General features: G+C 44.9%; 6 non-coding genes across 6 annotated transcripts; 4 read left to right on the top strand and 2 right to left on the bottom strand.

Moving 5' to 3' along the window:
* The first annotated feature begins 52,829 nt into the window (after window positions 1-52,829).
* trnap-cgg (transfer RNA proline (anticodon CGG)) lies at window positions 52,830-52,913 on the top strand. Its single transcript is given in 2 exon segments — window positions 52,830-52,865; window positions 52,878-52,913. It is a non-coding gene; the product is annotated as a tRNA-Pro (tRNA).
* Window positions 52,914-55,744: 2,831 nt separating this feature from the next.
* On the top strand, window positions 55,745-55,826 carry trnas-uga (transfer RNA serine (anticodon UGA)). Its single transcript has one exon. It is a non-coding gene; the product is annotated as a tRNA-Ser (tRNA).
* Window positions 55,827-60,411: 4,585 nt separating this feature from the next.
* trnan-auu (transfer RNA asparagine (anticodon AUU)) lies at window positions 60,412-60,495 on the top strand. The gene has a single exon. It is a non-coding gene; the product is annotated as a tRNA-Asn (tRNA).
* Window positions 60,496-62,022: 1,527 nt separating this feature from the next.
* Window positions 62,023-62,094, bottom strand: trnae-cuc (transfer RNA glutamic acid (anticodon CUC)). Its single transcript has one exon. It is a non-coding gene; the product is annotated as a tRNA-Glu (tRNA).
* A 3,210-nt stretch (window positions 62,095-65,304) lies between these two features.
* Window positions 65,305-65,396, bottom strand: trnar-ucg (transfer RNA arginine (anticodon UCG)). Its single transcript is given in 2 exon segments — window positions 65,305-65,340; window positions 65,360-65,396. It is a non-coding gene; the product is annotated as a tRNA-Arg (tRNA).
* Window positions 65,397-66,292: 896 nt separating this feature from the next.
* Window positions 66,293-66,374, top strand: trnas-gcu (transfer RNA serine (anticodon GCU)). The gene has a single exon. It is a non-coding gene; the product is annotated as a tRNA-Ser (tRNA).
* Window positions 66,375-72,089: the final 5,715 nt, after the last annotated feature.

Genomic DNA, 72,089 nt, shown 5'->3' with positions numbered 1-72,089 from the left:
CCTGTCGTGGCACACAAACTCAACCAGTGTCTTCCCTGGTGTCTGGCGTGTCGAGCATCTAATTTCAAATCCAGTCGACCATGTATATATCTCACAAGTGCTGAACACGAGCGGCCCATCATACAGCTCCGCCTTTCAGTTTCCAAGGCAACTCACAGACTTTCTCTCTCTCCGTTGCTGAAATAGCACACACGCTGTTCGCTCCCTCTATCTCTGTTTAAAGGAACAGTCCACTTTAGAATAATCCGTCAGATCTCGTCACAAGTTGACCTGGAATCAGCGAACTGCTCCAACCGGAAAGAAGAAGTGTATCACTGTACTGGGTAAAAGACTACACATCCTTCAACACAATCAACAGCAGAATGATCCTTGGGGTTACCAGGAAGTCGAAATGCGAAGGTAAGTTCCATTTATCAGGTGATTTACCATCTTTCCAATGTGTCGGTTTTACATTCCCGAGAACGATAAATTAGCTTCTGTTATATCACAACTGGATACACTCAGAAGAAAACGATGAGAAGTGATACAATATCGACTCCGTTACCGGGGCCTCCCGACTTTCCAGCCCCGGATTTAATGCCTCTCTCTATCAAAGTGTCATGTGAAACGCAGTTTCACAGTTAGAATTACACAGTTGACGCCCTGACTCAAGAAACCTTAGTACACACACACACACACACACACACACACACACACACACACACACACACACACACACACATAACCTTCGGCACCTCCAAATGCAACGACATCAGCTTCTCTTCAACCAATCATATTTGGAACCAATCATCCTGATTACTGCAGCTCAGCAACATGATAACTACTTTGGCAGGTTTTCACAATCACGAGCATTTTTCACACGAGAGAGAATCTGCAGATGCTGGAAATCCAAGCGACACACACAAACCGCTGCAGAACAGGCAACATCTGTAGAAAATCGAAGTCAGGAGCCAAGACCTTTCACCAGGACAGAAACGGCCAGAAATGTTGACTGAATTCTTTCCCATAGATGCTGGCTGGTCCGCTGAGTTCCTCTAGCATTTTGTGTTTGTTGCATGGGAGTTGTTTTCTGTTCTAATTCTGTTCTTTCTTGTACAATTGTACATACATTATGTTTAAATGTTGGTTTTTACTGTTAATTTAATGTATCTGCCAGAGAGTCAGTGTGGCTTCAGAGTCAAGGACATGGTATTTGTCCTCAGGCCGTTCCTGGAGAAATGTAGGGAACAGAACAAGGGATTGCAGGTGACGTTTGTCGACATTATCAAAGCGTTCGACACTGTGAGCAGGGAAGGTCTGTGGCAAATCATGGAACGACTGGGATGCCCACCAGTGTTCCTCGGCCTGGTCATCCAGCTACACGAAGATCAGCGTGGCCAGGTCAGACACCGCAACGACCTCTCAGAGCCCTTCCCAATAGGCAACGGTGTAAAGCAAGGCTGCGTCCTCCCGCCGACTCTCTTCACTATCTTCTTCAGAATCATGATCGAAAGGGTCACGGAAGACCGTGATGACGAGGACGGTGTCTACATCCGGTACCGCCCCGATGGCAGCCTGTTCAACCTGAGACGACCGCAGTCCCGCACCAAGACACTGGAGCAACTCACCCGAGAGCTCCTCTTCGCCGACGATGCTGCCCTCGTTGCCCCCACAGAGACAGCCCTGCAGCGGATAACATCCGGCTTCGCAGAGGCTGCCGAGCCCTTCGGACTGGAAGCCAGCTTGAAGAAGACAGAAGTTCTCCATCCGCCCGCACCTCAGGAAGATTACCCCCCTCCCCGCGTCACCATCGGCGAGGCAGAGCTGAAGACAGCTCACCAGTTCAGCTACTCGGGGTGCACCGTCTCGTCAGATGCCGAGACCGACAAAGAGATTGACAACAGACTGGCAAAGGCCAACAGCGCACTCGGCAGGCTGTGAGAAAGAGTCTGGAACAACAAGCACCTGAAGAAAGGCACAACGATCAGCGTGTACAGAGCCGTTGTACTGACCGCCCTCCTGTACGGCTCCGAGTCCTGGGTCACCTACCGTCACCTCCCACGACGCCTTGAGCGTTTCCACCGGCGCTGCCTCCGCACCGTCCTCGACATCCACTGGAGTGACTCCGTCTCCAACATCGAACAGGCGGAGGTCACCAGCATCGAGACCCGGCTGATGAAGACGCGGCTGCGCTGGGCAGGGCACGTTTCCCGGATGGAGGATCATCGCCAGCCCAAGACTGTGCTGGATGGCGAACTCTCCACTGGCCACCCTGACAGGGGGCACCGAAGAAGATGTACAAGGACTCTCTGAAGAAATCCCTTGGTGCCTGTCACATTGACCATCGCCAGTGGTCTACTCTAGCCTCCGATGGCGAGGCCTGGCGACACGCCATTCACCAGTCTGTCTCCCCCAGCAGGAACGCACGCAGGGCTGGCCTTCAGGATGAAAGGAGATGGAGGAGGAACCGTGACACAGCAGCAGCAAACCCGGAACAGAATCTCCCTTGTAGCCGCATTGTCCCGGCCTGCCTGTCCCGTGTTGTCCTCGTCAGCCACCAGCGAGCCTGCAGAAGACGGGGGCAGCCCCCTTCCTAAATCTTCGTTCGGGAAGTCAAGCCATGATGATGATATTGAAACAACGAAGAACACGGGAAATACCAAAACTAATTAAAACAGATTAATTTAAAATATTCCAATCCCCGGCAAGGATACAATTTCCCTTTCCTTGCCTACTGTCCCGGAACAACTCCATAATATCAATGGACGTTTAGGACTGTGTGACACCGTAGGAAAGAGAGATTCCAGAGACAGAGCGTCAGTGCCGTGAAGACATTTATTAACATTATTAATACAAACATCTGGGATTATTGTTGGGATCACAAGTGATGTCACTGGGCGCTGAGCTGGCCGGACCACACCTGCGGACAATCCCGTTTTAAGTGTAGATATCAGGAAGAGCAGGGATGTAGTTAATCTGAAGATGCAGCGTGACCCGGAAGGACATTCTGCGGCTCTCTCTCAATACTCTGATCTACAGCAACAAGCTCATTTTATCAACAACATCTACCGAACAGATACTGAAAAAACTGTTCGTACGATTACCCCTGCCCCTGTGACATGTGGAAACAAAGAATGCGATCCGTTGACATGCGCAGAAGAGTGAAGTTTAGTGGGAAGTGGTCACGTGTTGTTGAAGGACGCGGAAAACAGATTCACAATGATGTAATTGTAGCTTGGAGTATGAGGTCAGCGGGAAGTATGGATAGTCTGGAACTTTTTTTGTTCTTGGGGAAAGGGTGAAGGGTGAATATATAAAGATTTATAGAAACTACATGGCGTAGATAGTCAGCATTTCTCCGACCGAGTGGATGCTAGAACTAGTGGCTATATTTTTTTGCGAGAAGGCAAGTTTTGACAGGGTTTCTTAGCGACACAATTTTCATTGTGGTGGGCACATGGAACAAGATGACAGTAAAAATAGTTGAGGCGGATATAATGGGAGTGTCTCTTTGGCATTTGGACAAGATCATGTTATGAAAGTTTGGGAAGGATTGATGTCTAAACACAGGCAAATGGGAGTCAGTCAGGAAGGCGCCCGCTTCGGCACGTTCAAACCTCCATGACAATAAGCTGTGAATAAATCAGGCAGACAGTTCGACAGGTTTGAGTGACATTGAAGCTTGTGGAAGGGAACTGCGAGATTGCTTTGGCTCTGTCGGTTTTAGAGCAGGAGAGAATCAGCTTCTCGTGTCCCTTGTTAATAACCTGAATAAATCAGTTTTCACGGAATCCCGCCATTTTGGGGATGGGTTTGCTGGGCGTGCTGTGAAGCGTTGGTGAGAGTATCGCCTCCCTGAAATATGAACCATATTCAGATTTAATTAGAAAGCGAATGTGGGTCACCTGTACATGATTTAATAAAATCAGTTTGAAAAGTAATACATCATGTGCTTATTTATTAGTTTTCACAGAAGGCACTCAAATATTTAGGCGTGGATCTCTGACTTCTGTCAGGGCTGATTTCCGTAACCAGGCATATCGCGGGGTAACATCGAATATAATGTCTACAGGATCAGGAATAGAAGATCGCCTTCTATTGCCGAGGCGTGGCTGGTCAATTGAGGAGGTTCTGGTACAGCTGAGTGGCACTGCCGATCAAGAAATGAATGGAAGGACACAACGTATGCTAAACTCACACAGGATTTTTAGAAAGGCTACTTAAGTTCTTTCCAAAATTTGTATTCATCTACCAATTATTGAGAAAGAGTATTCCTGCTGAGGTTTTTGGAGGCGGTTGTGCAGTTCGAAATGTTTTTACCCCTCTTTTTCGCTGTTTCATATGATACGGCTTGGCAGATCGGGAAATATGGAATAAGGATGTTATTGACCGAAAGCCCTCTGCTGCTTTACAGATTTCCAGTACTGGGTGAAAATAGTCTGGTTTCTTTAACATTGAAATGACGCTTGTCTAATTCAATACTGTGTTCCATCCGGCCCATTCCGCGCATTCATACATTTTATTACTACCTCGAGCTAATTCTTATCAGATACGAATGAGACACTTTAAGTTACCAGCATCGGTGTGTTTTAAATGAGAATTTTTATTTGATTATCAAACTAAAAGCGCGGATCTTTTATAAAATGTTGCCTGCTGTAAGACGTGTGCGAGCTGGAACTGAGTTCTACTCAGGGGAGAAAGCCTTAAATGATCTCACATTTCTCTTAATCAATGCCCGGAAAAGCGTCCAAGGAGACAGTATCAACGTTTTCAACTCTGCCCTGAAGTTAGTTTGTGTCGCTGTATAAATACACGTGTTTGTACAGGAACTCACGTTCGTGAGCAGAGTCCCGGTTTGAGCAGCGATATATCGGGCAGAGTAATAGTCGCGATCAAAATACATGGTTAGGCTGGCGATCATATCGGTCACTGCCGACGGCAGACAAAATAGCATGAAGCTGCCCGATACACAGAACAGTAATATGATGCCCTTTTTCCTGTTCTCCATTTCCCTGTCACGTTCAATCTTACTCTTATGGGTTCGGAAGCTCCTCCGGGATCGGCTGGTCACCAAGATATGCCTACCTGTCATCCCATTACATAAAAGTATTAAACCAGATGCGCACAGGTTTTGAAAGGAATTGAATCTGATGAGCGCAACAAGGTTTGGAGAGTTGAAGATGTCCAATTTCGGGCGGACACCCCACGAAATATTTCCAATTATTCGTTGAGGCTGAAATGCAAACAGGAAGTGTATATTCTCCAAGCAAAGACCCGCCAGTATTACTGCTCCAGGATTCTGGCTGTCTTCACTCTGCAGTATTTTGTTTTAAACTTCTGACAACATATGGCAACATATCGATCACAGGTGAAGGCCACCGTGTACCACCGTGATAGTTCCAGAGTGACCGCCAGCACGTAGATCGTGGCTTTAAGGACTTCCGTATAATGCAGAAATGAACTGGACAGGCGGAATATTAAAATCTCATAGACAAGGACATTGATGAGAATGACCGATAGATCTGACACAGCCATCATCGTCATGTAGGCAGAGATGCATTTGGAAAGACCGCATTTTCCCCGGGACAGAATAATAATTGTTAACAAATTAGCTGCAACAGAAAGAAACACCAACAGATAAAGACATCACTGAAGGAGGAAGACTGGTGAATCTGACCACTTATTTCTAAAATATGTTCGGATGTATTTCTGTTTAGTCCGGTGGTCTGAGAGTGAGCATAGGCAGGGCGGAAAGGCACTTCACAGTGTGATCTTCACCGGCTGGAAACGGTGTAATTTACTGGGAGCCTGGGTCATGTGCCGCCCTGCAGGAGGATAAATCAGGTTACCATTGCGTGGTGAATGCTAGGCTGTGAGGTGCTCCGCGTAAAAGAAACGGAGCTGTAAATACAAATTCATCATTCATTTAGAATAAAACACTGGGTAAACCGGTCGGCACAGAGATCAATTTGCACATCGGCCATCAGAAATCAGGACTTTGAGCACTGGGGTTGAGTTATTGAGTTGAATTTGTACAATACGTAATTAAAGCCGAATCCGTAGTATTGTTTACAATTCTACTTATCTCAGTACGGGAAATATATCAAAATTCGTGACAGAGTTCAAAATATTTACAAGTATTGAGACGGGAATAAGCAATCTTTGTATCCATTAGGGGTATAATTGGTGTAAATGTATTTCAGCCTTTTCCTCTCAGATTGTGTGAAATTATTTTGAACGACAATAGGATTAGCGTGAAAGCTGAAATACTTCGGGGGTAATCTGAGAGAGGTTATTTACTCAGAGTTTGCTGCGAGTGTGGAAACAGCTCCCCGCGGAGCGGACGGTGCGGGATCTATTGTACCACGTAAGGTAAGCTTGTAAAGGGCCAAGGTGAGAGGGAGGCAGAGGAATATCAGTCAGGTGCCGGTAGATAGGATAACAGAGGTTCAGGTCGCCATGGCGGGCCGAATGGCCACTTTTTGTGTTGTAGTACACTTTTATCCTCCGACAGGCACGATGAAAAATACATTACATCCTGAGCGAAACACTACTGCTATTTCAGCGATGGCATCCCTCCGTTCCCTTTGCACCGGACGTGAGGAGACGGCCTCATGTGTCCAGAGGAAAGTCTGCACACCGGCCGTGTGGACAGGGAACGATACAGCGACTATTGAGCATCTTGTATAATGGACACATTGCGGCGCATGTTCTGATCATACTTCATAAAGAATATCAATGTCCTGCCGAAGGCCAATAGCTGTTAGACACTGTATTAATACGACTTACCGGGTAAACCAAAGACCGCTAGAACAGGGTAACAAACGTCTTTCACCTGTAGGATCGCCGGTCGACTCATGTTCGATTGCTTGAATTATCTCCCGTTGTGCAGTTCACATCAGCGTGTGACTCGGACCACGATATCCTGCTAATTTATAGGAAACACGAATTCTCCGTCACGGGTCGGCGGGTTGTGCAATGAATGACGTTACTTACACCCAACGAACAAACAAGGGTTGATGTTCCGCTCCGGTGCCACCTGTTCCCCAGATGATGGACTGAGCAGCTGGATCATGAAGCTCCTTCATTCACATTCCACAACAGAACACCCCCACCCCCAAGGGAGTGACGTCAGCGCTCCCCTCGCCCGCGGAGAGCATCTCTCCAGGAGGGTCCTTTCGTTGTCCCATAGTAACTCAGTGAAGAGGTCCCGCTCCGTTCCGTGTGCTGCGCTTGCCTTTACTTTTCACAGAATAATTCTTCAATAACTTTTCTCATCATGCGTCCAGTCTGATGTCAATCCGTTAGTCTTTGTTGGTGTTGCATCTCGGCGGAATGAATCTCTGGTTGAATGTACTCCTGTGCCTAACCAGTACATTTCTGAGTCGATGGGAGTCATTGCCTATGATGGCATGCAACTTGGACAGCATCCTCTTTTCGGACACCACAGTCAGAGAGTCCAGTTCCACCCCCAGAACATCAATGGCCTTACGAATGAGTTTGTTGATTCTGTTAGTGTCTGCTATCCTCAGCCTGCTACCCCAGCACACAACAGCAAACATGATAGCACTGGCCAACACAGACTCGTAGAACATCCTCAGCATCGTCCGGCAGATGTTAAAGGACCTCAGTCTTCTCAGGAATTAAAGACGGCTCTGACCATTCTTGTAGACAGCCTCAGTGTTCTTTGACCAGTCCAGTTAATTGTCAATTCGTATCCCCAGGTATTTGTAATCCTCCACCATGTCCACACTGACCCCTTGGATGGAAACAGGGTTCACCGGTATCTTAGCCCTCCTCAGGTCCACCACCAGCTCCTTAGTTTTTTTCAGATTAAGCTGCAGATGATTCTGCTCACACCATGTGGCAAAGTTTCCCACCGTAGCCCTGTACTCAGCCTCATCTTTTTTGCTGGTGCATCAAACTATGGCAGAATCATTATGGTGCACTTATGAATTTATGGTGGTCATTCACGAGCTTAAAGCAAGATTTTGGTGAATGATGTTTGCCACCTGATTGTATCTTTGAAAACAATCAGACTGAGTTAAACTGCTGCAGGGTCACGGGAAGTGTTGGATTGTGTTTGGATTCTCATGGCATTTTCTGCATTCATCACCTTGTTTGAAAGTATTTTATGTGTTTTTGATAATTTTTATGTTAACCACCCTGTCCTGTATCTCCATGAGGAATCTCACCTTCTGCGAAGACATCTCCCACTTTGAGTCGCGTTTTCGTGGCTTTCTTGACAAACATCGAGTCAGCTCAGATCGTTGGGATGTCTCCCATAGAGGGTCATACACGTTCCACTGGTTAGCAGTTTCTTCAAGTGATGATTCACTTTTCTAAGTTGGCCTCTCATTTAAGCTTCCTGGTGTGTACTTCAAGTCACATTTGGATACTTCCCCATGGAATGCTGAATCCTGCTTATTTTTGAAGAAAATATGCACTCAGGAGTTTTAGCTGACTGTTGTGGCAGTTTTTACTCCCGTTGTTGTATTTGTTATACTATTGACTTCTGCTTGCCATATTTTCTTAAGGCTTGCAGTAAATTTTGTCAAACGTTTTCACTATTTGACAATATTTTCTAATTTCTTCCCTGTCGATATTCTAGTATCCAGATGAGTGGTCTTGGCCTGAAACATTGGCTCCCAAGCAAGCCCGACTTGCTGAGCTCCTCCAGCACCTTCTTTGTATTCCTTTAGATTTCCAGCATCTGCAGTATCTGTTGTATCCCATATACTTGTCTGTTTCTGAAAAGGATAGAGTTTGATAGATTGTTCATTGATCAGGGCATGAACGGATACTGGAAGAGCGGAGGAGATTGGGGCTGAGAGGACAACTAGGTTAGCCATGATGAAATGGCGGAGCAGACTTGATGGGCCAAATAACCTAATTCTGCTTCTACATCTTATGGTCTTATATTTCATATCCGTCTCTGCTTTCTCTCCTGTCTCATTACATTTCTTACTCTGACGTCGCCTTTCGCGCCACCCCCCCCCAAAAAAAAACTTGCCAATAATTCAAAAGTATTGGGAAAGCTGAGCATAGATGGTATTACTGAGGAGAGAATGTGCTTTGTAATCTGAAAGCCCTGAGGGTAAATAAGACTCCCGGTCCAGCAGTGAGCACTCCAGTGTTCAAAACGGGGTGGTTGGAGAGTTTCTGAAGGTATTAGAGTCAGAGAACACTCTGCAGACTTATCCCTCCATACCCCCTGCATCCATGTACCCAGTCAAAACCTCTTACATGTTGAAATCGACCCTGCCTCTTGCTCTGGCATCTCATTCAATATTCTCACTGCCTCTGAGTGAAGAACATCCTTTCTCCATCCCCCCCCCCCTCCATGTTTCTCTAAAATAATGCGTAATTGCCTTTCAAGGATCACTAGATTTGGGACTGGTTCTGGCGGACTAAACGTCACTCCATTGTTTAAGAAGGGAAGGAGGCAGAAGAAAGGGAACGACAAGACAGTTAGTCTGACCTCAGAGGTTGGAGTCCATTCAGGAAGACTTTTCGGGTTACTTGGCGTTTCATAATAAAATAGGCCTTAATCAGCATGGTTTCCTTCAGGGGAAATCTTGTTTGAGAAATCCGTTGAATTCTTTGATGAAATAACAGGCAGGATAGACAAAGGAGAGACAGTGGATGTTGTTTGCTTGGATTTTCAGATGGTCTTTAACAAGGTCTTCCACATGAAGCTGCTGAACAGGATCACACCTCATGGTATTACGGGAAAGATACTAGCATCGGTCGAAGATTGGTTTACTGGCAGGAGACGGCCAGAACAATGCAAACCGATTCTGTTTGCTGCCGGTGGCGAATGGCGTCCCGCTGGGTCGGTATTGAGACCGCTTCTTTTCATGTTAAATCTGAATGATAGGGATGACGGAATGGAAATATTAGTGAGGAACTTTGCAGTTGATCAAAGATAGGTATGGGACAGGTAGTTTAGAGAAAAGCAGGAGTCTGCAGCAGGTATTCGATAGGTTTAGGGAACAGGCAACGAAGTAGCAGATGAAATACAGTGAATGCGAGTGTACGGTCATGTACATTTGTTAGCAGGAACAAGGGCGTAGAAAAACAATTAAATGGGAGTAAATTCAAAAGTCGGAGAGGCATAGGTGCTTGGGAATCCTTGAGCAGGAGTCCCTAAAGTTTCGCTTGCAGATTGTGTTGATGAAGGATGACAACTGTAATGTTAGCATATAAGAACTAGGATGTGACACTGTGGCTTTAAAACGCATTGGCCAGATCGCTCTTGGTGTTTTGTGAACAGTTTCCGACCTTCTATCTGAGAAAGAAAGGGAATGTCATTGAAACCTATTAAATATTGAAAGGCCTCGACAGAGTGGCCATGAAGTAGATGTACCATGTACTGTGTGAGTCTGGGACCAGAGGCCACGGCCTCAATATATAGGGCATCCACTGACAGCAGAGATGAGGAGGGGTTTCCTTAGTCAGGGAGTGGTAAATCTTTGGAATTCATTGCCACAGACGGAGTAGGTCATTGAGTGTATTTTAAATGGATATTCAAAGATCATGGGGAGAAGGCAGGAGGATATGGGGTTGAGAGAGATAATCAAGTGGACACGAAAGAATGGCGGAGCAGACCGGAGGGGTGGGATGAAGCTAAGAGCTGGAAAGTTGATTGGCGAAAGTGATACAGAGCTGGAGAGGGGAAAGGATCATGCGAAGGGAGGCCTCGGGAGAAATAAAGGGGTTGGGGAAGCACCAGAGGGAGATGGAGAACAGGCAAACAACTAAATATGTCAGGAATGGGGTAGGAAGGGGAGGAGGGGCATTAACGGAAGTTAGAGAAGTCAATGTTCAAGCCATCAGGTTGGAGGCTACCCAGCCGGTATATAAGGTGTTGGTCCTCCAACCTGAGTGTCTCGAAGCTCTTCGCTTCTTTTTGGATTCCAGACCTAACCAATTCCCCTCTACCACCACTCTCCTCCGTCTAGCACAGGGGTCAGCAACCTTTACCACTGAAAGAGCCACTTGGACCCGTTTCCCACAGAAAAGAAAACACTGGGAGCCGCAAAACCCGTTTGACATTTAAAATGAAATAACACTGCATACAACGTTTTTTTTGCCTTTATGCTATGTATAAACAAACTATAATGTGTTGCATTTATGAAATTGATGAACTCCTGCAGAGAAAATGAAATTACATTTCTGCAGGCAACAAAAACATTTTGAACTCCGAAAAAAAGACGTTGGGTTGAAGGTTACTTTTAAGTAAAATACTCAATGTCTATTTGAGTCCTTCTTGTATTTATGAAAAACGCTGAACTTAAATTTTCCGCCAGCAGCAAACCAAAAATAACGTCAGCCAGCTGTCAACCTGAAAAATAAAAGGACTATTTTAATGAACAATGAAAAAATATGAATATAAGTAAAACAATAGGCAATTAAAATATTTATCATACTTGGTTAATTGGATTTCTGCTCCTGGACCTCAGCGCACAGCGTCTGCACATCAGGGCTGTATGACGTCACCTTCATCTTTACACAGGATCGCAAGCTGTCATCTGTGAGGCGTGCGCGATGTTTGTTTTTAATAAAGTTCATGTTGGAGAACACCTGCTCACATACATAAATCGACAGGACTCCAAGCGCATATTTTTTAATGTTTACATAAATGTCGGGGATAGCATTCCATGTTTCGAACACAAGTTTGTCTGGTTTTAGGAGGTTTTCAGTATCACTCCATTTGTAATTCTGAGCAAGAACGGCCTTCTGACGGGCAACATCTTCAAGGTCTGCTGTCAAGCGTCTAAACTTGGACACCCATATGTCTTTGTCGGCTATGTCGGCCAGTTCCATCTCAAGATCAGGTTTACTCACACCTGCCAATGCAGTCGTATTCAGTAGAGATGAATTGATGCTTATGGGAGTGACCGGGAAGGATAATGTGTTTTTTTTTCCTCTCTGAACTCACAGAAGCGTTTCCCAAACGATGTTTGCATTGCGATGATTGCAGAATGTAAATACTCCGAATTTATCATGTCGTGACCTTGTTTGAACTCTCTCAAATTGGGGAAGTGAGACAAAGTGCCTTTCTGTCAATCTCTGGCAAGCACTGTCAACTTGCGCTCGAATGCCAAAACATCCTTCAACATGTGTAGGGCTGTACGTCCTTTCCCCTGAAGAGCTGTGTTCAGCGTGTTCAGGTGCGCTGTCATGTCTACCATGAAGTGTAGCTTTTCCAGCCCTTTGCTGCCCAGGAAAGTTTTCACTTCTTCCAGACACGCGACAAAGCGTTTCAGCACCTCCGCTCTGGACAGCCACCGGACTTTGTTGTGCAGCAGGAGATCAGAATATGCGTTTTCCAGCTCGTCCAGTAACAAACGGAATTGACGGTGATTTAAACTTTTTGCCATTATTTTATTGACAATCTGAATGACAACATCCATTACTTCTGTGCATTCCGGAGGAAATGTTTGAGCGCACAGTGCCTCTTGGTGCAAGATGCAGTGAAAAATCAGCAGCTTTCTGTCCAGCGACTTCTGCAGTAAAGCCACAATTCCCTTGTGCGTTCCCGTCATATTCGGTGCCCCATCAGTAGCTACTGACACCAGGTGGGTAGTCTTTATTCCTTTGGCTCTTAAACAATTCAAGACAGCCTCACAGATGTCCTCCCCCCGTGTTTGGTCTTTTAGAGGTATCAACTCAATCAGTTCTTCCTGTGGCCCGGCAGAGTTTACATACCGGCAGAACAACGCTATTTGTTCAATATCACCTTTGTCTTTAGACACGTCACAGGCAATCGAGTAGGCCACAGCTGAATTGATGTCTTTAATTTGCTGTCTTGTGATGTCTTCTGCCATTTTTATGGTTCTGTCTTTGACAGTCTTTGCAGAGAGGGGCATATCCCTGATTTTCTGCACAATTTCACTCTTGTTTTTAAAGTCCGTGAATAGATGTTCTGAAATCTTAATGAAAGATTCTTTTATATATTCACCATCTGTAAACTGCGTCCCGTGCCTGACTATTTCATGAGCGGCAATATAACTAGCGTATGTCGTTGGTTTTCCGGACTTCATCCATTGCTTGAAATGATTTTTGCTCAGATCAACCTTCCGCATCAGTTCCGAAACGGCTTTTTTTCTCTCATCTCCATCCGGATATTTTTGAGCAAAGGCTGCGTGTTTAGTCTGGAAATGCCTTGCAACATTTGACTTTTTGTTGTTTGCTAGTTTCTCATTGCATATTAAGCATACTGGTAAACCAGTCTCGTCAACAGTGAAAGCAAATGAATATGTCCACGTATCATTAAACGTTCTGTTTTCTTCAGTCACTTTTCTTTTTTTAGAATTCTCCATAGTTGGCCTACCTTGGATCGAAAAATTAAAGAAATCGCGCACTGGCGGGTGTCAGGTATTGGCAGTGGTGACGTATATTAATAGCGATAAAAACACGTTGTAGCGGTGTGCTCACGCAGTCAGTAAACTGCAGTCGAATAACTTTGTTCGAACTAAACAGCCTTGCTTTTAAGCCTCCCTCAACCTGGCCCCCATGGACGCGGATGCTGCAAAAGACACGTACTCACAAACCCCCGTAGGCTATCTCCCTTAGCCTGAACGCTGGCTAATTGTGAGCCGGTTCCAATGTGCCATGAAATGGGTCGCCACAATGTCTTATTTAGATTGTACAAGATCACCATAATCTTCAAATTTAGAATTACATTTCAAAAACTAACAAACTAACATAAAATACATTTTAATTAAATACTGACCAATTATTTCCCAAAGCAACAGGGAGCCACAGCACTGAGGTAAAAGAGCCGCATGTGTCTCCGGAGCCGCGGGTTGTCGACTCCCGACCAAGATAATAGAACGAATCGTACGTTTTGGTTATATTACAATAACCGAGAGGTCTGTCCGGTTTTGGATTCTTCAGAAGCTAACTCTGTTAATAAATTTTCTATCATTTCTCTTCTCGGATCCTCAATTATGATCCAAGGTGGCGGCGTGACGCTGCTTGCAGCCGCCTCTCCGGAGCTGATATCGATGATTTGTCAAGCGGGGTGCCGTGCACAATCCTAATCGGATGAAAAACCGACGTGGGAGCACGGAGGAACATCTGGAAATCTCCAGGAAAGCCTCTTCGTTGCTGCTGCTGCGGTAAGGTCCGAGTCTCTGCTGAGAAGAACAGGCCCCCAGTCCTCGGGGTCGCGTTGCCGGTGGCCGTTGGCGGGGACGTCTTAATGCGCTCGGCAGAGGATGGTGCTCTGAGAAGCTGTGCCGGAGGGGATGGTCGGAGGCTCGGTGTCCGCTGCGGTCGGTGCGCGTTCACTGTGTGTTGTGTCTGCGAGGCTGCTTCTGACGGAGATTCCATTGCTTGCTGCGTCTGCGAGGCTGAGTCGGGCGGCGCCTTGGAAGTCCATCGTGGGGGTACGCCCTTCTACCGCCTGCGTGGGATAACGAGTCTATCGGGACCCTGAGGACTACCGGAAACTATGTGGTGATTTATTTCGAACTTATAGTCTTTTAACATCTTTGGACTATTATTACTGTGCCCATGGTCTGTTTTTTGTCGGTTATGCTATTGTCTGCATTGTTGTAACTATGTGTTGTAACTACATGGTTTTGTGCAGGTCTTGTAGCTTTAGTTTTTAATTTGTTGGTCTCCTGACTTGGTGTGTCTAGGTAGACTTGTTTTGCCTGATGGGTTTGGAGCTCCTTTCTGGGGATCACGCAAAGATGTTAGCGCGATATTAATACGCAGCTGCCTCTCCGGACTCTGGATTGGGGATTGTCAAACGTTGTGTGGATTTTCTGGAGCAGTCTGTTTTTTCATGTGCTCTTGTGATATTATTCTGGAGAAACGTTGTCTCAGTTTTTTAACTGCATTGCATTTGTGGTTTCCAAATGACAATAAACTGAAACTGAACTTAACTGAACTGATATTCCCTCATTATTGAGTAAACTAAATGATAGCTTTGTAGTTAAACATACTTTGAAGATTAGGGTACAATCTAAAACATGTTTTGGTTTATTGAGATTTTCTCTCCCATTTTTTTAAATTTTTTTTTACCTTCTATGATTGATGTAATTTTTAAAGATTGGGATAGACTGGGTATTAAATGCTCTCAGGATCTATTTGATGGAAACATTCTTTTTTCGTTTTAGGACTTGTCAGCTAAATGTAGCTTACCAAAAACTCACTTTTTTCGATATTTACAGACTTAAATTTCTGAGAAGTCTTGGAACGAATTCTTTAAATTGGTTAACACCTTATCGCTATGTGTCCATCACTTCCACCTGTAATTTAAAGTGGCCCTTTGGGTCCACATGACTAAAGATAAGTTGTCTCGTTTTTTTGCGGATATATCTCCCTATTGTGACAGATGTAACAATGGAGAGGCTTCATTAATTCATACGTTGTGGACATGTCCGAGTCATGAAAAATACTGAAGGGAAGTATTTCAAACTTTTTCTGTACTTTTCAAAGTAAAATTTAAACCAGACCCTTTTGACTGCCTTGTTTCGTATTGTTGTAGTTCTTTTCATCGATCATTTGATTGTCTAGGATCGACGCCATGTCAGCAGTCGATTATTAAATTGCTATGGACCAGGATTACATCACATATGCTCCCACTCTGTTGCCTTGGGTTTGTCCGTGGGTTCACAAACTTCTCTTGCTCTCTTTCCCCCCCCCCCCCCTCTCTCTGTCTCTCTCTCTCTCGCTCGCTCGCTCTCTCTGGCGGTTGTTTGTTTTCTTGTGGCGACCTTCAATGGAAGGTAAATTGTACAACTTTACAGCTTTCACCTTTGCTTGGCAATGAATACAAAATCATTTCGTAGAAAGACGCTGATGCCGCTGGATTAAAGCCCATTCTGTCATGAATCAGAATCCGGGAAGGGCAGCTTGGATTGAAACTGAGTCTTTACACCCAGCGGAACAGTATCAGCTGCAATCCAGTGATAACGCCAGTGTGACTGCGGCGTGGCCACCTTGCCGGGTACGGGTATGGGTTGTGAGGAAGATATTTTTATTCCCCTTGCTCCGTTTTGATTCAACAGCATCAGGAATTCGCAAAGAAGTGAGACACTGTGCACATGTCGAAAACTATTACTATATTATATATGACATAAGAAATACTAATCAGCCACTTGTGAAACCACAGACAGATAGTGTACAAAGAATATCAATCGACCATTCAGTGATCTGATTAACATTGTGCCTTAAGAAACCCAGTAGCCGACAGTTCTTCTCTCTCTCTCTCTCTCTCTCTCTCTCTCTCTCTCTCTCTCTCTCTCTCTCTCTCTCTCTCTCTCTCTCTCTCTCCATTGCCGACATTTGTAACAGAATGATTTTTTTGCTATTGCAAGTCAAGGTGACTGTCAAAAGGAGAACTATAGCCGACAGGTAGAGAAAATGAAGAAAAAGAGCATCAAAGAAATTATGGGTAATGCTGGAGCAGGCGTGATTGATACAGACGAAAACATACTCCAAGATGGCAGTTCTATCAGAACCGAGAAGCAAGGGTAACTGTTTCGCCTCGACCTTCAAATTAATCGCGGTGGCAAATCAGGAGCAACGGGGATATCCCTGTGACTCTGAGGCGAATGATTCCGTCGAGATCAGCTGACAACAGCTGCAATGTACTTTTTCAGGCAATGCACAAAAGTGCTGGAGGAATTCAGCAGGTCCGGCATCATCCCTGGAACAATGTTTCGGCTCGAGAAACTTCAATAGGAATCTGATGTATGTGTGTGTTAGTTTGTATCTCGAACTTCCGCAGGTTTTCTCCTGTTTATTTCGTAACTCTGTTCATCACATGTCTTACATTAACCCACAAGTGGGCGTACAGAATGGGGAGCACAGAGCTAGCCGAATTGTAACCATTTAAAACAATTATTTTTCCCGTTTCATTAGTTTCAAAATCCGATTCAGAGGGTATGTCACCACATTTTTGAGTTCTTCTCGGAATTTGCTCTGAGTCAGGACGTAAATGCACGTGTTGGTGCAGGAACTGAGGACTTGTAGCATTGCTGCTGTCTTTTCTGTGATGTAACGTGGATCTGTGACAGAATAAACGAAATTCATTGAAATCCGCTGATAGATATAAAATACCACCTGTGTTATCCACAACAATATGAAGCTACCGGTTATGCTGAAGAGCAAAACTATGGATCTGTGTCGATTCTCCATCTCCCGGTCCTTGTCATTCTCTTCACTCTTTTGCCCCCGGAGCCTCCTGCGGGCTCGACTGGCCGCTAGAATCCGCCTGGCAGTCTGAATATTGAACAACAAAATCAGAGAGAATGGGATACAAGGGGTTGAAATGCGGTGAAACATCGTAAATGCCGCCCATGAGGGAGAGTTTTTGTAGCTCGATGTAACAGCACAATGCCAGGGAACACCATCAATCATTACCAAAGGCTCGTACACAAAGCTCCAGGGAACACATTCCAGTCAGGCCAGCAGACTCACTGTCCCGATAACCACAGCCGCCGTTCTTTCGGTGCAATATTTTGTTTTCAGCTTCTCACGGCAAATAGCCACAAATCGGTCGACGGTGAAAGCGACAGTCAGCCAGACTGAGGCTGCAGTGCTCGCAAAAATTAGCCATCTGCCGAGTCTGCACAGAGGGGTGAGGAGCAGGAATGATCGGGGAAAATAAATCTCAGCAGTCCACCTCATTAGCGGATCAGAGATAACGACCAGGAGATCGGCCGCGGCCATTCCCATCAGATAGTGAGTGACACATTTGGAGAGACCGCACTTTCCGCGGGACAGAATCACAATCGCCACCGAGTTCGCTGGAAGAGAGACAGGAACAGCAAGTTGAAAAATACTGAGTAGAAATTAATGATGCTGTTTAATCCTGTAATATTTGCACTTTATTGCTGCATTTAGCAGTAGAAGGGTGGAGACAGATTGTAGTGACAGCATGGACAGAGAAGGAGTTCACGCAGTAAAATAAAGTCAATGTGAGCTGAATTCAGATTCCTTACTGATGATCGTAATCTGCAGTCAGTTGAAAGCTAAAACTGGGTAACTACCCCCTCACAGTCTATAGTGGGTGGAATATTTTCTACCGGCGCCTTCCCGGTCTCGTGTCAACTGAGTGAATAAATTCGGACACGAATGGAGGGATTCTTCCGTTAGAAACTCATCGGCTTCCAGGGTGTTCCTTGTCAGCGACAGGACACCGAAGAACGGAACAGAAGCAGGAAATGCTGGAAACATTCATCCAGGCAAATCAAAATATGTGGAAAGCAGGTAAAGTGAACATTGACAGATTCCAACAGGTACAGCGCAATCTAAATCTACCTGACAGACAGACAGAAAGACTCCCACCGAATCCAACTCAACAAAGCGATGCAGAGCTCGCTGCCGCAGTCAGATGTCTGTATGCGTCAGATGTGAATATAACAGAATGCATTTCACAGTATTGATAACCGTGTTTCACCGAGTCGATTGCGTCAACTTACTCACCGACTTCATTGTACTGTCCACCACAGCTTCACATTCAGCCACAGTGCACACATTTACTTAAAAAAAGCCACGGGCTTCATGCAGCAACGTGGACCTCCTCACATTGTCTACAGTGTTACTACCAACCGGTAGTTCGATCGTGACAACTCTCCGCAGACAACCGCTCACATAGAAACACAAACAGTCAAATGCTCTCATCTCCGCGGGCTGTGTAAACAGAATATACCCAAATACAGTGCAGCTTCTACAAGACCAAAAGCACAGAGAACCAAGCATCCCACTATTGAACAGAAACGTCTAGAAGAACAATGCCTAAACTATTGAATTCCACAGATGTTGGCTGTTTCGTTAAATTTCTGCAGCAGTTTCTTTTCGATCTAGATTCCAGAATCCACTTTCCCAATGTTTCCTTTCCATTCCTAATACGCGGAACACGGTGACTGGGCAGCGAGAGTGGAAACCAGCGACAGGGATAATCACAAGGCTGGAATTAACAATTCCCACCAAGAGCAGCTGACACTGAGGCTTACCGAGAATTCCAAAGACTGAAATGGAAGGATAGTAAACTTCTCGAATCCGCAAGCTGATTGGATACACCATTTCAGTGAGAATCTGTGACCTCTGTTAATCCGAATTCACAGCTCTGGCAGACACTCTGACCTGATACATTCAAAACGGGGCTGATTTATACAAAGGATCCGTCTCCAGAGACACGGTTATACCTCTGACTAACTTATATATTTATAGTTACCTGAAGAAGCACTTTAATTCAACACAATTGTCTCTGATGTAACAATTAGGCCGATTGAAAACAAATAATCAACATTCTTTGCCATTACCTCAGCAGTGACACATCTGGCGGAAATAATGCCGGAACTCCAGTGACAAAGGCTGAGTTTTGCACGCGGTGCAACTTTTTTACATTTCACGTTTTTATTGTAACAACGTTTTTACTGTAAACAGAGTTCACCGACACCGACCCAAAATTCTGCCCCTGCGGTTTCCCATTTCCAATTGTCCGTCAGTCCTTTAATATTTTCCTGGCCACACACACACACATATACATCCAAACATATTCAAACGGGCATATGCAGACACGCCTGCAACATATGCACAACGACTGTGCTTTGTCACAGAATAGCCACATTTACTGAGTCCCTCCAGAATTTTGTGATATTGCAGATGCAATAGACTACTACAAGCATCTCAAATCTGACAGATGTCAAAAGTAAGTTGTTTCAATATTCAAAGGAATGTGCAGACCAGATAAATAATAATAAAAACACATGGTGCTCTGAATTGGAAGATAAATCAATGCAGGAAGGCTGGAAATGATTGAGAAGCGGCAAATACAGTATTTACTCTGTGTGTGTGTGTGTGTGTGTGTGTGTGAGTGTGTGTGTGAGTGTGTGTGTGTGTGAGTGAGTGTGTGTGTGAGTGTGTGTGTGTGTGTGTGTGTGTGTGTGTGTGAGTGTGTGTGTGAGTGTGTGTGTGTGTGTGTGAGTGTGTGTGTGTGTGTGTGTGTGTGTGTGAGTCTGTGTGTGTGTGTGTGTGTTTCTGCGTGTCTGTGTGTGTGTGTGTGTGTGTCGGTGTGTGTGGAGGACTGTTGTTTACTAGGAATTGCATTATATGACTCTATAACAGCTGAGGCAAATGCTTAGCTATTTTATTGAACAAGGTATATAGAATTTATGCAGAAAAGTAGTATTGGTATAAGTAGGTATTATAATTGACATAAATCTGATGGACCGATGGTCGTCTTTCCGTGCTCTACAATTCTTGGTCCATCCGAGCGAACAATCCAGCAGCCTTTAATTCGAAAGGTACCAACAATGCTTCACAATTTGTTCGTGTGAAAGGGAGGGATTTGTTTCATTACTTTTACAGTTAATACATTTGTTGAACTGATTTGATTTTCCTTTGTTCTGAATGTTTCAGGGCAGCCTGACCTATAATACTATGTTCCAGGTTTCCACAGCATAGTCAGATGTTTATGCGGCTAAGGAGCGACTAGGTCCATAATGTGTGTGCCAGAATCTGTCTCCTTCAATTCAGCATTTGTCCTGTCGCCTGCTCTGCCTCGGTGCTGCTTCAAGTGCTTACAGAGATGGTCATTACATGGCAGCACCATCCCCTCAGGCCGTGTGTTTCCAGATCGGTACCTTCAGAGGGAATTATTCTTCAAATCCCCTCTACCCCTCACTCTCCTCTACTTAAAACTCTGTCCCCTTAATTATACAGATCTCTCTCTCTCTCTCTCTCTCTCTCTCTCTCTCTCTCTCTCTCTCTCTCTCTCTCTCTCTCTCTCTCTCTCTCTCTCTCTAGATAACAGGCTTTTAACGGACAGAAAAGTACCCTTCATTTCAACTGACCAATGCTTACCCGACTCAGTCCTATTTGCCTGCCTTTGACCCATATCCCTCTGAATCAGTCCTATCCGTAACTCTCTCTATATGCCTTTCAAACTCAGTAACTGAACCCCCCCCCCCCCTTACCACTTTCTCTAGTGACTCCTTCCACATCTCCATTACTATCTGTGTTGGAAATGTCCCTCACGTCACCTTTCAGTGTTTCTCCACTTATCTGAAACCTAAACCTGCTGGTTTTACACACTTTGTGCTTGGAAAACCTGTGGCCATTCACACTCTCTTCAAGACGGAAAAATGCTCAAGCCAATGCAGGATCTACGAGAAACACAGACGCGCCCATAATCTCCTCTTCAGAGAAGCTTCCCTCTTTGAACAGTGTGGCACAAGATACGTACACATTTAACACACTGAACCCAGCACAACTGATGTTTTAAAAAGGACTTGTAAGTAGGACTACTGTTCAATACCCGGCTGACAACACATGAAATCATTAGATGCCTTTTTATCTACCTGTTTCTGCACCTTCAAGGATCTCCTCACTTAAATATCAATGTTGGAAAAGCTGGAAGCAATTCAGAAGCCATGGGTAGATACATCCAAATAAGAAGTGTTTTAAAGCATGTTGATAGGGTGATTAAGAAGGCTTCCTTTTATTGTTCCAGATATTGAGCTCAAATGTCAGGAGGTTAAGTTTCGTTAATAAACCCCTAATTTGGCCACACATGTAGTGTTTGTTACAGTTTAATTCGCCCCTATATAGAAAGGATGTTGAGGCCTTGGATAGGGCGCAGAAGAGTTGTTGCGTAGTTTATAGTACATGTGCTATAAGGAAAGCTGGCTGAACGTAGGGTACTTTCTCTGCAGCGGCAGACGGTGAGGGGAGATATGGTGGATTTTCATATTATAATGAAGGGCATAGAAAGGAGTAGTATGGGCATATCACTTTCCCATGATTGAAATATCTAACAGCGGAGAAAATGCATGCAAGTCGTTGTAATGTAGTTTCAAGAGATTGTAAAGGTAAGTTTGTTACTGCGAGAATAGTTGGATGCTTGGTGGGGCCATGCACTTTCTGGCTCGTCTCCTGGTGGGCATAATCTGCAACTTCGGTGTACCCATCTGACAAATTATCTGTTCACAGCGTCCTGGACAATCTTTGGTCAGTTGATCCCTTATTTTGTCTTATCTAGATCCCTTATTTTGTCAGTCGGAAGTGGCTTCAGATGCACTTTCCTATTGCAGAGGTATCGGGAACACATATCGATTCCCTGATCTCCCATATATTCTGGCAGTGCTTGTTACTGCCACAGCTGCTGCAATATGGAGACGAATTCTGGAAAAAAAAGCTCTGCAATTTGACTTTCCAGAGTTCATCTTTCGTTTCTCTGCCAACATTTCCAGTTCGTCTCTTTTCCGGTAGATCTTTTAGCAACCCTCTTCACTAACTACATTGCAGCAATTTTTGTGTCAACCGTGCAGTTTGCTGGCTTCTCTCGACAGCTCTTTTAAAAAGGGGAAAAATATTGGCTCATCTCCAGTCCTTTGCCACATCATGTGTGATTAAATAAAGCCTCCAGTAATCTGCTGACTTGCCACATTCACTCAGTAACCTCGGATGTATCCCATCAATGTCAGGCCATTTATCCGCCTTGCTATTCTTTGCGAGACCGGACGCTCCGATCAGCATGTTATCAACATGCCATGGAATATCAAACTATCTTTCCTGATCTTTCCATCCACCATTAATTTCTCTTTAATGAATATTGACGTTAAATATTAATTTGATGTTGTTTCCCACTTTCTCCGGCTTCAAGCCTAAGTCTAAGTATCCTCACCTGTCCTTGAGTTGTCCTACCTTCTTATCTTCTCCACGGTGCTTCATTTGTTCATTTTAATGTATGTAGAAAGTGCCTTGGCATTTTCTGCAGTTTCGCTCAGCAAAATAATTGAAGCTCTCCTACCATTATTCAGCACTGATAATTCCCAGTTTGCATTGCATATTTTGGCATGTTTATCCCATTGTCCAATTTCGACTTCCGAAGCTATCCTGGGCCCAGCCTTCTGTGTAGTTGGATCAACACTGGACTTCTACGCGGATGGTTTGAAATCGAAGCCGGCTGGGTCCCAACTTCGGCTGCAGCAGTATCATCTCGGAAGGAAGGTCCGGCCATATGTTTTAGTATCTTGCCACGAAAATCCCTCTGTATGAATACATTATCCGGAGGATCGCCATTGGTCGATGTCGACTGTATTGCATATTTCTTTATGGTTCTTTTTTTCTATTGGACTGCATTTGCAATATATCTCTGAACATGCAATGATCTCAGACCTTGTATCCTTCTGTTAGCCATTCAATTAAACAATTTCAATTCTGAGCCATGTGTTTTTTTAACTAATTCCTATAGTGTGTTTACGCAACCACAGGTGCTCTTGGACTCCACTTTCTCCAGAACCTTACCAACACAATCATACTTAGCTTGCAACAGGCAGAAAACTCTGCAGGAATTCAGCAGGAAAAGAGTGAACATTCCACTTCTCGGAACTGAGATCTTTCATCATGACTGAGAAAAAAGATGAGAAGTCAGATAAAGACGATGGGAGGGGGAGGTGATGCAGAAGTACAGGGTGGTAGCTGAAAATTAGTTTACATCTGTTTATAAAGCTCCCCCACCCCACACAAGATTGAAACCTTATTTGGGGATGCATTATCAAATATCCTCTCCCCATGAATTGCATCAACGCGAGGTATAAGCCACAATACAAGCTTCCTTAAATGTTACTGATGTATTTGCCTCTGCCACCATCCTTGACATCGAATACCACACTTCCCCTGTGTTTAAACGAGAACCAAAGGTAGATCCTATACTGCCCGACAACGACCTTGAGAATCACTGGGAAAAGGATTCTGTCTGTCCACTCGACGTAGGCATCCTGTATCTCTCTTTGAATTCAGCTCCCATCACGCTTCTCTTCAAAGAGAAAGGCCTGATCCTACTCAACCTATCCTCACCAGACATGCTGTCGTAACTTCAAAGTTGGAAGTAAATTTATTGTCCAAGTACATACGTCTCCCCATTTACTCTCCTGAAATACACTTTCTTGCCGGCATACGCAGTACATATAAAGAAGCATAATTGTATCAAGGAAGAACTGCACAAAGGGAAGACGAACAAGCTGCAAATTTCAAAAAAATATCAAAGACATCAAATAGTGCAAATATATGAAAGAAGAGTTTTGGATTCATTGAATGTGAGTTCATGGTTCGGATCAGTGAAATTATCACCTTTGGTTCAACAGCCCATAATTTAGGAGTCATTGCTGTTCCTGAAGTTTGTGCTAAGGGAGCTGAGACTCCTGTAACTCCTTCAGGAAGCGAACGTCAGTTGGATGATGGGGTGATGATGATCATCATCTTTGATGTTAAACACCGTTTCCCTTTGACAGCTTTCCTGCTTGATATGCTCAGTGGTGGGGAAGGCTTTACCTGTTATGGACTGGCTCCATTCCATTAGATATTCCATTCAATGACAATAGGGCTTTCACAGCAGACCATGATGTAACCAGTTAGTATATTCCATGCTGTACATCTTCATAAGTGTGTCAGAGATTTTAGATGACGTGCTATCTCTTCAAAAACATACGTCGTAGAAGCTGTAAGTGCTGGAAAGTCTCTCCAGGATACCAGCAAATTTTGTTCCTCTAAGCATCTGCACTTGGAAAATCCAAGACAATACAGGAGGAATTGCAGTCACACTCTACCCTGTTCCTTTTAGTCATCTCCCTAACCTACCTTCAGGTTAGTTCCTCTTTCTCCTGCTGGCATTTCAAAACCTTTGGACCTTGAAGCACACAGCATCTCAAAGTTCTCTTTTATCAATGCTCTGTCACAGCCTGAAAGATTCCCGGTGGGAGGGAGGTGATTGATAGTATCCGTGAACTGCAGTCCAGTGTTAGGCTTTTACATTTCTCTGTCCTTTAAAACTAGGGTTGTAATAGTGATTAAGAGAGCAGTTCGGATTTGGCTGTGTACAGGCTTCTGTGGTCACTGCAAAATGCTGAGAAATTTATAGGTCTGTGTCCTGCTAATGAAGGTCTAGATATTGTACTCCATTATCCCTGTAATCAACTGCCGACTGAACTTGTACGATCACATATGCAGGCATGTTTATAGCAGAGATACCCATTCCCTTTCTTCATCATGCTGAGTTGTAGCAATTTCTATCCATTCGTTACTGTGTTTAATTTCCACCTACCTTCCTCCATGTTGTGCAGTGCGGAAGCTATGCTGGTCTGTGTCCACAAAGTCCAGAACTGTGTTTTTTTATCAGGTCGCTGTTCCTCCAGTTTAGAAGTGTCTGGTGCACTTGTGTCTGTGTTTGTGTGTGCATGTGTGTGTCGGTCGGTGTCTTCACGGTGCAATGTCAGGTTGTTAATGGCTGGTGCTGGAAATCTCTGACTCCATTTCTTGGAGCTCGGTTAAGTCAGCTCTGTGGACTTGTCATAGAGAACAGAACAGACTGAGGTTTGCATTATTGTTAAATTTCTGCTCATTGTAGCAATTTCCAAGGTCTGTGATCAGCCAATACAAAGCTAGTTAATTATTGGTGTCTGATAAGAATTGTATTGACTCTTATTATACACCAATTATAAGAATCCCTGACCGTCCATATCGATCATATAAGACCATAAGAGATAGGAACAGGCCTTGTCCATTCACCCAACGATTTCGCTCAGCCATCAGATCATGGCTGAATCCTAATCTGCCTCCTTCCAATCACCTGTCATTTTTCTATAAACTTTGATGCCCTGCCTATTCAGGAAACTGTCAGCTTTCGCTTTAACTATACCCAGGGACATCGCCTCTACAGCTGTCTGTGGCAGAATCTTCCACAATTTCCCTACCCTCTGGCTGAAAGCAAATCCTCCTCATGTCCTTTTTAAGAGTTCGCCACTCCATTTTGAGGCTGCGCCCTCTAGTTCTGGACACCCCAAGCACTTGAAACTTCCAATCGGCATTCACCTTATTCCGGGTCTGTGCTGGTCTTTGCATGTCCAGCTTTGTAAAGAAGTGTCTTCTTGGAACATTCTGCGAACTGTTGCAAAGATCTGTGCGAGCTGGTGCGAGCTGTCATTAAGGTCTGTACCCTTGCGGCATGGTGGTGGTTGTAGTAAAGATTTCCGTCTTCATATTACGGCGGCCGTTGTTGTAAGTATCGTTATCCTTACAATACGGTGCCGTTGTTTTAAAGATGTGTGCCTTGCAGATTGGGCCAGCTGCTGGAAAGTTCTATTTCCTTACAGTGTGGTGCCGACTATTACAGATATGTCTGTCCTTAGTCTCGTGCCTGCTGTTGTGTCGGCAGTAAGATGCGTCGTGTTGTAATTGCTTGTGCCACTACAATATCAGTCTACTGATGTTTGTTAGTCAGAGTTACAGCGCAAAACACAGATTGTTCAGATCTGGGTTATCAGTATATCGTTTTGATGAATTACATTTCTTGTATTAGAGTCTTGTACCTGTCTGTGACTTCAATGGTCAGTGCTGTGCTCTAGCAGTTCTGAGTGCTTGAAATACAATGTAAGTGTCTTTACAGAAGTCTGTTCTTTTTACACAAATTGGTCTTGTAGGCGCAGGTAGATTAGCAGTCTCCTGGAGACTAGAGAAAAAGTTTGCTATCATTCCCCGTTTCCCACTCTCTTCACACAGCTCGGCAGGTTATTTCTTCGAAACGGCCTGTCCAGTTCATCTTTGAGCTGTCTGACTGAGAACAACAGTTATTGTAGAAATAACAATAACGGAACATGCTCCTTGATCCTTTGCACAATGTGCCTCAAATCTCTGACCAATAAACAATGAACAGCACAGCAGAGGAACAGTACCCTCTGCTCCCTCTGTGTGCATATTACGCTGGCAATTTAAACTGCGGATTTGCCGGTATGTGGCCTGTGTCCTCAATGGAATGAATCCCTCAAGGATTTCCACACCTTAAAGTTCAACACTACCTCTTCTTTTGTATAAGCATGTCTGAGAATATCACCATGGCCCTTTCCCAATCTCGTTTTCCTCCATGTCATTTTCCTTATTGAACACCAACGAATGCAACGAGTTAATTTTGGACCTCGCTTGTTAACTCGGGCTCCAGTCATAAACTCCGTTCTTTGTTCAAGTGGCCCTGTGCTGTCCCCAGTATGCTGATGTTTCCAGTGCATGCATTCAATGCGTTGGGACTCTCATTAATTCTTCTCACTGAGGATATTTCCTTTTCACTGTTCACTCTCCTGATTCACAGTGTGACTTGTTTCTATATTCATCTATGTTCCTCCAAATCCTGTCCAATTTCAACTTTCTAAAACTTACATATGGCTCCTCTTATTTGTGTAACTAAATGCAATATTTCTCATCATGCTTAGATCCTGAATCTCCGAATCTGTAGTGGTGATAATTCACCCACTACGTTTATTCTATTGTTCATGCAACAGCCCATAAACTGCTGCCATATCGGTTGCTCTTTCTTACAGACTTTTCTGGGTGTGGCCACTAATATAATCTTATAACAGCGAATTTACCTTTCTTATTCTTGAACTCCACGCACATAGGCTTATTGGTTGTACCTCTGGGATGACAATGCCCCTCTGACTTTCTGCCTGGACAGCGGGCAGCTCCCCAATCCATTTCTCAACACCCTAGGCTGTCTGAGAATTTAAGTGATGGAATGTTTAGCTACATGCCATGCATGTATCACTGTGGCACGTACTGATCCTAGTTCTAAGTATATCCTCCCACTAGACTGTCTGAATTATCTGTATGCTAAAATGTTCAGCCGCTGACCCTGTCCTACTTCATACCGGTTCTCTGTTTTTATCGCATTACTGCTTCATGTAATAATCCTGTGTATATGTACGTCTGTTTTAACTGTTATACACCCTGCACTGAAATAAACTCACTTCTGTCCCTCGGTGTGACCGGGCTGATAGACGTGCCACCACTGCGACTTCCTTTTGGCATTCATTCACGTTCTGCCCGATGCGACTTGATGCTGACTTGTCGCTCTGGTTCCTCCTGTACTTCGGACATGCCACAGGCTAAGCTTCCCACAGCATAGCTCTGGCAAACATTCCTGTGAGTCTATTGTGTCCCCTTCAGTATAGACTTCACCCATCCTCCTCACAGAAGTCCCGTCTATCCTGATAGAGGGGACAATTATAGACAATAGACAATAGGTGCAGAAGTAGACCATTCGGCCCCTCGAGTCTGCACCGCCATTTTGAGATCATGGCTGATCATTCACTATCAATACCCAGTCACTGCCTTGTCCCCATATCCCTTGATTCCTCTATCCATCAGATATCTATCTAGCTCCTTCTTGTAAGCATCCAGAGAATTGGCCTCCACCGTCTTCCGAAGCAGTGCATTCCACACCTCCACAACTCTCTGGGAGAAGAAGCTCTTCCTCAACTCTGTTTTAAATAACTGACCTCTTATTCTCAATCCATGCCCTCTGGTACTGGACTCTCCCAACATCTGGAACATAATTCCTGCCTCAATCCTATCAAATCCTTTAATTATCTTAAACGTTTCAATCAGATCCCCTCTCAATCTCCTCAATTCCAGCGTGTACAAGCCCAATCTCGCCACTCTCTCTGCGTAAGACAGCCCTGCCATCCCAGGAATCAACCTAGTGAATCTACGCTGCACTTCCTCAATTGCCAGAATGTCCTTCCTTAAACCTGGAGACCAAAATTGTACACAATATTCCAGGTGTGGTCTCACCAGGGCCCTGTACAAATGCAAAAGGGCATCCTTGCTCTAGTACTCAATTCCCCTTGTAACAAAGGCCAACATTCCATTTGCCCTCTTCATTGCCTGTTGCACTTGCTCATTCACCTTCATTGACTGGTGAACTAGGACTCCTTGTTCTATTTGCATTTCTCCCTTACCTAACTCTACAGCGTTCAGACAATACTCTGCCCTCTTGTTCCTGCTTCCAACGTGGATAACTTCACATTTATTCACATTGAATGACATCTGCCAAGTATCTGCCCACTCACCCAGCCTATCCAAGTCTCCCTGTATTCTCCTAAAGCCCTCTTCGCATGTCACGCTGCCACCCAGTTTAGTGTCGTCAGCAAACTTGCTGATATAGTTTTCAATGCCCTCATCTAAATCATTGACATAAATCGTAAAGAGCAGTGGTCCCAATTCAGAGCCTTGTGGTACCCCACTAGTCACCTCCAACCAGTCCGAGAAACACCCATTCACTGCTACCCTTTGCTTTCCATCTGTCAACCAGTTTTCTATCCATGTTGAAACCCTGCCCCCAATGCCATGAGCTCTGATTTTACTCACCAATCTCCTATATGGCACCTGATCGAATGCCTTCTGAAAATCTAGGTGCACAATATCCACTGGCTGACCCTCATCTAACATCCTTGCTACACCCTCAAAAAACTCCAACAGATTAGTCAAGCATGATTTGCCCTTGGTAAATCCATGCTGGCTCGGCCTAATCCTATTTCTGCCATCAAGATGTGCCACTACTTCGTCCTTAATAATGGATTCAAGAAATTTCCCCACGACTGACGTTAGGCTAACAGGGCGATAGTTCTCCGTTTTCTCCTTCCCTCCCTTCTTGAAAAGTGGGATAACATTAGCCACTCTCCAATCTTCAAGAACTGATCCTGAACCTAAGGAACATTGGAAAATGATTACCAATGCATCCGCAATTTCCTGAGCCACCTTTTTTAGAACCCTCGGATGCAGACCATCTGGACCCGGGGATTTATTAGCCTTCAGTCCTACCAGTCTACTCATCACAGTTTCTTTCCTAATGTCAATCTGTCTCAATTCCTCTGATATCCTATGACCCTGGCCCATCCATACATCTGGGAGATTGGTTGTGTCCTCCCTGGTGAAGACAGATCTAAAGTACACATTAAATTCTGTTGCCATTTTCCTGTTTCCCATAACAATTTCTCCCAATTCATTCTTCAAGTGGCCAACATTGTTCTTAACTATCTTCTTTCTCTTCACATAGCTAAAAAAGCTTTTGCTATCCCCCTTTATATTCCTGGCTAGACTGAGCTCATACCTGATTTTTTTCTCTCTGTATTGCTTTTTTAGTTAAGATCTGCTGTTCCTTAAAACTTTCCCAATCATCTGTATTCCCATTCATCTTAGCCCTGTCATACTTGTTTTTTCTTTAATGCTATACAATCTCTGACTTCCTTTGTCAACCACTGTGGCCCCTTCCCCCTCTTTGAATCCTTCCTTCTCATTGGAATGAACTGCTTTTGCATCTTTTGTATTAACCCCAAGAATATCTGCCACTGCTGATCCACTGTCTTTCCTGCCAGGGCATCCGCCCATTTAACTTTGGCCAGCTCTTCCCTCATGGCTCCGTAGTCTCCTTTATTTAATTGCAACACTGACACCTCTGATCTGCCCTTACCCCTCTCAAATTGTAGATAAAAACGTATCATGTTATGATCACTATTTCCTAATGGCTCCTTTACTTCAAGATCACTTATCAATTCTTGTTCATTACACATCACCAAGTCCAAAATAGCCTCGTTCCTGGTTGGCTCAAGCACAAGCTGTTCCAAAAATACATCCCTTAGACACTCCACAAACTCCCTATCCTGGGGTTCAGCACCTACCCGATTCTCCTAGTTCACCTGCATGTTGAAATCTCCCAGCATTACCTGTGTAGTTGACAGCGAGGAAGAGTACTGGAGCATGGTATCGTAAACGGGATCTGGACCAGATGGAACAATGGGCTGACAAAACGCGATTCGGATTTTATATAGACAAGTGTTAGATGTTGCACTTTGGGAGGACCAGCCAGCGGTGGTCTGATACAATGAGAAATGGGGCACTGAGGAGTACGGTAGAACAAACGAATCTGGAAATTCAGGTCCATAATTCAATGAATGTTGTGGTACAGTTAGACAGGGTCGTGAAAACAGCTTTTCGCATTTTGGCTTTCATAGAGCAAAGTACTGAGTACAGGAGTTGGGATGTTATGTTGATGCTATTTATTGAGGCCTAATCTGGAAAATAAAATTGTGTACGGTTTTGCTCAATTACCGGCTACTGCCGGGACTGGACGATGTGAATTAGAAGGGCAGATTACATATGTTGGCACTTTATTCCCGAGCGGGTGAAGACTGACGGGAGATTTGATAGAGGTATACAACATCATGAGGCGTATAGAGAGTGTAAATGCAAGCGGGCTTTCTCCACTGATGTTGGGCGAGAAAACAACTGGAGATCAAGAATGAAGGGTGAAAGGTGAAATGTTTAAGGGAATCATGAGGGGAAACTTCTTCAGCCAGAGGGTGGTCAGAGTGTAGACAGTGCTGCCAACGCAAGTGGTTATTAAGATTCCGATTTCGAAGTTTTAGAGGTCATTGGATATGTTCATGGATTAGAGGGACATGGATGGCCACGGTCCGCGTGCAGGTCGATGGGTGTAGGCAGTGTAAATAATTCTTCACAGCCCTGACGTTCTGGAGACCCTGTTTCTGTGCAGTGGTTCCCTAAACCTGACTGACTGCATGTCCGGGTTAGAACTTTATTGTTTTCCAGCACCGACCAATCTAGAAAGTCCTTGATACTGTTCGATCCCTCTGTCCTTGCACACACTGAAGCATGGAGACTTGAGTAAAATTACCAGGTAGTAAATGGATGGTTACAGCATGAGGAGATGGAAGTGCCGATGTGAGATGATAAAGGGAGTATCACCCTACAGGAATTTACCTTCACTCCTTCAGTAAAGACAGTAGTTCCGGGCTGGAGGTGGGTGTGTTAGTGGTCCGTGTACAGTGAACAAATCAGTTGCTTCGGCTGTGGTAATGGGGATCATTCGTCCCGGTACTATACTATACACCAAAGAGGTCATTTCATCCGAATCCTATCCTTAAAGAAATTGGAGGTGGGAAATCTTGGCAATCGTTGGGTGCTTGGAGTTGTGGAGACGTCATATTACAATTGTGTCGAATATTAATTGAATACAATACATTGCTTTCTGCGTCTGTTTGTCTTGAAGTCGAAAGGCTTTATTAAATGTTGTACGGTTGCAATTACAGATGTTTGTTAACTATTCAACAAACAAGGGCATGCCATTTTCTGCAATGTTTTACAAATATGAAGGCATTGCGGATTTAAATTATAGCATACGATTTGGACATAAGTGAGTGCAATTGAGAGAGAAAGCGAAAGACTGCTGCCATAAGTGGTTTTATGTGAGTCGTGTGTTCTTTAGTTTGTGTTGGGGGATGATTGAATTCATCTACTTTTTCACCATACATGTGGCAGAAAAATTACGCACCTTGCGGGAAGTGATTTCCAGGACCTGACGCGAAATTCGAAGGCTGCGTATCTTTCCGGAATTCTGTGAAGTGCTAGTGTTTGTGAGCCTCAGCCCTCCATCTCTCACTCTCCTAAATTCTTTAGAATACGTGCTGAGGCCTTTTGCTTTGGAAGTTGTTTATTCTCTATTCTCCAATTGCCTGCGATGGTTTTGAAGGAAGACAAGTGTGAGCCGGATATTCGCTTTGCTCTCGCCGCGTTTTCAGTTTGTGTCGTTTCCTATGTTTCATTTATTATTTATTTCAGAGGGAGACACGGATTTCATACCGGCCATGTGGATTCAGGGTTAAATAGATCGAAATATGAGCGCATCTACACCTGATATGATAAAACCACGATTCAAAAGTAAACTAGTATTGGGATAAACTGGTGTGTACTTGAATTGGGAATTTGGAATTGGCATTTTGGAAGGATGGTGATTTTAATGAGCAGCAAAAGCTGCTGCTGAACACTTTGAAATGCTGGTTTTAAGTTGCAGGGACCCATTGGTAAAGATTGCTTTGCGTTCATTGTAGCATCCGCCCTATAATTTGTAAATGGCAGGTCAGTTTAAATAACGTGGCTGAGCAGTCAACAGGTGCTGCTGCGTGATCAGATTAAATCGGTTATTTCCCTCAGCCCTGTTGCTCTGAAATGCAGAGTCCAAATATGGTAGTAAAGTGTGCGGAAATTTCGATCCTTGGTGCGGAAAACGGCTGCCCGCTGTCTTCCATCCAGAATTCACTCTATCTACTACATCATCTGTCTTCTGTTAAGAAGACAATTCTGAATCAACGCAGCCCGGTTTCCCTCGATCCCATCCCTCCTGACTTTCTGAATGAGTCTATTATGGAGAACTGATGAAACACCGGACCAAAATTAATGCACCCACATCGACTGTTCTGATGCTTCTGTTTGTTTTTCACTGATACAAATAATTAAATCTAGATAATAAAGTACAGCATGCCCCTCAAAAACCCTTGTTGAATCTCCTTAACCAGATTACGTTTCTCCAAACGCTCATAAATTCAGTCTACAATAGTCTTCTCCAATAGTGTACCTATTACTGATGGAAGACTCCCTGGTCTATAATTCAAAGGAGTATCCCTATTATCTTTCGTCAACCAAGGAATAACATTTGCCTCACTCCAGTCTTCTAGTTGCATTTCCGTAGCCAGTGAAGACCCAAATATCCTTTATCAAAGCTCAGTAGTCTCTTCTCTCGCTCTCCGAAATCACCTGGACAATATCTCTTCCGGTCTCGGGGAATCATCTATTACCTGGACTATATCCTATATCCCTTTCGGCACCGGGGAATCATCTATCATAATGTTTTCCAAGTTTCCAGTGCATCCTCTTTCTCAGAGTCGGCATGTTCTTGCACATCTGCCTTTTAATGCTGTGTTCACATTGATCAATATATTCAGTGAGCAGCTTCACCGCCTCCTTGGACTCCAGACACAAGTTTTCCTCTTTTACCTCTGATCTGCCCACACTCTCTCCAGTCACCTCCTGTTTTTCAGTGCAATTCGCAACGCACTTCCAAAATCCCCTTCTAAGTCTTCTGAGCCCATTGTTAAATTCCTTCCTGTCCCTACTTGAGCCTTTCTTCCTAAATCTTAAGTATCTTTCTTTCTTCCTCTTGACTCGTTCCAATTTTCTTGTCACTCAGGGTTACTTTACGCCATCATTCTTTCCCGGCCTGACTGAGACAAGCCTATACTGAAACCCATGTCAGTGCTCCCTAACTAATCTCCACATACCTGTTGCATGTTCCTGAGTACATCACTTCCCAATTTAAGTTCCCAAGTTCTTGCCAGGTAGCACCACACATCGCAGACCCCCAAATTAAACACACTCCATGCTCCCTGGTTCTAACATTTTGCAAGGTAAATGTCGGAAGTTCTGCCCTGTCGTTCTGGAACGCTGACCCGCGGAGAGATCTGTCACCTGATCCGTTCCGTTTTCAGATATTAGATCCGATATGTACTGTTCACCCGTCTGCCTTTCTTCATATAGTGACATGAATCCTTCCTGGACACAACTGAGAAATTCTGCCAGACCTAAACCTTTTACCCTGGGGAAGTGCCAAGTAATATTGTGGAACTTTTAGTTTTCCGTTCCAATAACATGGCACATGTCCAGGTTCCGCTTCCCGATCGGTTGCCACTGTTACCATTGCAGGATTTTTGTTAAACTGGTGGGCGGCTGTGCAGAATACACCAAATCGGGTGTTCGCGCCCTTCATATTTCTGCGTTAATCTCGCCATCTATTAACAAACGAACGCTTCACGTTGACCTCCCTTTCTGTAGCTGCGATACTGCCCCTGGTTTCTCATCGCAATCACTTCACACCCCGTTACCCGGCGCTGTCCATTTTGGAACATCTGAAATGCGGAAAGCCCGGAAGCCAACCCTGCCCTTGTGACAGTTAAGTGTCTGTCATAGTTTGAAACATACTTTAACCAAAATGACAATCAGGCCAGCAGCATTGGACGTTTGTATTGCTACCTACCTGAACTGTATAAAGTCAGCAATCTTCCGCCAATTCTGCAATTTCCGGATGACCAGGCATATGATTTTTGAACTCTTGACATATTTGCCTAACCTGTTCATTGTAAAACGGCTTTATTTGAAAACTCCGCTGAATTGCCATTGGAGACGGGCGTTATCTACACAGATGGCCATTTAATGTAAACACATACTTCATTCCATTCCTCAGCTCTTCTCTGAATTTCCTCTGTGTCAGTGTATAGATACAAGTATTGGTGCACACGCTGAGAATTTGCAACATGAACCCAAATTGCTGTAGGATGTATACCGGGGAACTCAAATATCTGTCCTCATAAAAATAGTTTTGCGTTTGCCATTTCAGAGAATGGGCTACATAGGGCATCCAAAATAATATGAAATTAGCTGATATAGAAAACAGCAAAATCATCGATTTTCTGCGTTTTTCCACCTCGACATCTTTCTAATTGTCGCCGCTGTGCCGACGTCTTCTGCGGACTCTATTTGCCACAACGATATGTCTTACGGTTAACCCATTAAACACCAGGATTAAGCCGATTGGCAGCAATGGTGTTAAAATACTCTCAAGTAATTCGTAGCCTCTCCACACGGGTGAAGTGGCGTATTCATATGTGCCGGTGCACCGCCACGGCGTGTTGTCAATGATGACGTAAGGTTCTAGGGCAAAGAAAGTCGGGACACTTTTCCCGCAGCTCACTATAACCACGGTCACGTTGCTGTTCGCTCGGTGCAGTATCGCTCCCGCAGCTTTCGGCAACATATTGCGATGAAACGATCGAAGGTAAAACTGACCGTGAACCAAACAGAACAGTCCGTCACTATAATCCCAAATACCAAAGTGAGAGCGCATACAGGAGTAATAAGCAGGGATTTAGAATAAATGTAGATATTGTTGGTCTGATCCACTAAAGCAGAAACGATAACCACCATCAGATCCGCTGCTGCCATTCCAACCAGGTAACGGGTGATGCATTTGGAGAGTCCGCATTTTCCCCGGGAAAGGATCACAATCGCCGTTAAGTCAACTGTAAAAATTTGGATACAAAATAGAAATATTGTCAGCATTCTACCGATGCTATGCAGGGTATGGTCTGTTTGGAAGTGGAAAGCGGGAATCCAGTGTGTGCGGTCTCTGTCGCTGCACTCCGGTTGGAGGACAATGACGGATGTGAGTGTCTGTGGATTGGCGACATTCCCACAGTTTAGAGCGAGGCAGCCGAGTTCCACGACTCACGGACCGGTGAGCAGTCGGTCGCTCCTGTAAACAACACCATTTCCATTATTAGAGGTGAACGAACAGACAGGATTATTTGTAGCGGTGTCAAAGTGGCATCCTGGAGATATAAAGCACGAGTTCGCATTTACAGACTTACAGAAGAACAGACCTACGTGTCGAAAATAGACTGGACCGTCATTTAAATAAGCTGCCACGTTGTTATCAGGTAGAAGTGTCTGCACTGATAGAGACTCGGACCTAGAAAAGCAGAGACCTGCATCACTTCAGAAAGCCTAGCGAGGTGAAATTATGAAACATTTACAACAATAGCGGCACGAACTTGATTGAAAAAAAAAGAAAACAGAGCGATGGAAGTATGGAAAATGAAGTAAAACCATTGGATGCCCGAATCCTCCATTCCGGAAACACGTTTCAGCCGACGGTAGCATCTGTGCTCAGTAACAGTGCGGATACCGCAGCAAAGTAACGACGGAACCATACATAAAGTGTCCAGCTCCGGCATCTTACCGGGGACACCAACAGCTACAAGTGTGGGATAGTAAATGGCCGCGATGAAGTAAATCGCCGGATATCCCATATTCCGTCAGAAGCAGCGTTCAGTTGTACGGAGCGCTTCAGCTGCTCAGATGGACTGGGGATCGGTTTAGCAGACTTTTATTGAGGAGAGAGCAATTCTACTGAGGCAATTAGCGTGGCGATCACGTCAGGGACATTAGTGACAACCAACTGCACAAACACTTACCTTAAACTATTTTTTACTCATTGTTCCCATGTCTTGAATTTGACTCCTCAAGGGATATTGCAATCTATTTACTTTAAAACATAATATGATGCGAATTTTCCATGTTATTTTCCATGATGCCTGGCTTCAGCTATTTAAATGGGATATATTTATAACTGAGTTGCTTTTAACGTTGGCATATATCTTGAAGTCGATTATTTGGTAACATTTGACGGAGCACATTCGCTTCTGAATTTGAGGGAAGGATTTGGTTCTGGCAGGTGAAATGGAGAACGCTTCTTTATTAAAGGGGAACATTCGTTCATTCTTTTCTTTGGTTCGTTCCAGTCATTTCAGGCTATTTGAGTGATGGAAATCACAGTGACAGCTGACATTTGTTACAATAACACTGCACTATGTGCCCCGAAACACGTTTAAAGTTTTAATTCACGGTTTTCCTCTTACCCTCCGTTTTCTCTCACCCCACAGTCTGTCTCTCTCTTCGCTACCAAGGTTCTCTTTCACACCCAGTCTATCTCTTCCTCACAGCTGTTGCCGCGTGGCGAAGAGGTTAAGGCGTTCGTCTAGTTATCTGATGGTCGCTAGTTCGAGCCTTGGCTGAAGCTTTCGCATGTCTTTGAGCAAGACACTTCACAACACATTAATCTGCGACGACACCTAATGCCCTAATGGACAACATCGGTGGCGTGGAGAGAGAGACTTCTTCCTTTCATTTTTAAAAGTATTATTATTCAAAATAACAAGAGTACATCGAAGTAAGTAACATTCACAATGTCTCAAAATTTAAAAAAAAAGCAATATTAAGGATTGAATAATACGAAGAGCAAAAGAAAAAATCTACTAAAGCAAGAAAATGGTGTGAAAAAATGAACCCTTCAGCTGTTGAACCTCGGAGGCATGTGTCATACAAAAAGCTTCGAACTGTAAACATCAAACCACCAAGTAAACAAATATATAATATACCAAAATTCACAGTTAGATTGTGGAGGAAATCTACCTATTAACTCAGATGGTCGTAACGAACAAATGAACCCCACCGTTTCTCAAAATCAAACATCGGTTCGAAGGTTCGACTTCTAATTTTCTCCAAACTAAGACATAACGTCACTTGAGAAATCCATTGTGACAGAGTGGGCGCCCACCTGGCTATCAATGTAACAGACGCAATACCATGTTGGTCAGACAAACAAATACCGCGGATATTTTGATGTATCATTCCAAAGAGCACAGTTAATTTGTTAGGTTGAAAATTAATTTTAAGTGCTTTAGGAATTGTAGAAAAAACTGACTTCCAAAACTGTTCCAGTATAGAACAAGACCAAGCATGTGTGTCAGTGTAGCTGCCTCAGTTTTACATCTATCACAATAACTGTCAACATTAGGAAAGATTTTAGACAACCTCTCCTTTGTCAATGAGTAACGATGGACAATTGTAAATTGAATCAATGACTGCCTAGCACAAATCGAGGAAGAGTTCACCAACTTCATGATCTGCATCCAGTCCTCCGTTATAAAAGTCAAATTAAGTTCCTTTTCTCAAACTTGTTTAATGTTTTCAAAAAAAATGGCGCTTATCCCATTGTAATAATAAATTATAAATTCTTCCAGTGGAACCCTTAATCAAAGGGTTCATATTCATAATAGTATTTAACAGGTCGGCCTCTAATATGCAAGGAAAATTACTTCAATATTTTTGTAAGAAATGTCAAAATTGGAGGTATTGTGAGAAGTGTGAATATGAACGAGAGTATTTATCGACTAATTGTTCAAAATAGATCAGTCTATCTTGTTTAAATAGACCCAAAAATAATTAATACCATTATCTTTCCAAAATAAAAAAATGGATCTCTCAAAGAAGGCTTAAAAATAGTTTTGATAAATTAAACTGAAAAGTTTACATTTTTTAAGATTAAAAAAACGGAACTGGACAGAAATTTGTAAAGAATGAGCAAATTTATTTAATTGTTCCCGTAGAGCCTCTCCCAATAACGAGATTAAATGAAGCTGTTTCACAGCTTTCAATTCCAAATCTGCCAAAGTTGGCCGCACATTCTTATCAACCCAGTAGAACCAAAAGGACATATATCGCACATTATCAGCCCAGTAATACATTCTTAAATTAGGAAAAAGAAGACATTCGTCTTTTTACAATTTTTGTAAGTGATATTTACCAATTCTTGGTCTTTTGTCATTCCAAATAAAAGATGAGATAATAGAATCAATTCGATCAAAAAACTTCTTAGTCAAAAAAGGGTAATTATGAAATGTATAAAAATTTTGGAAATATCATCATTTTGACTATATGGATGCGGCCAACAAGTGAACATGTAAGTGGGTTCCATCAGCTAAATAAGTACTACATAGAATCTACCAAGGGAAAAATAGCTTTATAAAGATCCTTTTTTTTAGTGAATATAATGCCCAGACATCTAAAGGAATCCATAACTTGGAAAGGAGTATTATCATGTGTATAGACAGTTTCATTTAAAGGAAACAGTTCACTTTTATTCAAATTAATTTTATATCCTGAAAAATCTCCAAATTAATTAAATAATTTCATCAATGCATCGATATATTCCTCGGGATTAGATATATAAACCAGTAAATCAGCAGCATAAAGCGAAATCTTATGAATCTCACAAGAATCCCATGAATATCTTTAGCTTCACGACGAGCAATAGCAAGGGGTTCTAATATTTAGTTAAATAACAAAGGACTTAATGGACAACCCTGCCTTATTCCCCGTGAAAGCTGAAAAATATGATTTATAATTATTAGTAATAACTGTAGCAATGTGAGTTTTATATATCATTCTAATCCAATTATTAAAATGAACACCAAAACCAAATTATTCTAAAACATTCAATAATTGTTTCCATTCGACTCGATCAAACGCTTTTTCAGCATCCCAAGTGACGATGCATTCTGGAATTTTGAACGAAGACGAAAATATAAGATTAAATAATCTCCGAACATTTGAAATGGAATAACGACTCTTGATAAATCCTGTTTGATCTTTAAAAATAATTTCACCCATTATATTCTAACCGATTGGCCATTATCTTTGACAGGATCTTAGCATCGACATTCAATAATGAAATAGGTCTTTTTGAGGCACAATTAGTAGGATCTTAATCCTTTTTAAGAATTAAAGAAATAGAAGCCTCATAAAAAGTAGAGGGTAAATCACCTTTCACAAAAGAGCCCTTAACCATTTCCAACATATATGGAGAAAACTATTTTCCAGCCCAAAGGATCACAATTACATTTAGCCAATTCATTTCTTTGGAAACTTCGGGCCTGCGGGGAGATAGCAGGACAGTGTGGTTAGTTCGGGGACAGACATAGGTTCATAGGGAATAGATCGCGGTAACAGGATTCGTTTGGGTACTGACACGCGGATGTGGGGAGATAGCAGGGCAGTGTGATTAATTTGGGGACTAACATAGTTTTCTGGGGAGAGATTGTGGTAACGAGTTTCGTTTGGGAACTGACACAATGGTGTGGGGAGAGAGCGGAGCAGCAGGTTTAGTTTAAGGACTGACACAGGGCTGTGGGAAGAGAATGGGGCAGAGGGATTACTTTATGGACTGACACAGGGCTATGGGTAATAAGCTGGGATTTCACGGGGCACTGGGGTTAGTTTGGAGTGACACGAAGCTGGGGAGACAGCGAGATGGTGGTATTATTTTGGTACTGACACAGGCCTCTGGGATTAGTGTTTACGAAAGGTGGGTGCCAGTACAGAGTGAAGCACGCAAAAATACAAATTTTACTGTATTTATCACAAGTGTTAGGTTTGTGTTATTCCATAAATAGTTAAAATGAAAACTCGAGCTTCCCCGCCCCAACCCTCTGTCCAGCAGCTTTCCCTAAAGGCGCAGCCGCGCATTCCCATGCTTTCAGTCTAGCCTTCCTTTGACCTCCAGGCTACAGAATCCCGGAGCCCAGAAGCACCGCCAAACACACGAGTGCCGGATGTTCTGTACACCCACCCACCGGGCCGGCTCTGCCCCATGGGTCACAGACGTGATGTAAATCTACAACCTTCCCTTACCTTCCTACAGCCTCTTCGGCCTCAGGACCTCTCGACCCGAAACGCCTCGCAAGCGAGACCCCTCGGTACACACAATGGGGATGCTCCTGCGCCTCCAGCACCCTCACCAATTGAGACTGAGGCAGGAGGTCTGGGGCGTTTTGTGCCTGGATGAGGGTAGGCACCGGCGAATCACAGTACCGAATAGGAAGTAGAAGGGAGCGGGAGGGTGGTGGTGGAACACGGCGACGGGAACACGGGACGGTTTCTCTCTCTCTCTGGGAGGGGACATTTTCTCTTGGAGCGTACCCATCTCCAGTTCGGCCCGGCTCCAGACTGCACTTAGCTCCGACTGCAGACTGGAAAGAGGGCTGGCTGTAGCCCGTCCGTGAACTCGCTGGGGCACGCCACCTCTTGTCGGCAGGCAGGCACCGTCCCGTCCGGGGAGGATAAGGGACACCACAAAGGGTAGGGAAGTCGATTTCTGCGGAAGGTCGGAGAGAAAGAGAGAGTGAGGTTTAGGTCGGAGTAGGGGATCTAGGTGGGTGTGTTCGGGAGAGGAAGGGAGGGTGGTCGCGAAATTGGTTAGAGATGGAGATCGCGAAAAGGGGTGGAGTGTGTGATCAATGTGACAGAGAGAGAGAGAGAGAGGAGTCTGACCGAGACGAAAAGGGTTGGATGGATGTTTCAAAGTGATTTTACAATGGAAGTTGTACAATTCTAAAATGGCGTGCGGGTCTGAAAACCCTCAAATGACGCACGATACAGAAACTTTTCTCTGACTCAGAATGCCCCAACCTCCCTCATCCCAGTCTGTCTCTCAGCCCCCAGACTCTCTATCTGCTTCCCCTACTGTTCTGCTCTGCCGGTTCTCACTAAGTCTCTCCCCTCGCCTCCGCCAGGCTTTCTGCTCGTCTCTCACCTCACAGCCACTCATCTCTGTCTCTCTCCAGCCCTGAGGTCTCTCTGCAAATGTTTCGTCAACCCGCGACAAATCACTCCGTGCGGCCTCCGTTCTCGTTTTCCACCGATATTCTCTCTCCCCGTCTCTTTCTCTTCTTTCGCAACCCCGTCTCGCTCTCTCTCCAGTCCGCCTTTTTCACGTGTCTCTCTCTCTCTCTTTTTCCACTCCCGCTCCCCCACACTTTCTCGCTGTCTGCCCCTGGAGTCCTACCATCCCAAACGTTATTTTCACGTGACCTCTCTACTTCCAGTACCTTCCCTACCCCCATTTCCTTCCACACTCCGAACTTTCTCACCATCTCTTCCCCAGGTCTCTATCCTCAGCCCGCCCTCTGCCCCCATTCGTCCTCTCTCTCTTTCCCCCTGCACTTTCTCTCAATCCTCAGCCTCACTCTCCCTCGCCACTTTCTCTCTCCTCAGCACTCCGGACCCTCTGTCTCCCAGATTCGGCCGCCTTCTACCGCCTCTCTGTCGCTCCCCAATGTCCCTCCCTCGTCTCTCTCGTTCCGCATTTTCTTTCCTCGTCTCTTCCTCATCAGTTGGTCTGAATCTACAGTCATTCCCTCTACCCCTCAGTCTCTCTCTGTCTCTTTTGTTGTATATTATCGGGGCTAATGGATATTTCCCTCTGTTACTGCAGAGCCCAAATATAGTTAAAATATAATTTTAACCGTTCGTGCGGAACACGGATGCCCGCTGTCTTCCAAGCAGAATTCACTCTGTCTGCTACATCATCTGCCTTCTGTTAGTAAGCAGATTCTGAATCAACGCAGCCAGGTTTCCCTGGATCCCTTGCCTCCTCACTTTCTGAATGAGTCTATTATGGAGAACTGATCAAACGCCTGACCGAGATTAATGCCCCCACATCGACTGATCTTATTCTTCTGTTTGTTTCCTTTTCATAAAGGACAACATGCCACTCAAAAAGCCATGTTGACTCTCAGTAGTCTGGCTACATTTCTCCAACTATTCAGAAATTCCCTCTACAATAATCTTCTCCAATAGGTTATCCACTACTGATATAAGTCTCACTGGTCTATAGTTCGAAGAAGTATCCCCATTCGTCAACAAAGGTAATAGGATAACATCTGCCACCCTCACCTCAATCTTCCCCTCCAAAAGCGCAGCAATATCTTCGCTCTCATTCCAAAATTACCTGGACTATATTCCTTCTGGCACCGGAAAATCGTCTATCATAATGCTTTTCAGTTTCCAGCACATCCTCTTTCTTAGCGTCGGCAAGTTCGAACATATGTGCCTGATGAATATGAATGTGTTCATATTCATCAATGTATTCATAAAGGAGCTTCGCTGCCTTCTTGGACTACAGACACATATTTTCCTCTTTTCCTTCTGACCTGCACAGACTCTCTCTAGTCACTCTCCTGTTCTTCACATTGCAACTCGCCAAGAACTTCTAAAGTTCCCTTCTATCTCCGCTCAGTCCATTTTAACATTCTCTCCAGTCTGCACTGCGATTCACCATAACCCTACCCGATCCCTTCTTCCAAAATTTTAAGTTTGTTTCTGTCTTCCTCTTGACTCGTTCAAATTTTCTTGTCACCCAGGGTTACGTTACGGTATCATCCTTTCCCGGCGTCACTGAGATAAGCCTATACTGAACCCCATGTCAATCTCCACATATCTGTTGCGTATTTCCCTGAGTACATCATTTCCCAATGTACGTTCCCAAGTTGCTGCCAGGTAGCGCCATAATTCGCAGAGCCCAAATTCCATACTCCCTGGTCCTAACCCTGTGCCAGGTAAATATAGGGGAGTTCTCTGACATGCCGTATTGCTCTGACATGCAGACCCGCGGAGAGATTTGTCACCTGACACGGTTCCTTTTCTAATAATAGATCCGGTATTTACTGCTCGCTAGTCCGTCTTTCTTCATATAGTGACATGAATCTTTCCCGGACACAACTGAGAAATTATGCCATAGCTAAACCTTTAAACCTGAGGAGGTGCCAACAAATATTAGGGGAGTTTCAATTACCCGTGCCAGTAATCTGGTCGATGTACATGTTCCGCTCTCGATCGGTTCCTCACTGTTCCCGTTGTGTGTGCTTGTTTTCTTTTGTCAATCTGGTGGGCGGCTATACAAAATACTCCAGATGGCCCTTCATGTTTCAGTATTAGTCTCACAGTGTATGAACAAACGAACGCTGCACGTTGTCCTCCCTTTCTGCAGCTGCGATACAGTCCCTGGTTTCCCATCGCACTCCCTTTACACTCTGTTATCCGACCCTGTCCATTTTTCAACATCGAAAACCCCGAAAGACCTGAAGATATTCGGAACAATCACGCCAGCAGCATTGAACGTTTGTATTTGCTACCTACCTGAATTGAGTGAAGTGATAAATCTTACGCCAATTCAGCAATTTCCGGATGGCCAGGCATACGATTGTTTGAATTAATGTCAAATTTGCCAAACCTATTCATTGTAAAAGGGCTTTATTTGAAAGTTCCGCTGAATTGTCATTAGACACGGGCGTTATCTACACAGATGGCCATTTAATGTAAACATATAAGTCATTCCATTCCTCAGCTCTTCTCTGAATTTCCTCTGTGTCAGTGTATAGATACAAGTGTTGCTGCACACACTGAGCATTTGCAACATGAACCCAAATTGTTGGAGGATGTATACCGGGGAACTCAAATATCTGTCCTCGTAAAAATAGTTTTGCACTTGCCATTTCAGCGAATAGACTACATTGGACATCCAAAGTAATATGAAATTAGCTGATATAGAAAACAACAAAATCATCGACTTTTTTGCGTTTTTCCACCTCGGCATCTTTCTGATTGTCGCTGCTGTGCCGATGCCTTCTGCAGACTCTATTTGCCACAACGATATGCCTCACTGTTAACCCGTTAAACACCAGGATTAAGTTGATTGGTAGTAATGGTGTTAAAATACTGTCCAGTAATTGGTATCCTTTCCATACGGGTGAAGTAGCGTATTCATATGAGCCGGTGCACCGCCACGGCGTGTTGTCAATGATGACGTCAGGATCAACGGCAAAGTAAAACGGAACACATATCCCGCAGCTCACTATAACCACGGTCACGATAACCACCGTTGCTGTTCTCTCGGTTCAGTATCGTTGCCGCAACTTTTGGCAACATATTGCGATGAAGCGATCGAAGGTAAAACTGACCATGAACCAAACAGAACAGTCCGTCATTACAGTCCGAAGTACAAGTGTCAGAGCGCACACAGGAGTGATGAGCAGGGATCTGGAATAAATGTGGATATTGTTGTTGTGTTCCACTAAAGCTGCAACGATAAACACCATCAGATCCGCTGTTGCCATTCCAACCAGGTAACGGGTAATGCATTTGGAGAGTCCGCATTTTCCCAGAGAGAGGATCACAACCGCCGGTAAATTAACTGCAAGAAATTTGGAAAGAAAATAGAAATACGGTCAGCTCCCTGAATGCCCCCATTCTACCGATGCTATGGAGGGTATGGTCTGTTTGGAAGTGGAAAGCAGGAATCCAGTGTGTGCGGTCTCGGTCACTGCTCTCCGGCTGGAGGACAATGACGGATGTGAGTGTCAGTGGATTGGCGACATTCCCACAGTTTAGAGCGAGGCATCCGAGTTCCACGACACACGTACGGGTGAGCAGTCGATCGCTCCTGTAAACAACACCATTTCCATTATTAGAGGAGAAAGAGCAGTCAAGGTGATATAAATCATGAGATCTAATTTACTGACTTACAGAAGAAGAGACCTATGTGTCGTAAATAGACTGAACCGTCATTTAAATAAGCTGCCATGTTGTTATAAGGTCGAAGTGTCTGCACTGATAGAGACACGGACCTAGAAAAGCTTAAACCAGCATCACTTCTGAAAGCCTAGCGAGGTAAAATTATGAAACAACGACAATACCGACACTAACTTAATTAACAAAAGAAGAAAACACTGCGATCAAAGTATGGAAAATGAAAATAAAACCACTAGATGCCTGAATCCTCCATTCCGGAAACCCGTTTCTGCCGACGGTAGCATCTGTGCTCAGTAACAGTGCGGATACCGCAGCAGAGTAACGAGGCACCATACATAAAGTAACCAGCTCCGGCATCTTACCGGGGACACCAACCGCTACAAGTGTGGGATAGTAAATGGCCGCGATGTAGTAAATCGCCGGATATCCCATATTCCGTCAGAAGCAGCGTTCAGTTATGCGGAGCGTTTCAGCTGCTCGGATGGACTGGTGATCGGTTTAGCAGACTTTTATTGAGGTGAGAGCAATTCCACTCAGGTAATTAGCATGGTTGTCACGTCAGGGACATTACTGACAACCAAATGCACGAACACTTATCTTAAGCTATTTTTCTCGTCACTTTGACCGGGCTGGTGAATTTGACTCCTCAAAGGAGTCTTAATTTAAAGCGACACACGATGTGCTTTTTTTCCCCCTGTTATTTTCCATGGTACCTGGCTTCAGCTATTTAAGTAGCATATTTTATATCACTGTTGCTTTAAAACAGGCATTCATCTTGAAGTCAATTCATTTTGTAATATTTGCCCGTGCACGTTCGATACTGAAATTGAGGGAAGGAGTTTGTTCTGGCAGGTGAAATGGAGAATACTTCTTTATTTAATGGGAACTTCCGTTCATCTATTCGTTCGTTCGTTCCATTCATTCCAGGCGGTGTGAGTGATGGAAATCACAGTGACAGCTGAAATGTGTTACAATAAAATGCAATGCACATATTCCTACAAACACTTTGAAAGTTCCACAGCGATATTCCAGAAACCTTTGATCAAAAAGGGAGCGTTTCTTCAGGAAATTAGCGAGGGCTGTGGACAGTTTGAAGAGCAGGTTTTCCAGTGAACACATTCAAATTCACCCTTCCAAAGTGAATCTCTCCGTAATGTTCCGGTGTTATGCTCCGGTCCAGAGCCCGCATTCCGGGCCTTGATCCGGGCCGCGGACTCCGGGTCTTGTAGCAGTCCCTCCTTTCACCCTTTGAGCCAATAAGTCACACCTGTGGATCATTGTGGCTTGTTTGGACTCAAGGAGGCTCACCTGATGCCCGTCGGCTGGAAGGTGTATATAAGGTGCTCTGGGACTGAACCTAGTTGGGGGGTCGTCCTGTCTCTCTCGTACGTGCTGGTCCCGCTGTTCTGTCCGGTTCGCCTGTCTCGCGCCGTCGCGCTGTTTGCCTATCCATTTCTCCCCGTTCATCATGGTGGCCCTGCTTGCGTTGTTAGCCCGGTTTCGTTCTGTGCGTCCTATTCGCCCCGGCTTGGAGTACCCACCGCTAATCAACCAGTTCTGTGATTCAGTCTCGTAGTCACCCTGGAGCTAGTCCCCTTCCTAGCCCTCGCCTCCGTCGGGTCAGCCAGGCCAGATTGCCGTTGCCTGGCGGAAGACTTTGTCTTTTTCCTACACCTCGCTTCCAACGGGTGGTACGCCGCAACTGCCCAGGTGTCCCGCGTCTTGCCCAGGCCTCTGTGTTCATGACTGGGAGGCGGCCCAGGCAAGCAGTTATGCGGCCCGCCCAGCGGGCTCTCTTCCCTGCATTCCTTGTCCCAAAGACCCATCCTCTAGCCTCTCCAGGATCCTGCCTCGCCATGACGCCCGAGACCCCGCGTCGGCACGGACGCCCGAGACCCCGCGTCGGCACGGACGCCCGAGACCCCGCGTCGACACGGACCCCCGAGACCACGCGTCGACACGGACCCCCGAGACCCCGCCTTCCTCCTGCCATGCCTGAACTCTGGGTTCCTCCTGTCTTGCCTGAACTATCTCTGAGCCCCAGGATCACCTTTGAATGCCACGTCCCTCAGCCACGGTCACCTCACCTTGTTCTATCCTTTAGTTGTCCCCGTTCTGCCCCTAGTACTTCGGTGCCTGCGTCCGGCATTTGTGTCCATTCCATGTCCCCTTATGACATCCGGGTTGAGCACCATCTGTAACTTCTCAGCGCTGCTCTGCGTCCTGTCACTGTCCTGTTGTTAACTCTGTCTAGCTTATATACTATCCATAATTCCACCAACTTCAACATCATTGCAAATACAATAACGCACCATTCCACTTCCTTATTCACATCATTTTTAAAGCACTAAAATCCGGGGGTCTAAGAATAGATCTCTGCAGGACACCACTGGCACCAGCATCCAAGGGAAAACACCTGCCACATATATTCTCTGATTTCTTGGGCGTCGGTCCTGAATCCATAAGCCAACTTTTCCAGGACACCAAGTTCTCTAACGTTCTGAAAGGTCTTACCATGGTTAACCGATGGATGACCGTCACATCCTCAGACAATTGAACCTGGGTCGTGAGAGATGATCCGCCCCTCATAAAGCCACACTGATTCTCGCAAATCAGATACTGCTTCTGGAAAATCTCGTCAATCCTGTTTCTAAGAATGTTCTCCAATGATTCTCCAATGATTAGCCAGTCACTGAATTAGGACACACCGCTTCCGTCAGTCACCCAGGGATTCTCTCGATCACACAAGAGCACTTAACTATACAGATTTTTTTTCAAACGTACGGTACATCCTTGTACATCCTTAACCCTGGAACCTTGTCGCACATCGGCCCTTTAACGCTTTTCTCACAGATGTCCCTCTGACTGGTGAATACTGAACTGAAGTCTTCATTGAGGACCTGCCCTTCTACCCCCGACCTCAGGGGCTTGTTTCATTTTATTTCTCCGACCGGTGCTATACTCATTTCTGGTAATCTTCTCCTTCGCATACATCTCGAATAGCTTGGAGTTTTTCTTAAAACCACTGCAGACCTTCTGTAGTCGTTTCTAGTTATTATAATTCCATTCTTCAGTTTGTCCCCTGCTACTTTGTAAATCTACAGTCATGCCTGATCCCTGCTTTCTAATCCTGAGGTCAGCTTCCTGAAGCTTCTTTCTTCCTCTTGACCAGATGTTTCACATTTCTTGTCAACCATGGTACCTTCACCCTACCGTCCTTCCCCTGTCTGAATGGGGCAAACCTGTCCAGAACCCCATGTAAGTGCAGCCTAAAATATATTCACATTTCCGTTGTGTATTTTACAGGACATATCCGTTCCTGATTTATGCTTTGATGTTCCAGCCTAATATCTTCATAATTCCACTTACACAGTTAATTACTTCGGGAAATGACACAGAGCCATAGGACGAGAGTGGGTAGAGTGATTAACTTGAACACTGACAAGGGGCAGTGGGCAGAGAGTGGGGCAATGGGATAGTTATGGGGAATAACACGAGGTTGTGGGGACACAGCGGGCCATTCCGATTACTTGGTGACTGACGCGGGCTTGTGTCATTAGTATATATAACCCTTTTACGAAAGGAGGGGGCTGGACCCCTTATGATTTGCCTAACGACACGACCGATCCACAGACAGTGTAATAGCCACTGTTCTACACACCGTCCTTACACATCTGGAGAATTGTGCTTATGTAGGAATGCTGTTCTTGGACTCCAACATCATAATCACCTCCAGGCTCGGCAGGAAGATCAGAGATCTCGTCCTTGAACCTGATTCTCAGTTCGCCAGCAGGTTGTAAGGGTGGGCTCCCTCACCTCCACGCCTCCGACTTTCATCACAGGAGCCCCTCAAGGTCATGTACTGAGAACCGTCCCTTACTCCCATTATACCCATGATGTATCGCTACTCACAGCTCCAATCTGTTAACTAAATTTGCTGACGACACTACATTTATTGACCTAATATCAAAAAATAACGAAGTGGCCTACAGGGAAGAAGTTATCTCTCTGACACAGTGTCGTCAAGTAAACAACCTCTCCGTCAATGTAGCAAAAACGAAGATGGTTGTGGATTTCAGGAGGAATGGAGACGGGCGAACCCCTATTGAAATCAATGAATCTGCGGTTGAGAGGGTAAACAGCTTTAGGTTCCTGCCATTTACATCACCGAGGACCTCACGTGGCCTGAACAGAACAGCGCCTCTTTCAACTCAGACGGTTGAGGAAGTTTGGTATGTCCCAGAAATCCTGAATTTTCTGCAGGGGCACAATTGAGAGCATCCTGACTGGCGGCATCACTGCCTGGTATGGGGACAGTACTTCCCTCAATCGCAGGACTCTCCGGTGAGTTGTGTGGACAGGACAGCACATCTGTAGATGTGAACTTACCATGATTCCGGACATTTGCAGGGACAGGTGTGTCAAAAGGACTAGAACGTTCATTGGAGACCCTGGTCAGCACCACCACAATCTATTCCAGCTGCTACCATCCGGGAAGCGGTACCGCAGCATAAAACCCAGGACCAACAGGCTCCGAGACAGCTTCTTCCACCAGGCCATCACAGTGATTAACTCACGCTGATTTGTTTGTACTCTATACTACATTGACTATTCTATTTACTATAAATTATTATAAATTACTATGATTGCACATTTAGATAGAGACGTGACATGAAGATTTTTACTCCTCATGTATGTGAAGGATATAAGAAATTAAGTTAATTTCAATTCATTTCAGACTGAAGCACGATGAAATATTAGTTTTATTATATTTTCTAAAGAGTTCTTTTTTTATTACTGCATAAGTAGTTAAATTGATGTATAGAACTACAGTAAATTAAAAACATCTAAGAGCTCCCACTAGTGGCGTAACCCGGTATTTCCGCGCTCTCGCAACACCCTTCCTTTGACCTCAGGACCGTGGAATCCCCGAGCCTAGGAGCACGAACAAACACACCAGTGCCGGAACTACGGAGCTTCCAGCTACCGGGTCGCCGCTCCCCCATGGATCAGACCCACAGAGACGAGGAAAGTCCCCAACTTTCGCCCATCATTCCACAGCCCCTTCGGTCTGAAGAGCCTATCGACTCGAAACGCCTCGCAAGCGAGCAGCAGCACCTCACTCTCCGGGGAGAGAAACCCCACCAGCTACGATTGCGCCGGACTGGGAATGGGAGAGTGTCCCGCCCCCTCCTGCATTTAGCAGACTCTGGAGTGCTGGTGCGCTGTTCTACTGTGCAGTGACAACTGCACAAATATGACCTTTATGGAAGAGTTGTCAGAAGAAAACTTTTCCTGCGTCCTCGTCACAAAATTCAGCATCAGAAGTTTGCAAAGGAACATCTAAACAAGCCTGAAGCATTTTGGAAACAAGTCCTGTGGACTGATGACGTTAAAGTAGATTTTCTTGCTCTCAATGAGCAAAGGTATGTTTGGGTGCAGAATTTCATGATCACAGGGGTGGACCGATCACGCTTTAGGCTTGTGTTGTAGGCAAGTGGCACAGGAAACATTTCCCTCTGCCTGAAGGGAAGAACGAATTCAATTAAATACCAGCAAATTCTGGAAGCAAACATCACCCCGTCTGTAACAAAACTGAAGATGAAAAGAGGATGGCTTCTGCAACAGGATAATGGGTAGAAAGACTTTGGCGGAGGAAGGTTGGTTGGAGAGAGACTGGGAGTGGGTGATAGAGTTATAGAGTGAGTGAGGGGGCAGAGGAAAGAGGCTAGGAGGAAAGAGAGACTAGTGGACGAGAGTCTTGCAGAGATGGGGAGAGACACGGGGAGCGAAAGAGAGAAGCGCCGGAAGAAAGAGAGAGACTGGGAGAAACACGGGAGAGAGGGAGAGATTGAGAAGGAGCGAGTGACAAGTACGGGGCCTGAGACAAGAGGGGGATACGTGTAGAAGGAGAGTGACGAGAAGAGAAACCGGAAGCGTGGCACCCTTGATGGAAGAATGATGGGCGATGACAGACTGATAGGGTTGGAGACGTCACAGTTCTGTCTGAGGTGGGCGGACGCTGTGTTGTCCCATATCCTGCCCAGTCCCACAGTGAAGCTCAGAGAAGTATCACATTGTTGAGCGTATTATAAATAAACACAATGTATCCGACGTTTACACTATAGGCGGAACTAATTGCGGAAAACTAGTTAACACCGTCAACAACGTCGGCAGTAGTAATCTTGACTAAAACAGTGGTCAACACCGTCGGCAGGACCTTTCAAATCATCTCGTCTTCTCTGATCACAATCGTAAACTAGACTAATCTTATCTGTTCGCACCGTCCATTTAATTCTATTCTGAGCTTCTCCGAAAAACAAACAACACCTCCCTCTAAACAGTAGCAGCAAGCTGAAAAAGAGTTTCTTTTCTCCGACCTCATCCCCGGAAACTTGAAAGCGCATTAATCCTTTGCTTGGCTGAAGTAGTGAAATTAACCACAAGATCAACCACATAGCCAGGATAGATTAGTGGCCTAAGTTTTTGTGTTAAGGTCGCAGTTTCCACTGGAGAGGTAGTTTCCAGTCCCGTCCATGACAATTCGGCATTGTTCCTCCCTTTCGTTCTTTGTTTTCTTCATTCTACACCCAGTTTTGTTGAAGGAAAGTTTCTGTCATTGAGAAAATATCCATATCCTGTTGCCCTTCACCATCTTCTCCTTTTCCCCTCGGCTGTCATCCTTTACGCACACTGTCTCATTCCATCTCCATACCAGTTTTTACCCAAACAGCAACATGGTGATGTCATCGGTGATGTTGTGGAATGTGGGAATGTGGATGGTAGATTTTACAGTTCGAATTGGAATCCTCTTGCGAGTACACCGAAAAGAGGTAAATGCAGATAGTAAATTCGGAAGGTGACGTGACATGAGTTCGAAGGTCACGTGACGGAACAATGCTTCTCAGTGAAAGGATAATCAGCAGAATGTTAGACGAACTTGCGAAACACACACAACATGCTGGAGGAACTCAGCGGACCAGACAGCATCGACGTGTGAAAATTTGTCCTGAATAAAGTTCTTATTGTGTGCCGTTTATCAAACGCCTCCGCTGTTCATGGAACAAAATACTTCTGTATACGCGCCTGAATAATTCTAATTATGCACCGTCCACCTGCCGCCGGGACAGGAAATTTCTGAGAAGCATCACCTTATGTGAAAAAACTATGCTTGGAATTTGCGTTTTGAACTAGTGTCCTTTGATTGGCTCCTTTCCATTGGCAAATGTATTCTGACGTGCAATACATCAGGGTCAGTTATATTCTTATTTAGACTGAATCAAGTAACGAATATTCTTGTAATCTCAAAGGAATACGGGCTCAGCACATTTCGACATCAGACTCTCCTCTCAACAACGGAAAGGACAATGGGTTTTCCACCAATTAAATTTAAATGGCTTCGGAGTTCAGTCTTGACGCAATCTGCGAATGTGGGCTCGTTGGTCTAGTGGTATGATTCTCGCTTCGGGTGGAATAGCACATGCGAGAGGTCTCGGGTTCAAATCCCGGACGAGCCCGCTATTGGAAATTATCAGCGATTTGCTTCACGACTTTTGCATTGACTCTCTGGATAATTGGCAATATCAAACAGAAACACTGAAGAAGGAATTGGAAATACTTTTCAAGGCAGGTAAGTTTGAAGTGTCACATTTTGGAATGTCAAACCAGCTGAGTATTTATTCGAGGAATGATAGAGCACCGGAGAGTGCCAATCAGCAGGGAGAGAGTGAGGTAAAAGGGCATAGTTTGCTGAAACCCGTCTCATGTGCAGAGAGACTGTGGGAAAGGTGTTCGGCGCGCTGGCCTCAGGAGATCAGTGTAGGAGTTGGGAGACTGTGTTGCTGTTGAACTCTGTTGTGGAAATACGTGTAAAATGGTAACAGCGCAGCAGTTTTTGGAAAACGATGGGTCTGCATGTTCATGAGCGCTGTAGACATTAATGTCAAAGAACGAGAAACTGGCAAGTGAACTTACATAGTTTAACCACTTCCCTTTTCCAGACCAGGACACAAGTGCCTCTAACTTGTATACAATATCGGTTTATATATCTCATAGGATAGAATATACATTGCATACAATATCGGCTTATACATTTCATAGGGTTTCGAATCGGTGCAGGCAGAAATTAGGTGACAACCGAAACTGCTCACTCCGGTCACATTGTTGTGCCAAACGCTCGGGATTTCGACAGCTGGAATCTTCCCACTGAACTCATTTTCTGCTGATCCGGATTGAGAGTCTCAGTTCCGAACTACACCAGCATCTGTCTTACGGATGTGACTTACTTCAGAATCAGAATCAGATTCGGGTTTAATATCTGGAACATTTATCGAGAAAACTGTTAAATTAACGGCAGCAGTACAATCAATACGTGAGAAATATAGAAATAAAAATCAATCAAATATTGAATTAGAGTAAATATATGTATATTAAATTGTTAAATTAAAAATAGAGCAAAAGCAATAAAAGAGTGAGGTAGTGTTCATGGGTTCAATGTCCATTTAGACACTGGATGGCAGCGGGGAGGAATTGGTTCCTGAACCGCTGAGTGTTTGGCTTTAGGCTTCTGTATCTCCTTCCTGACGGTAACAGTGAGAAGAGGCATGCCCAGGTTGATGAAGTCCTTAATGACGTTCGCCGCCTTTCTGAAGCACCGCTCACTGAAGATGTTCTGGATACAACGAAGGCTTGTCCCCAGGGCGGAGCTGACTAATTTCATAACTTACTGCCAGTCTCTGGCCTTTCGGGGCAGCAATGAAGACCCTCCATCCCTGTCAGTCGGCGACGTTCAGGGATTCATTCATCGTGTCAGTAGCTTCCGCTCGGTTTGCGCAATTGCCTGCCAAGTCCCGGATAGCGATTCAGAAATATCGACAGATACATATGTAGACGGACTCTTGATTTTCGTTTCATTGAAGTTTTCTTTGACCAGTTCAGCTTGTTATCTCTGAGGTAAGCCCCCGAAACTCTAGGGCCGGTGGACAGTCTCCATCTGCCGTCTTCCATTTGACTTGTTTGGCATGAGTGACCGTACCAAGAGCCAAAGCATTAACTCCAAACTCCAGCCAGCTTCGTACAGCTTCCCCCATCCTCATCACATTCTACAGTGGTTGCATTGAGAGCATTCTGAGCAGCTGCATCACGGCCTGGTTCGAAAATTGCAGCACCTCAGCCCGCAAGACCCCGCAGCGGATAGAGTGGTCAGCTAAGAAGATCATCGGGGTCTCTCCTCCCGCCATTACGGATATTTATATCACTCGCTGCACCGGCAAAGCAAACAGCATTATGAAGGACCATACGAACTCTTCTCCCACCCGCCGTCTGTGAAAAGGCACCTAAGCATTTGCGCTCTCACGACCAGACTATGTAACAGTTTCTTCCCCCAAGATATCAGACTCCTCAATACGTAGAACCTGGACTGACGCCTAACTGCCCTATTGTCTTGTTTATTATTTATTGTAATGCCTGTACTGTTTTGTGCACTTTATGCAGTCCTGGGTAGGTCTGTAGTCTAGTGTAGATTGTTTTTCTGTGTTGTTTTTTACGTAGACTTGTCTAGTTTTTGTACTGTGTCTTGTAACACCATGGTCCTGAAAAACGTTGGCTCGTTTTTACTATGAACTGTACCAGCAGTTATTGTCGAAATGACAATTAAGAAGTAACTTGACTTGATATTCTAGAATAGATCCAGATGGTTGGAAAACCGCGATTCTTACTCCACTCTGAAGGAAGTTAGGGGAAAGAAAGGAAAATATAAGAAATGTAGCCTGACTTCAACGTGTTCAAAAACTCAAAAAATTCAAAGCACATTGAAGATCAAAGACCGTTGAGGAGAAAGATTTGTCAAGAAGATTTGTCAAATAGATCATCGTGTGGTACGGTGATGCACATTGGAAGAAAGGATTAAAAAAGTCTCTACATGGGGAAGGCTTCAGAAATCAGAGTTGCAAAGAGACCTTGTGCAATATTCCCGAAATGTTTACTTCTAGGCCTAGTCAGTGGTAAAGGAAGGCAAATGCAATGTTAAAATTCAGTCCAGGAGGAGTAGAATATGAAACAACAATGTAATGTTGACATATGTTCGTCATTATAGACCAAATTCCGATCCTGTTCTTTATCCCTAATACTGGAAATCTCCTTCATTTATGATACTGACGGCAGTGTTACCCCTCCATACTCCCGTTGATACTAACGGTGTTGAAACAAATTCCAGAGCTGTCCAATTATACTATTCGTGTTGGAATAATGATTCACCTTTTCCATTACTAAACAGAAATCAAGTAAAACCCTCACGTCAATGGCAGTGCTACGGTGGGTGCTGAACATTTCGGCGATGCTGAACATTATCGCTGCGATGGCCGAGTGGTTAAGGCGTTGGACTTGAAATCCAATGGGGATTCCCCGCGCAGGTTCGAACCCTGCTCGCAGCGCTCACACCAGCAATCCCACTGCCAATAAAATTTAACACCTTTGATGCTGTCTGAGCGCAGCACCCTCTGTGTTCAGTTGAGAACTGCGTATTTTTACACTCTTCAATACAATTCAATACAATACATTTCTACTCATTGTGCAATGTTCATTTCTATTCAGTCTCTGATCAATCCCCTGGAAGCAGCTTAAACTCTCTGCAGTGCGGAATTTTACTGTCTTGTTAAACTAAAAGAATCAAACTCGGAGATCGGATATTTCTGCGTCAGTGTCAAGAAGTGGACATCGTCCTTTCGCTCTACGATTCGCATGGCGACGTATTTCATCCCCTGTCAGATACTAACCTCACTCGATTCCTGTGTTACTGTAGTTGTGGCAGAGACCACCGGAGGGCATTATGTTCTATATTCTGTAGTGAACAGTTTTAACTTCAGTTGTTCGTCAGAGGATGTAAATTCATCACGGGAGGTGAGTCAGTTAAATTGTTCCGAGCTTCTCCAGTGCTACTGTCCCCTTCAGCATATATGGGGAGTGAAATTACCGTCACCGCATCAGAGCCAACCTCAGAAACCTGTACAGATGTATCACAATGTTTCCTCTATTTCTAATTCCCAATCGAGTTGCAATGAACTACAATCTGCAGTGGCCTTCCAAAATACCTGATCCACCCATCGGCTCGCCATCTCTCTTTCGTGAACAGTTTCCTTTGACAGTCTCACCCCAACCGATCGTCCTTTATTTAATACCAATCTCAACGAAGTACATGACCTCACACATTCTAGCAATAAACACTTTTGTCCAGTTTGCGCCCTCACTGAACGACCCAATTGCAGCCTAAATATTCTCATTGCAACCCGCTGTCCGGCTACGTCACGTCATCAGCCTGACACAGTAAGGACAGCTCATTAATGAGGGACGATAATAGACCGTCATGACACTGCCGATAAAAATTCCTACAGTCTGCAAAGGAGCAACGTCGACACAGATGGCACCGGATATCAGGTTTGAACCTGGGTGTCTAAGGGTATGAGACAGAAACGCTCTTTCAGCGGTTCAGGAACAGCTTCCTCCCCTCTGCAATCAGAATCACGAATGGACTTTGAAGTTTTGGTCACGACCTCACTTTATTAATATACAGTATTTCTGTTTTTGCATATTTTTCATGATCTATTCAATAGAGGTAATTGATTTTCTTCTGTATTTATTATTATGTTTTATTTCATTTGTTGTTATTATTATTATTTTCTCTCTCTGCTAGATTATGTATTGCATTGAACTGCTGCTGCTACGTTAACACATTTCCCGTCACATGCCGGTGATAACAAAAACCTGATTCTGATTCTCTGTTCAACGCGGTACTTTCCCGATTCGATTTTCATTAACGACATGGATTTCGAGGTATTGAGTTCTGGTACCGTATCCAGCACAGATCTGGAACCGGTAACACGTTCTTCAATAAATCCTGTTCCTTCGGCTGAGGAGATTCGAGAATTTGTGGAGTTGACATCCAAGATTTCTGTCAGTTCAATTCTCGCAGCATTTTTAGCTGAGAATATGTACCAGATTAGAAGGCCCTGATTCAGCATTTCAACGCAAAAGTTTGAAAATTTCTTCCACCACAAACCCACACACCCACATATGCTGGTCGACGTCTTGAATTTCTACTACGGGAAAATAACCGACAGTGATTCAATTCATCTGTATCTGGTGACGGATCTAACCGACGGGATCATACATTATACGTAATTGGTGATTACCTCAAAATGAACTCAAATTTATATTTATGCGAACATCTATATGTACACACAAGCGCAATGAAAAATGTACGTGCTGATGGGTGAAAACAGGTGGAAACTAACCAAATCGACAGGCCAATGCAGTTTATTTATCTACAATATTTTTACTTTGCAACTGGGTGTCTATGAATAGATTGTGAGTAGAAACAGGGCGATTGGTGCCGGTGTGTTGTACAACTGTACGGATGCAGAGCGCCTCGCTTCGTTCACCAACGTACTTCCTTAAGTTAGACAGCGGACGATTTATCGATCGAGGCAGAACCCTTGCATCCAAATCAAAACTAACATTGGAGTTTTAAGAATTAATGACACTAAAATAATGTTAATTGCATTTATAATTGAAGTAACGGAGAATGGCATCAAGCAGTACAGAGTGCTCCCTCTGTTGAATGTGGTCAAGAAAACACTGTAAGGAAAACAGTGGCCGAAAGTGAACATGAAATTGGTCAACTGCCGTGTAACGCTCTCTCTTGAACTGCCTATCAAACTCCCCGTTTATCTCGCTTGTCCTGCCTACGATGTGACTCTCTTCCCTGCCTCACTTCCATGTTCCGCTCCTTCTCTCTCTCTCTCTCTCTCTCTCTCTCTCTCTCTCTCTCTCTCTCTCTCTCTCTCTCTAATACACACATACACACACACGAACGCGCGTGCGCGCACTCTCTCTCTCTCTCTCTCTCTCTCTCTCTCTCTCTCCAGATCTTCCTTTGCTCCTCACTCCCACACTTTCCTCACAAGTTGAAGCGAACACTTATCTATCAATATTCGTGTTTAGTGAAAGGACTGCGTGAATGTGGTGGGACATTTATATATTTTCTTTTACTAGACAGCTAGGGTGGAGCGTAAGGGAGTGGGTGTAAACTGTTGCTGAAATGTCGGGGCGAACAGCTAATATGACATGAAGGAGAACCGATTTTTTAAACAAATCTGCTCCTGGACTTTGGTTCAGTGCTCCATTAAGACACGACCACCATGTGAAATTTCAGTTAGCTGAAAACACTTGAATTTTCCACTGATATGACATATTCGATAAGAAATGTTTTTCAGCTGCGGCTGGAAGAGGGGAGATTGAGATTGTGACTGATTCACTGAAGTGGGCAGCATGGTCTCTGAACGCGAAAAGCTTTCGCCGTTTCATATCACTCACTGTACAGACTCCGCATTGCTCTCTGGTCTACCGAGCGACCCCGCCTATTGCCATAGACAAATCGGTTCGCTGACCTTCCGTCAAAATCACCCGCGCCAATTGTCACTGACGTGGTGTAATTGTCTGACATCAACCAATCTCGTCAAATGACGTGCAACCTACATAGCTCCCATTCGTTTATGCAGATGTCAATCCAATGTGTTATCCAATTGCAAAAAGGTTTTCACCCAAGAGCTGTTCCCTCCCATAGACCCTGACTGCTTCTGCCTCCCCAAAGTCCCGTCAATACTGAGCAAAACTCAGAACAATTTCCCATTATATAACATTCATATCCATATGCTTCTGATCGCTGCTGCGGGCGCTGTCACGGCGTCGAAATAAAGGCGGGCGACAGAAGTATATCTCCTCTCACCGGGGGAGACGGTTGAAGATTTAGTGGAGGACAGCGGCCGACTTTTGACCGGCAACTGCAGTTTTGGGCGAGGGAGGATTGAGAAAAATTCTGGGCCAGCCTGATCCTATTGAATGCCAGGGCTGGCTGAAGAGGACTAGAGACTCTCCCTTCTTTCTGTTGCCTGTCTGTTTAAAGAAAAGGAATAAACAGGCCTTTCTTGGGTCTGCATGCTACCTCGTGGATGTAATAGATCGAAATCTTTGTTATCAGTTTGCCTGAGGAATCATTTCGAAGACTGAAACTGGCACAAGATTTATATCTATCATTTGTTAATGATGCAGAATTGTACAATTTATGTTCTGCGTACTGTCTGTCTTTTCGAGCCTGCAATGACGCTGCAAGTGTTTCATTGTACCTGTCCCTCACCGTCCCTCTGCACACGGCAATAACCCCGACCGGACCTGACAATACTTACTGAGATTTGAGCAGAGATGACCCCGGGCAGTTGAGTCAAGGTGATGTTAGCAAACTGAGTGAGTAGGACCAGAGTCCAATATGGGAAAATTATGGTTACCCTTTTCTACAGAGAGACAGCGTCTCTGAGTGGATTGAGGTGCAGTGAGGAGTGAAGAAGATCAAATCCACACTGCATCCATTGAAAGTTATTGTCTGTGAGACCTCGCAAGTTACTTCCAGCTTTATTGAGACTGCAACTGCGATATTTTTTTTCAAAGTCATGTTCTCCTTGTTCATACAGAACAAATAACGAATAACTGCAGAAACAGTGGACAGCGGGTCAGGCAGCATTTTTTGGACGGAAAGAGATAGTACAAACAAAGTACACTACAGATGCTGTGGTCAAATCAACACGTACAAACAAGCTGGATGAATTCAGCAGGTCGGGCAGCATCCGTTGAAATGAGTAGACAATGGTTTGATGTTCTTTGGTGAGGTTCTGTTCCTGGGGTAAGAACGAGGAGGTGTCAGAGAGCTCTCGTTTGGCCACAGTGAGGTAGTAGTCCGTCCGCCAACTACTACGGCACCACCTTTGTCTGCAGGTTTGTTGGTGAGGTTAGGATTGGTGCGGAGAGAGTGGAGGGCAGTGCGTTCAATGGGAGTGAAGTTGGAACATGAGAGAGGAGTGATGACAGTTGTCGCTTTTCACCCGATGCTACCCGACATGCTGAGTTCATTCAGCGTGTTTGTACGTGTTGAAGAAATTCAGAACAATAATCACAAGAGCACGAAGAACAGACAAGGTGGTCGAGAGGATAAGGCGATGGACTATTGATCCATTGTGCTTTGGACGCGTGGGTTCGAATCCCATCCTCGTAGCGAGGTGTTTATCTGGGAGACCATCTTTGAAACGATCACTTTAAAATTTCTGAACCTCCAACTTTTGTCTCAGAGGCGCCAGACAGGTTGGTATGTTGGGTCATGAAAAGCAATATTCACCATTAGTCCCTCATCAAATTTGGCCACAACGCCACAAGATATAGGATTTGAATTAGGCTATTCGCCTCATCTCATCTATCCGCCATTCCATCATGACAGATATATTAACCCTCTCAACCCATTTCTCCTGGCTTCTCCTCGCCAGCTTTGACAAATAACGGCTCGCTGAAGAAACAGTGGACAGCGGGTCAGGTAGCATTTCTGGACGGAGAGAGATAGTACACTTCTCCGATCCACACACTCACGCTGAACTGAACGTAGAGAGCAGGTGACCAGAATGGGGAGTTAAGAAATGGGCAAGAGTTGGGCGGGTGCAAGTGAAGATGTCTGTAGTCAGCTCGAAGTGGGAGACTTTGCTATGACACCACTCACCACGTGCAGATTTTTCAGTCCGAAAAGAGCAGTAAGTCCTTCTCGGAGTTAAAGAGGCTACAGAAGGTTGGAGAATGGAGAAGGAAGTGGCAAATGAGATGCAGTGCAGGAAGATATATGGTCAGACACTTTGATATCAGAAATGAAGGAGCAGACTTTCTAAGAGGAGAGAAAATGTAAACAAGAAGACTGAGGCGCTAAGAGCCTCGGGACTCCGTGTACAGGACTCCCATTGTGACGTACTCACCTGCACCATCATGTCCCAAAGGTTAATTTGCAGGTTGAGTCTGTGATGAGGAAGGCAAATGCGATGCTCGCATTCATTTCAAGAGGACTAGAATATAAAGCAAAGATGCGATTCAGAGACTTTATAAAGAACTGGAGGTCTCGCCTGGAGTATTGTGAGCAGTTTTAGTTCCCTTACCTGAGAAAGCATGGCTGAAACTGGAGAGGGTTGAAAGGAGATTCAGAGGAATGATGCTGGGATTAAATGGCCAGTGATTTGAAGACCGTTTGATGGCGCCGGGCCCGCATTCACTGGAATTCAGTAGATTACGTAGATTACGCGGGACCTCATTGGAAGCTGGCGAATGGTGAAAGGTCTTGACAGGGCGGATGTTGAGTGGATGTTTCCTGTGGTGGGAGAATCTAAGACCAAAGGACGCAGCCTCGAGATAGACGAGCATCCTTTTAGAACAGAGATGAGGAGTGAGTTGTTCAGCCAGCGAGTGGCGAACCTGTCGGATTCGTTGCCACAGGCCCCTGTGGAGTCCGAGTCGCTTTGCATATTTGTCAGAGATCAATAGATTCCTGATTAATCAGGGCATTAAATGATACCAGTAGAAAGCAGGAGAATGGGGCTGAGAGGAAATGTCGATGCAAACCCGATGGGCTAAACGGCCTAATTCTGCTCCTATATTTTGTGGTCTTATGCTGCAGAATCAGGTTAAGCATAGACAGGAATGGGGTGTCTGTGGCAGTAAGTTAATACTGCACGATGTTTTAAAATAAGCACATTTCATTCGACAATATCCTAATTCCCTGACCGGGAATCGAACCCGGGCCGCGGCGGTGAGAGCGCCGAATCCTAACCACTAGACCACCAGGGAAGCTGATGGTGCTCTGCCTACAGCAATAGAGAACTACCAAATCAGCAACATCGAAAACGAAACTTATTGGTAATAATAATAATGAATAAATGTGATAAATATTGCCGTGAATCTACTGCTCAGCACTTTGCAGATCGCTTGTTCATCCACTGCTTCTGGTTAAAGACCACTGGACTGTATGAATCGGTGGGAAACACTCGTTCTCCAGTGTCTTTATAAGGATTGTGACATTCAGATTCTCTTAGGAGCTCTGGGTCATTTTTATTCCTGTCTCTCGCCGATTCCGGTGACGTTGTTCCCGATACATCTGATATCTTGTTCCTCACCCTCCGCCTGGGTGGAGGTAGGAGAAAAAAAAATCAGACGTTCAGAATGCCCGAAATATGGTCTGGGGGTGGAATGGTAGGCTTTCCTGATCGTGCTCTAACAGTGGTCGAGAGTGCGGGAGCCCCTGGTACTAAGGATGACGTGCTGATGACAAATAAGCCGAGATTTCATTAAACAAGCCTGATAGAAACCCCCGCAATGATTTGAAAGAACTCAGGGTAGGCAGTTCCTTGTTTGCTGGTCGCGGCACTCAGTACATGGTTTGCTTTCTTAACATCTGCTCTGGCGGTTTGTGAAGTGCCGTCCGGATCAATGAGGAGAACCTCTCGGTAAGCAGCACCGACAGAACTCAATCATTGGGTGTTGTGATTGGGGGAACAAGGGTACGGCAAGACCGCTATGTACGGAGAGCAAGACGGATTTATCATGAAACAACACCCCCGTTCCACCCCACACCCCTTCACCCTCCTCCCACACCCAGCACCATAATACCGTCTTATCTTCTCCGAAGGGTGGACTGAGAAGCCTTCCGGCTGTTCCACCGAACTGAGCCATGTCTCCATGAAACAGAGAAGACAGCAGCCACTCATTTCCCTTCGAAACTGCAATGTTGTGCTTATGTAATGTAACTTGTTTTCAAGCCATTGGCCTTTGGCTAAGAAGATACCGGGTAAACGATGCTACATAGCCCGGCGATTTAGTCTGGCTTGAAGTTTTCCGAACTGACCTCTTTTCCGGCAATGGTAATGGCTGACCTTCGCTGATCGCTGAAAGGTGCCGCACCTGCTTTCCCGAGAGTCAAGTCCACCTGGTCCTTCAGCAGCTCGCTACACTGACGATTAATTTAGACAGATCAACAGTACGTTTCTTAAAGGGAAATTCGGGGCTTCAGTTTGCAGCGACAGTGGTTCAGAAGAAATACGTCTTGACTTTTTGCGAGCTGTCTGGTGGGAATAATTCACCAAGTGGAAGGAGTCTAGGACAGACGGCACTGCCTCAGAATACAAGGGTGCTCCTTTAGAAGAAAGATGAGGATAAAATTGTGGTGAATCAGAGTGGTGAATCATTGCTCTGGTCGGCTGTAAAGGCGGAGCAATTCTGTTTTTGTAAAACAACAGTTATTAGGTTTCTGAAAAGTCAGGGCGTCTGAGGTCACGGGCTGATGGCGGAGAAATGGAGGTTGAAGGGAGCAGCAAAGGTATCAGGACCATCCCCCAACGTTTCAACAGAAAGCATCAGCGCCCACTAGCCACCAAATAATCAATAGCAACGTCCCCAAAGACAGCTGTGCTCAATGGTGGAGAGCTTTACCGGACATGTACTCGGCCGAAACCACCACCGGCTGTAGGAACTTACGTTCAATGACATCGATGCTTCCATACCACCTTACCATTCGGCGTCAGTCGATACACACTATATCACTTCTACAGAAATGTGTCCAGGTTTCAAATGTCTTGCCGATCTCCGCAAACTCCTACGAAACCAGAGGCGCCGCCGTGCTTCCTTCTCTTTTGCACTTGTGATGGGTCCGGGGCAAACCCTCTGAAATAGGAACACCCGGGGATTTAAAGTTGCTCACCCTCACTGATCCTCCGATGAGGACTGGCTCGTGGACCTCTGGTTTCTTCTCCCTTTGTTTTGCTTGCATTGAGTGGGACGTTCACGGGCGGGGTGGAAGCTGGAGGCGAAGTGGTTGACATTGTCGAGCTCAGTGTGAATGCAGGAAGCGGCAGCAATACATTGGTCGACGTAGAGCTGGGAGCGCTGGGGTGCGTTACCGGGGAGGGTCTGGTACATTGGTTTGGTAGATTGATTTACTTCGGCAACGAAAAGGGAGACATATCTGGGACGCATGCTGGTGTTCATGGCGACCCATTGAATTTGGAGTAAGTGGAAGAAGGCGGAGGAGAAACTGTTTCGGTGAGGGCTGGATTTCCATGGAGAAAATGAGACGGTCAGGGCCAGGGAATTGAAAGTCAGCGAGTTCATCGAGCGCACGGGAAGGGTTGCGAATGCGGGTGGGAAGAGACTGAATTACGGGGCATAAGATGGACTGGAGCTACGAGAACACAGGATCAGCGAGGTAGGAACAGGCAGAGACAGTGGGCTTACCCGGACAATCAGGTTTGTGAATAGAGTAGGAGGTAGGAGCGAGAAGTTCAGGGCAACGGAACCATGAGTTCTCCACAGTGAATGGAGGTTCTCCAGAGTTGATGATGTCAGTGGTAATGCCGGATATAGTTCCCTGATCGTCCGGAGTCGGGCTTTTTCAAGGTGTAGGCGTGAGGATGAGTCCGTGTGTTACCGACTGATCTCAGCAAGGTAGAGGTCAGTCCGTCACTCGACAACAACAGCACTTTGGCTGCGGGATTGATGGTAAGTTTGGGACCGGTGCTGAGAGATTGGAGGGCAGTGCATTCAGAGGGGGTAAGGTTCGAGGAGAAGTGAGGATTCCTGATGTTGAGGCGGTTGATGTCTAGTCGGCAAATAATGATGAAAAGATCCAGAGCAGGCAGAGAACCAGCGCGTTGTGTCCAAGAAGAGGAGCAGGGTTGAAAACAGGAGAATGTACCGTCAGTGCTGGGTGGTGAATTCTTGCCGATGAGGTGTGCTCGGAGACGGAGCTGAATGTGAAATAAACTTCACCTTCCCAGCAGAAGCTCCTCCTGAACGTCTGAGAAGGTCCAGCCAATTGTTTATGAAAGTGCCTGCAGAAATACTGCTCAGAGTAGACACATAATATTATATGTTGTGTACAACGAAGACGAGGTATTACTTATCCCCGAGGGTGGAGAACTCCGATTAATCCCCAGGCGGAATTGAGCCAACCATGTTGCAAGTAGTGAGAGACAGAATGGAACCGAATCCGCCAGTTTGTCAAAAAGACCGTGGCAGGACTCGAACCTGCAATCTTCTGATGACTTCCACCAGTCAAGCACCGAAGTCAGACGCCGTATCCATTAGGCCACACGGCCGTATTCTGCGAGAAAGGCCAAGAGGGAAAATGGGGAAATGCTGAATGCAGCAAGGAGTTTCCACCTGTAAAATGATTTCCTGACCGAGCTAAATGTACTCGGCTGCAGTGATTTCATCCCAGGTGAGCATTCGACCATTGCTGTGTCAATATCTCTCCAAGCACTCCTGCTTTGGGCTGTTCAATATTCTATTTCTGTCACACAGAAAGGAATGGTCACAGGCACACGTCACTGTCTTTTGCAGCAGTTATATTCTGGGATTGCAATCAGTGACAAAGGTCCACCACATTCAATGCATTAATGACAGAGTAAACTCGACTTCTTATTAGCTGCTTCAGCCGTGGGATTGGTATTCCAGAACCGGGCGGCCATGTGTTTGTGTCGGTTCAGCATTAGGGAGTTCGGATCTGCGGCTGCGCACGGCCGGACGTGACAATCAGCGCGTCCTAATGTGGTAATCATCGGGTTATTGCATTTGCCCAATACACGGAAAATCGTCATTCTCCAACCAGATGGCAAATTCCTATAACATCTGTTTACTTGAATTCGAGCAATGTGATCGCAAAGCTATTGAAATTTTGTTCAATTCAACTTAAATTTATCTCATTTTACAACTCAAAACATTCACAGTTTCTCCGAGTTACAGATCACGGAATCGATACTTATGCCACAGCAGCTCCATAGCGTCTAAAGTGCATAAAATACCTATTTCCATGATTCCTGTGGTTGGTACAAATCTCTCTAAACTGCCTTGATCCACGTACATGAATTTCTGATAAGAACGGCGAGCAAAGCAAATCGGCAGAGAATCTGAATAGAAATGTGTAGACCTTAAGCAGAAGTTTTAAATGCTGTGAATAAATTCAGAAGTTCGGAACACAAGAGCGAGAAGAGCAGACGAGGTGGCCGAGAGGTTAAGGCGATGGACTGCTAATCCATTGTGCTCTGCACGCGTGGGTTCGAATCCCATCCTCGTCGCGACATGTTTATCGGGGGGACCTCCTCTGAAACTGTCACTTTAAAATATCCTAGCCTCCAAATTTAGTCACAGGGACGCCGGACGGTTTGTTATGCGAATCATGAAAAGCAATGTTCGTCATTAATTTCTCACCAAATTTGACCGCAATACCACAAGGTACAGGAACAGGGTTCGGCTATCCGGCTCACCGATCTCCGCCATTCCATCACGGCTGAGGCCGCACCTTGAGTATTGTGGACAGTTTTGGGTCCCTCATCTTATAAAATATGCACTAGCATTGGAAAGAGTCCAGAGGACGTTCACAAGGATGATTGATGTCTCTGGGACTGTACTCGCTGGAATTCAGATGGATGAGAGGGGGATCTCATTGAAACTATTCCAATGTTGAAAGGACTACACAGAATAGATGTGAGCAGAGCGATTCCCATGGTGGGAGAGTCTAGGACAAGAGGGCACAGCGTCAGGATAGAGGAGCACCCTTTCAAAACTGAGATGGAGAGAGATCTTTTAGCCAAAGACTAGTGAATTTGTTGGATTTATTGCCACATCCAGATGTGCAGGCCAGGTCGTTGGGTGTTCTTATGGCAGGGATTGATAGGTTTTTAATTGGACATTACACCAAAGGTTACGGGGAGAGGGCTGGGAACTGGAGTTCTTGAGGAGAGAAATAAAAAGATCAGCCATGATTGAAAGGCGGAGCAGACTTGATGAGCCAGATGGCCAAATTCTGCTCCTCTGTCTTATGGTCTTATGGTCATACATATCATTCCTCTAATCTCCATTCCCGTGTCTTCTCATCGACACAGTTGACTCCCTTACTACCTGTCCACCTCTTCAACCGCCGCTTTAAATGTACCCAATTACCTGCCCTTCACGGCTTTCCGTGGCAATAAATTCCACAATCCATAACTGTCTGGATACAGAAATTGCTTCTAGTCCCTTTTCTAAAGGGATGTCCTTATCGGAGGTTGTGCCCGCTGGCCATCGACACTCGCACTACATTACAATCCTCTCCATGTCCATTCCAACTCAGCCTGACAATAGTCGGTAGATTTCAATGAGATCTCCGTCTCATTCTTCCACATTCCAGCGACCAAGGCCCAGGGTGCTAAAATATTCCTCATATATAACTCTTCTCTTCCAGGCATCACTCTCCTGACCGACCACTGGACGCTGGCGGCACAACCGTTTTAGATAAGGGACGCAAACCGTTCACCATATTCCAAGTTCGGTCTCACCAAGACCTAATAAAGGCTCAGCATTAGATATTTGTTTATATTTTCTATTTCTCTCGAAGTAAACGCTGACATTGCATTTACCTTCCTCACTACCGCGTCAATCTGCCAATGAAACTTTAGAGAATCCGCACTGGGTCTCCGAACTCATGTCACATCTCTTCTTTGCTGATTTGTCCCGATCCGAGAATAGTCTTCGCCTTGATTACTTCGAGCTCAGTGCATTTCCATACAAATCCCTGCAGTATAGTCCATCTGCCACTTCATTGCCCGTCTCGGCATCTGCCCAAGCTCTTCCCCACACTTTTTGCCTTCCAAAGACCACCGATATTCAACCGATATTTGGATTTTCCTCAGATATTGTCGCAAAGCCACCAATTTCATCATCCCGATTACTGACATGTACTGTGAAAAGGTACAGCCCTAATACCGACTAGTAACCGATAGCCAAGTCCTCTTTATTCTCACTGTTTGCCTCCACCCAGTCAGCCATTCGTCTATCTCTGCTGTATTATGAGGGGCGATTATCTTTTGTTTATCAGACGCACGGGCTGCGCTTTGTCAACGAGTACTGAAATTCCAGTAAGGAAAATTTAGTGTCTTTCCTTTGTTTATTCTACCTGTTATTTCCTCAATGAATTCCAAACAATTTGTTAAGCTAGATTGCTCCTTGAGGAAATCGTGCTGAGTTTGGCCTGTTTTATTATGTGCCTCGAAGTGCCGCGAAACGTCATCGTTAATAAAGGACTGCAACATCGTCCCAAACACTGAGGTCAGGCTGATGTTCTCCCTTTTGCTTCCTTCCCTTCGTAAAGAGTGAAATACGTTTCCGATACTATTCGAAAATATTGTGCTTCTCGAAGGATCGCTACAAGTGCCTCCACGATATCTTCGGGCAAGAGGGTTGGCGTCAATGTCAACAAAACATGCGATGGCGAATAGTTTATCTGTCTGCGTCTGTCATTTAATTTATTATCAGAGTGTGCAGACTTTATACAGCCCTCAGATTCGTCTCCGTACAGGTGGGAAAGAAACCGAATGAAACTTATTAAAACAAAAGAGGACAGTCAAACACCCAGTGTGGAGAGAGAGAGAGAGAGAGAGAGAGAGAGAGAGAGAGAGAGAGAGAGAGAGAGAGAGAGAGAGATAAAATAAAAGGACGAAAACAGTATTCACAACTCAAGGTCACAAAGTCAGGCATCACTGCTGCCGGACAAGAATCCACCAGTTGCAGGTCACAGCCTCAGGCCAGCACGGAGACGAGCAAACCCCGCGGAGAAGCGAGCAGAGCCGAACAGTCCCTCGCCTGCGACTCCGACAACGGGCCATTTCGATCTGTCCAGTTTCTTAAATCGATAAAACATTGGGTCATTACTCGTTCTTTGTTACTTCGACACGGCCTCGCGCTCCGGTTTCGTCACTTCGATTCGTCAGTACCCGACACGTACATCGTCTGTATTTCCACTTGTAATCATGACTTAGAGAGTGTATCCAAGTTTGCTGATAACCTGAAAGGAGGTGAGAGGGCCGGTTGCAATGCGGAAAATTCGATTTGCGTACTGATAGATAGAAAGATAAATGAAAAGTCTGCACATGCAGGTTAGTGATTGAAAATGTGAGGGAAGAAGCATCAAGTAGAGAATATTGCACAGATGTGAAATTCAAAGGGATTGGGAGGTCCTTACGTGTGAGATTTAGAAAAGTATGTATGATGGTGCATCAAACTGTTAACGCCGCAAGTAACACTGTTGTATTTATTACAACAGGGCTGGAGTTTAGAAATACAAGTGTGCAGAGTATTAACACAGCCACAACTCGACCACGGTGTACGGCTCTGAATTCCCTATTTCAGAGAGAATACGTTCACGTTTACTGTCCAGAACATATCATCTCAGCGAATTCCTCGATCAAAGGTGTGCTCTTATCACAAAAGGCTAAAGTTTACAGAGTGAGGGGTGACCTATTTGAACCAGACAGAACCTGAAAGGACACAACCGGGTAGATGTTGAGAGGGAGGCAGAGAAACACCAGCACGAAAACGGGCACTTCAACCTATGAACTCCTTGCCAGCCATCAAAGTCTATTTTAAAACTAAATATGCCCCAGCCCTTCATACTCCCCTTACATTCCCACTTGTTCTCATGTACGGTCTGCCGCTCACCTGCATTTAAAGAGACTCATAAAACAAACCAAAATCACACATATATTTGGGATGTTTGAGGAAACTGGAACACCCGGGTTAAATATCTGAGTTCCCGGGGATTCCGTGTAATCTCCACTTACCCCACCGAAGGGATATGTATCTATTTGCAATAGAGCTTTCAACAAGCGGACATAATGGGGCCGATTGACAACTGACGTCGATCGCAATTTCCTCTCGTGGAAAAGAGTGAATATCTGGAATTCTCTCCCTTAGAGGTTCGCTGAGATTAGATCAATGGCTGTAGATAATAAGGAAGGGGATACATTTTCAAGGACTGGGGAGTTTAGAACAACGTGGGCCTGGAACTGGAGAGAAGTTGAGAGATGGTAAAGATCCATAGATAGTATCGACTGTCAGGACTGGTTTGAGAGGCTGAATAGCCGACAAATGCGCCTGTTTTATTATGTTCCTATCTAAACTGAAAGAGGGATCCCGGATGATAACCTCAGAACGCAAGGTACTTGGAGGGGAGCTTTGGGGGATTTACCTCCAGGATGATAAAGTGAACAGGGTTGGGCAGGAGTGATATCCAAAGGGAATTCACGCCTTCCCCAGCCCATCGTCCCTCTATCAACTCAGTCTCATTTATATTGGTTGTTCAAATGCTTGGGGAAGAGATTCACCGTTCATTCCTCTCCGTACACAGTAGTTGTCTGAAACGCTGACGCCTTGCATCAATATGTTATTTTTGATCTGGGTTTCTGTATCTGGAGTGTCTCGTGTCTCCCTGGTGCTCAGTGTTCTTGTGACTTGTCACCAGATGTTGTCTCTGTCTTCCATCTTTCTCAGTCTGGCAACTTCCTGTAACAAACAGCACATCGGTAAGTACTGCTGCCGCAAAACAAATAATTTCACGACAGACATGTCAGTGACAATATATCTGATTCTTTTTGGGAAACGACCTGTGAAATCTATAATAGGCCCCAGAAAATTCAAAATGCTCGAGGAAAGATCTTAATAGATCAGCTGAGGCAATGGGCTGCGCCCTGGGGAAGGAATTTATAATCAATTTTAATTAATGTAATCACGCAATATCAGCTCATTCAAACCAAGCAGAACCAGCCTGTGTTTGTGATCTGCACCAGCTCCTTTAACCACGCCCCTTTCAAATGACGGTCACATTATCTGTTCCCATCTCTCCTTATGCAATTACCCATCGTCACTTTGAATCAGTATTGAGCTGAATTTATAGGAACTATCTCCACGTGTAAAGAAGGCCCACGGCAGCTGCAGATACTAGCTGAGATCCTAGGAATATGATGGCAACATTTCCCTGTGGAAAATGACCGTGCACAATCATACCCCCACGTCAGCACAACGTCCGAGTTGGACACTGGGATGGACAAACAGGAATTTAATCGATATTGAGGGAGCGGGGCAATACATACGCAGGATCAAACCCCATACTATAATGTTTAACCCAGTGTGTGATGTGCTCTCACCCATGGGATATGTTTAAGTATCGACATTAAAATGTAGGGGACAAAGCTAAAGTCGAATTTGTTATTATAATTAGCACAAAAGCATGGATGAACAGTTACAATGCGCGAAGTTTCTCTGTACATCCCGCCTCACCTGGAAGGACTGTTTAAAACCCTGAGGGAGGAGGTGTAGGGTCAGGAGTAGCACTTGCTCCGCTTACAAGCAAAAGCGCCAGGAGGGCGATCCATGGAGAGGTTCGAATTGACAAAGGAGTCCCGTGGGGCGCGATCCCCGCGGAGAACAGAAAGTGGCGGGGGCTGGGACATGAATTGAGGATATGCATGGTGGTGGGATTCCGTTGGAGATGGTCATAAGAGGAGAGGGATGGAGTGATTAAAAATGAAGGGTATCACGCCAATAATATCAACAATCATGCAGGTTTTATATATATAGTAAAAAACATGGGAGTGTAAACATTGCTGGAAAATAGCGCTGTAGAGATAATAACTGGATTCAAGGGAATGGCGGACGAACTGAACACGTATCTTGCACCAGTCTTTACTGTCGAAGACACTGACAGTGTGCTGAGAGTTCGAGGGTGTCCGGGGCAGAAGTGAGGGCGGTTGCTTTGACTAAGGAAAAGCTGCTTGAGAAACTAATCAGTCTGAAGTTAGATCGGTCACCTTGAAATGACGGGAAGACACCCCAGTGTTTTAAAAGTGGAAGCTGACGGGATTGTGGGTGCTTTAGTAATCATCTTTCAAATATTAATATACTCTGGCATGGTTGCAGAGGACTGAGAATACCAAATGACTCTTCAGTCTTCAGGCAGGGAGGGAAGATTCAGAACGGAA

This window comes from Hypanus sabinus, unplaced genomic scaffold (assembly GCF_030144855.1).
Source record: "Hypanus sabinus isolate sHypSab1 unplaced genomic scaffold, sHypSab1.hap1 scaffold_799, whole genome shotgun sequence".
In the NCBI taxonomy this organism is placed as follows: Eukaryota; Metazoa; Chordata; class Chondrichthyes; order Myliobatiformes; family Dasyatidae; genus Hypanus; species Hypanus sabinus.
The sequence above is the reverse complement of the archived record's forward strand: the minus strand, read 5'-3'. Positions and strand labels throughout refer to the sequence as shown.